The sequence below is a fragment of the Sylvia atricapilla genome, chromosome 8, assembly GCF_009819655.1.
Source record: "Sylvia atricapilla isolate bSylAtr1 chromosome 8, bSylAtr1.pri, whole genome shotgun sequence".
Lineage (NCBI taxonomy): Eukaryota > Metazoa > Chordata > Aves > Passeriformes > Sylviidae > Sylvia > Sylvia atricapilla.
Window position 1 is genome coordinate 10,146,018 of NC_089147.1, and position 71,529 is coordinate 10,217,546.

Here is a 71,529-nt window from a genome sequence, read left to right on the forward strand (position 1 = left end):
AACATACAAATTCACCGTTTCTCACTGTACTACTGAAAGTCACATTGGTACTCTTTAACGTTATTATGTTTTTATAAACCTACCATTTTAACACCAATGGATTCTCTTTTCACAACTGCAATTCATGGATGTGGTAAATCCTTAAGTGTTCCAGGAGAACTATTCAACATCCCTTTGCCAAAAACCTAGACAGCAGGAAAAGATTTCACTCTTTGACTGGGGACTTTCACTTGGCTCAAGTTATGCTGGTTTTTCAGGCTGAAGGGATGTAATGGAGTTGTTACACAGGACAGTGTGCAGGAAAAAGAAGGGGCTGTGGTATGTTTTGACACAGTTCTAGGGTCTTTTCAGACTTTTCAGGATTCTCTGAAACTTTTTCAGTTCAATTACCAGAACACTATGGATTTGGACAATCACAGATTTGGGGCAATTTTCTTCTGGCACTGGCAATGTGCAGAAGAGGGAAAAAAGAAGAGTGGTTTGGAGATCTGCTTTGTCTCATATTCTGAAATATGCCACTCCAATACGACCAAAGTGTTTACTCCATCTCAGTGGATTCCTCTTCAGAAAGACAATATAACCCAAAAACTTTATATATACAAGTTACAGCCATAAAGCCAACCATTTTAATTGAAGCCATTAAAAAAAACATGTGAGGCAATATAAATGATAAAACTATACTTAAGAAGAAATAGCTAGCACTTTCTGAAAAGCTTTAAAACAGCAACAAACACTTTACAAAAGATTTGAAGGAAGAGAATAAAATTTCCAAACTACAGGTATTGTATAAAGGTAACATTAACAATTATCTTATAAAATACAGCAATAGAGACAAAATGGATACTCAAGCTCATTTGAAACTAAGCCTTCTGGAGTCTTGGTTAAAATGTGTGTTCAAAAACTATTTTAAACAAGGACTAAATACTTCATATTTTAAATGTACAGGTCCCTGGCATAAACATAGCACTATACACATCTTCCAAATAAGCAGTAATTACAAGTTCCTTTAACCATGCGTGGTGTCATCTTCTACAAAGTCTTTGGCCATTTCTGCTGTGATCACATCAATATGACTGACCTGGTGGAACAAAGAAGCATTCAGTTATTACAGTACTTCCTGCACAATAAGACAGACATTCTGAAGGCTTCAGGACTCAGCAACAGGTCTATGATTGATTTGCAATTCCCTTGAAAGAATGTGACACAGGACATCTGCAGGTATTTAAGTTCTCTTTCAAGAACGAGAGAACTTTTTATAGAAGACTGCACCATAACTAGAAATTCATCAGCTGAAGTGAGTCTGATTCACTCTGAACTCTAGCTATACCTCAAACGCACAACTTCTCCTGATTACAGTGCTTACTGAGAAGCCTACCATACTGCTTACCTTGTTTCTGAATTTTACACCATAGAACTTGTCAGCTGACTCAAGCAGTTCTGGCCTAAAAGTTGTTGTAATAAACTGAGCATGTTCGGCTAGTTCCATAATCATATCTAAAAAAGAGAACACAATTCTTTATTAATGTAATATTTTCATTTAAGTTACACAAGAATAGCAAACTCTTTGCTTCATTCAAAATGAAGTTTTGGTTAACGAAGCAAAACCCCCACAGAAAGTATCAACATCAGTTTTATTTCCCACATAATGCATACAAGTATTCTCATTAATTTCAGTACGAACTCTGACAAGTCCAGCCACTCAGCAAACCTAGCATGGTATTAAACTTCTATGACAAAACCACCGTAAGCACTTTTCCATTAGTGTTTAAAATCAAACTAGACTTCAAAACACGACTTTTTCAACACACTGAAGTGCAGAAAGAAAACACTTTAAAGGCAGTAACAGAACAGAGCTTCTACGCAAAACCAAGTTCACGAAAACTTCCCCAAACACACTGGGCTTCTCAAAAATGTGCTTTTATGATTAAAAGCTTTATTCCTAAACATCAGGGATGAGAAGATGAACTATTACCTTCAATCTCAATAAAGATTATGAAAGGCAGACAAGTACCTGACACAGCTTTTCTATGCTGAGCATCCAAGGCTTGGTCAATTTCATCAAACAAGTAAAATGGAGCTGGATCACATTTCTGGATGGCAAATATTAGGGCCAGGGCCACTAAAGATTTCTGTCCACCTGAAAGTTGCTGCATTTCTCTCATTTCACCCTGCTTCCCTGTGAATGATACCTAAGGAAACAATGCAACAGCAAGATGATTTCAAAAGACTAAACCACAGCATCACTAACTATTAAACAAACAGGATCAACTAAATGCTGCCTTTTAAAAATATAGTTATAAGACAACTTAAACATTCAAAGGACTAAAAAACAAGTATTTTTCTTTACCCTTATGCCAACTCCAGTGAACTGATCTACAGATGGAACACTGCTCTGAGATCCAGATCCCCTTTCGCTCTCAGTGCTGCCTTCACCTTCATCCTGGGACTGACTGCCCTCCACATCTCCTTTCTTCATCACTAATGTGGCCTTGCCACCAGGTACTAACTTTTGGAATACTTCACTGAAATTTTTTGACACCTGAAAAAGAAACAGTCAATAAACCTACTCATTTTTACAGAGCGAAATCAAATGCAGACAACTGTTCTTGCATGAACACAGAAAGTATCTGCTTCCAAGAAGAGATCCAAGTTCTTAAGCAGAAGTGAGAAATGTATGCTGTACAAAGCTTGGCTTAAAGCAAGAGCCAAAACATGTTTTTGTAGTGTGAGAATTTTCAAAATTTTGTTCAAGAAAATGGTACAATTAAAGCATAGAACTGTAGCAAAAATAAGATTTATTTAGTATCCTTCAGTCAAGAAAAAAATCTTTAAAGAGAACTATTCACACATTTTGTAATTGAGATTCTTTGTTAACATTAAAATTATTTTCACTAAAGCTGGAGAAGGGGTTTGGTGCAGTTTTTTGCTACAGTTCTTAGAAAGGGATGTACATAGTACACAGAACTCACTTGACAGGAAGCATTTAAGAAGTTTACAGCAAAGCTGGAGTTGTATTGGAGATGGGCACATATTGAAAATGGTAGCTTTATTTATTTTCCAGTATTTAAAAACCTACAAGCCTCAAGTTACATGACACTACCTTTTATTAGTATAGATTTATTTAATATCCTCCTCTTCTCATATTGCTGCTACACCATGGGAGTACTCGATTGATTTGAGCACCAGTGTCTTTACAATTGTTTCCATTTTGTTACCTGTTTGAAAGTCAGCTGAATAGCCTCATATTTCCTGAGCTCAAGGACATTCATCAGCTCCATGATGGATTTGTAGCCCCTGTCCAGTTCCTCTTGCCTTTTTATCAATTTTTCCTTCTGCTCTGAGAAATTCACAAACTGATCTAAAGCTTTCTTATTAACATGACTGTATTTCTTCAGTTCAGTATTGCACTGCTCCAGCTTGCGGAATAACTGTGAACAGAAAACATTAATACATCAAAGTGACTTGAAATTCTAGCCCCATTTGACACTCAAGATGCAGGTGACATTAATGTTTCAGGTTGTAAAACATGAAACCAAGCACACTATTTACCTGCTTTAAACTTAAAGTCTGATACTTCTCAAAAGCCTCCTGTGGAAGTGAACCCAACTCTCGTATTTTCTTCATGCATTCCTCTTTCTTCTTGAGAAGCATGCCTTGCCTGTTTGTCATTTTTTCAAGCTCTTTTGTATCATGGTTAATGGCATCCATATGCTCCTTTTCCATGTTCTTCCAGCGTTCCATGCTCTTCTGAAGTTCTTTAATTCCTGCTTCTGTTTTGTCAATAGAATTATCCAGATCTGCAATATTGAGCAAGAGTACAAAACCCAAAGCTGTAAGTTTTACACACCTGCATAATATCAACAATTATCCAATAAAGTATTTATGAAACAAAAAGACTAAAGAAGGTCTATTAAGGAACAGAAGGTTAAATTTCAGGCAAAAGGCTGAAAATCCCTCTTTTTTCTTCCCCATGAGTATACAGCTTAAAAAAAACCCCAAATGTACTACAGCCATATTGTTCAAGTCTAGAGAGGGAAGCAAAGAAGTTTCAAGCCCTACAGATGTGACAGCCTATTTGACAGCAGCTGAGCTTTAAACACGTTAGACTAAATTCAGGAACAACTATACAAAATCCTGCTTGTAGGACAGTTGCCTCACAAATACTATACCCTCAAGCCAGGAGCCCACTACCACCAACAGAAGTTGATTACATGATGGTCTATTCCTAAATCAAATATGGTATATGTGAACTAGAGAGTTTTCTTTCCAGAACATGATGTTACCAACCATCTGACCGTGCCAGTGTATCCTTCACTCGTTTGTTGATAGCCTCAAGTTCTGATGTTGTGGCAGTAAGAACTGTGCCACCTTCTGTTTCTCGAAGCTCATTCAGTTCCTATGGGATAAATAAATGCCACCAAGCTTCAGCATGAATGGGAACATAAGCCAGACAAAGAAGCTATCACCTGCTACTCCACATATAACTTCATATAAAAACTATTATATACATATACTATTCAATATTTTCATGAAGGCTAGAGAATAGCTGGATTTTCAAACAAATCTATCATTATAATAGTCCTGCTGATACACAGGCTGTGTATTTACAGTAGTTTTTGTCAAAAACGTACTGTGCTGAAATTCATATGAATGCTTAACTCAGTTTATACATACAGAAGCAAACCCCATCACAGATAAGGCAGTGTAACAAATGAGTATGATTTAATACATGTTAGCCCTTGAAATTAACCAAACCCAGACTGCAGAAGTACATTTGGAAGAAAATCCTTACTTGTTCCACTTGGTCTAAGCGTTTTCTCAGATTCTCATTGAGATATGTTTCAACTCTTGTGATAATGCCTTCTAATTTAATCCTCTCATTCAAAAGCTGTCTGTTTTCCTGGAGAAATTAGAGAAGTAGATTAGCTGCCTTACCTGACTAGGACTACTTTTTCCCTGTTATAAAAAAAATTAATACAACAACATAAAAACCTCTTTACACAATTCTGGGCATTAAAATATCACAATTCTTTGGACTGTTCCTCTAATTTTAACTGACAGAAAGAACCAAATTAAAAGGTGTCTAGTGTAAAAGTCAACTGTACAGATCAGTGAGTTTATTACTTTTTATTTGTATCTGAACCAAATTCTTAAGCCCAGAAATGCTTTAGAGTATATTTAGGAAGCAGTATTTTTCCAGCAACATGTGTATCAGTCAAAAGCTTTGTTTTGTCTAACCTACCATGCACTGAAAGGAATTGTTTTCCTTTCCCATACTGTGCATCCTTCTTTCAGATGCTATCTGTTTTTATTTATTGTTGGAAACTCAATAGCAAGAGCAAGAAAACTATGATTATTCCAACACAAATGGCCTTAATTCTCAAGCAATTAACCAGCACAATTCACCCAGGGTTTGACAAAAACTTGCAAATATACTTTGCAAATTAGAGAACTTTAAACACACCCTCCTACCACTGATAAAGCACTAATTATATCCATAAATGACTTTTCTTACAAAAGGCAAAAAGTTTATTGCTAAGGTACCACATTTAATGGCAAGATATTTTCATTTCCTTACTTGCTGTAGTTGTCGAATTTCATCATTAAGAGCATCCACACGCTTCTGATCTTCAAGACTGAGCTGAGACAACAAATCTGTCCCCAGTTCTGCTTTTAATGATTCCCTAGTTGACTCCATAGCATGTAAACTTGCCTCCAGGCTCTGCAAGCTACGTTGCTGTGGGACAGATATTAGACAGAATCACTCCTCAAAGCAATCTGTAGATTTGGAAGAATTTTACCTGTTCGTATCAACATATTTTTGTGACCTATCTCTAGTTATCTCTTCATATTTCATATGATGTTAATCAAAAGGAATGCAAATTTATTAGTAACATTAATGAAAGAATTAAAATAAACTAAGTAACAGGTTTCAACATCCCCATACCAACCTTAGGCATAAATGTCTTTTCAGACTGCTGCCGTTTCTCCTTCAGCATCTTCATCTCTGACAAAATACTGTCTCGAGAGGCTTTGAACTTTCTCTGCTGTGTTTCAATTTGCTGCATTTGATTCATTAGCTGGTCAATCTCATTATTAATCCATACTGTGGGCTAAGGAAAATTCTATCCTTGTTTTAAAAAACATTTTATTCCTATTAGTACCTTCAATATTTTCTATCTGACATATTCATCTTTAATCAAAATAGGAACCATCCAAAACTCCACCAAACCATAATAATCATTTGAAGAGGAATAACCAAGAATCACGAACAAAGATAACTTGAGCAGTTTATCAACCTATCAAGTACTTATCAGTACCAGGAACTAAGCTAAATGAAGCTTTCCTAGCTTATTTTACAACACGACATTCAGAAGAACACAGGGCTACATTTGAACATGCAAGGAAAGCTCAGATCTTACAAAATACATAACACATGCCACTAATGCACTGATGCAAGCCAAAAGCAAAGAGTTCAGTTTGTAGGCCAGATTGACCTGGGTGATGCGTAAGAAAAATGTATAAACTTCCCTTACCCCTGAATTGTAAATACTGGGCCTCAAAAGGACACTGTGTAAAGAGACTGGAAAGACCAAACTGTCAAGCAACTCAGAGCTTATTACAACACAACACTCTCCCACCTACCCTCCACAGCATAAGTGGACTATGTAACACATGAATTCACAATACAAGTACCAAAAATATAGCCTGAGTCAGAAGAAGCAGCGAAGATTAACACAGATAACAAGAATATCTGGTTATGGCAGTTACTACAAGAGACTCTAAAAGGAATAGAAAGCTTTATAATCTAGGGTTTAGCCTCAGCTCTTAGCTTTAAAGATCAATATCAAATACAGTAACACAGAGAACCAGGCTGCACAGAAAGCAGTCAAAACAAATGCCACAGATAATATGTAATAAGTCAGTCTCCTGTTTTCCATCTATTATTGTAACCACAAAACAAAAGCTTTGTCATTACACAACCTTCCCCATTAACAACAAAAGGATATTTTCAATGTTTCTACGTAAGTTCTCATTAAGCTTTGCTTCGAGTTCACCAAGTTCTTCTTCTGCTTTTCTAACATCTTTTTGCAATTCAAGCCGAGACTTCCTGGTGTCGTAATAACCCCCAGTCAAGGCACCTCGATGGCTGACTTGATCACCTAAGAGCGCAACAGAACGAGATATCAACTGCACACTATGTGCTTGCCATAAAGTCCAGAACAGTTTCTACAGCACAACTTAGCACGTTAACCTGAACATTTCAACTAAGCTACAAAAGCACTGAATGCATCAGCAATCATGTATGTTTACAGTACTTAGGGAAATGTTTCTTTCTGTATTCAATTTAAGTGCTATTCCCTTTCTCAAGATCATCACAGACTGCTAGGATCTCCTTTAAATATTGACTTATTTTTGTTTGTTTTTAACTAACTTCTGAAACCATGCAACTTGAAGGGGAAAAAAATACTTATATTAAGGGGAAAATGCAAATGCCTAGCACTACCAATTTGAAAAAAATCTCAAGTCTTCTATGAGGAAATAAACAGATGAAGTAATTAGCAGCATCTGTGGCTTGTAGAGTACGCTGATACTGAAAAATTAATAATTTCCTCCTCAGACACCCTTAGAATTTTTTTCAGATAAACTTTAAGACACAGAAAGGCAACAATAAGCCTGCAGGGAATCTGCCCTGTTTAAAATAGGCAATTAGCAGGATTATGGATTAAGAGGCAATTATGGATAATTCAGAGAACCTAAAATGTAAACGTATCTGGTGCACGGAAGAATTCACATTGCCTTTATAAGGAATTAAGGCCACTGATTCACACCCTAAACACTGGTTTGAGCTCGGGAAAACACCATAAATGCTCCAGGAAAACAAATGCCTGTTAAATTGGATAAAAAACCTGGATGAATGCAAACCTAACCTGCTCCGTAATTCTCAGGACAGAGATACATTGCTACTAACATTTAGATGACAAGAAAATTCCACACCTTGTCAAGAAATGCTGTTATTTTTAAGCACTGTACTTAACCAAGTGCCACCCTGTACATACATCTCAGTCAAGTACACCATTATTTACAATAATCTTATTTCAACAAAACTAAATAGACCATTTTTAAAGAGCCCTATGTTCCCAGGAATCCTTTTTTTACAATAAATAACTTAAAAAAGCACAGTATTTACCTTCCAGAGTGATACAATCCATTGTGAAAGCTCTGGCCAGCTGGGTAGACACTTCCATGCTACGACAAATTAAAGTCTTCCCAAAAACATGTTTGAAAGCTTTATCAAATCTTGGATTGTACCTCAGTTTACTGATCATAGGAATAGCATCCTGCAGTGACAGAATTACAATTCAGCAATTAAAGAAATTCTTGAGTATTAGGTTACAATAAAACTCTACTTATTAGTATTTCCTTTTTTCCTGTAAAGTGCAGTTAATAAAGACCAGATACCTTGTAGTAAAGTATTTTTCTATAACATAGTTTTTTCAATGTTCAGAAGTATACGTTAGAAGTAGCATTTAACTGCAGACAAACACAAAAGCAAGGTGTGGGCAACAAGCAATGCATACAGTTCAAAACAAGAGGCTTTACAGTTGTAAAGCAGAGATTGGTTCAAAAGTAATTCTAACTCACATTAGTCTCAGGATAAGCAGTATCTCTAACATCCAGCTTGTTCAGAGGGAGGAACGTAACTTCTCCAGGAAGGTTCATTTTGTTAAATTCCATTAGGATTTTTGTACTGACCTCGTCAGAATCCACAATGTGATAAAACAACCTGTTTAAGAAGCCAAACAAGTAGGCAGAATTTTACTATGCTAAAAGGACAAATATATTTATTTGTACACAGACAGTATTCATGCAGATATCATTAAATAACACATCACTGTAAAGCTGCATTGCATTTCCAATTCCATGCCTAAGAAAAAGCAAGTGGATACTCTTTTCACTTTGGTTAAAATAGGATGAGCCAACAACTTTATGTTCCACCATCCAGCCAGGAGCAGCTCAATACATGTATAGTGCCACTGTGTCCACACTCTGTCCTGCATTTCCATGACACAACATTCAGCCCTTCTGCCCTGCATGGATCTCCAGAGTTTGCTGCCCCTATACACCACACACAGACAGACACCCCATCCACCCATCTCCCTGTGCTCTATGAGGATTAGCACCAGAGGGACTGAAATAAGCAATTTTTCCTTTGCAAGCTGAACTACAGCTTGCTTGTTACAGCTTCTTCCAAACCATGTGGCACAACAGGATTCAGAGAGAACTGTGAAGTGCTTGGAAGAGACCCCTTGTTCACACTGACAAGTTTCAGAAGAGACTGCATTTCCAATTGTAGCAGCATCAACATTTCTATGTGACACTTTGCAAGATCATGTCACCTCTGCCCTCTTTCCTGCTCTTATGCCACTATCTACACTTCATTAGAACAAGAACTTTTATGACTTCTCATGAGTTGGAACAGGGACTGACCACACAAAAAGATGATTTGAATTAATATGAAGGATTAGATGTTGCAGGAAGTGGTGGATCACCCAACAGGCATTTACTTCCTCTAGAAAACATTTTATGCAGACTCATTAACACTCCACATCTTTTCAGATAACTTTTAAACATCAGTGTTTGACAGTTTAGAGATTATTCTCAACCATGAGATTTTCTAGTGCAAATGAAGTAATTCTTACTATTATTGAAACACCAGCCTTGCTTACTCTAGAATTCTCCACACTGGAAGATGCTATCTATTTTATTCAATATAATTCAGTCTCTCCACCAAACCCCCTGGTAAGTGTCAGGAGTGTGGGCCTGGGGCCTTTTTTGTTCTTTTTTCTTTTTTTTTTCCCTCTCTGGTTTTGTTTCAGGTTTTGTTAGACAAAGTCAGGAGCAGCTAGGATTAATATTTAAATAGGCGGAATTCTTCGTAGTTCCTTCACAAAGGAATAGCAGTTTGATCATGCTATATAGAAAGCACTTTGACAAAAAAACAAGCAAGACATCAAGTTCAAAAGCATAAAATTTAGTAGCAGCTTCCAACAACTAAATTGTGACACCGCACTGAACAGCACATAATTACCTGTTCCCTGCAGTGACTTCAACACAGGTGTAGAATGCTGGTTCACACTCAAAGTTATTCATGACAATTCCATGATAGCCATTCAGGACATGCTGGTTGATGCCTTTGCGACGGAAGTGCTCCAAGACTTTGTTTATGCTGTCTATTCCATTCAAAATGGCCTGTTAAAATACAGCTAATTACTGTATTGCAGTTAAAATGTGTGGGCATAATATTCATTCTGGCTTTTACTTTTGGACAGGTGTAGCCTCCTTTTTTCTGTTAACTAACCTACAGCTCTAACGGAAAATACCTAAACAAAAGTGCATCACTTTTCAGTTTTGTTTGGGTTTTTTTTAAATCAAAAAGATATCACAGGAAATTTATAAATATTCCATTTCTGCCTAGTCTCCTCACATCAACTACCTTGAGCTTACAAAACTCATTTTCAAGTAGGTCTAGAGCTATAAATATTTGAAAAATTCAACCCAGAATATGGCTTGTCCATCTTAATTATGACAGAAAGACCATAATTTAAAAAAGAACTATCATATCTTTCAGATAAAACTGACCTGTCCTTTAAGAATGAGATTCCACAAGGAATTATCAAGAGTGAGGTCATCTTACCTTTCCTGTTGCTGCTCTGAGAAGCTGTTGCTTCTTTTCTAGATCCTCCCTCTTTGCAGCAAGAGCTTGCTGTTCTGCATTCTCTTCTCTCCATAGATAACTACAGAACAAAAACAATAATATTTTTTAAGCGTGAATGCAATCTGAACATTTTATTACTATTTTCTTAAAGACTGCTAATCTAATGGGAAGGCAAAGTGCAGAAGTTCATACATGGCCATATTTATTAAACATACCTACATGCCATGTTAACAACTACACAGTTGGGGTCCTTCACATTAAGTGAGATTGAGACATATTTCAATTAATTACTAACTTTCTTTCACTCTGTAGTTCATCCTTTTTATTTTTCACTTCATAGTATTTTCTGTCCAATTCTTCAACGCGAGCCTTCACTTCATTAAGATCCTGGTCCAGTTTCTAACACACAAAAAAAAGAACAGTATGAAACTACAACTCTCTATATTAAAAAAAAAGAATCTTTATTTTATTTGATACTGAACTACTAAAAATTCAAAATACCTACAAACATTTTATCCAGCTTACAACAAATTGCAAAAGCACCAAGAATAAAGACAGCTTTGTAAAGAAGCAGTAACAAGGTGTAGGTGCCACAGAGATGGCAAGGCACAAACTGAGTTCAACTGTGCCTCTGGGCATTAAAGTGAAATGGATCCCTGTAAGTCACAGTTAGAACTAGAATCAAAACAGTAACTGACATACACATAACTTCTGTGTAATCATGCTCTGAAATGACATTTGTGATAAGTACAACTAATCTTGTGTACCATGTCAACCTGCTATTAGTCAAAAGCCTTAGCCTGCTCTCCAGCAGTACTAGACTTTCAAGACAGCTGCTGTCAACAGTGTGCTGTTCAAGCCAATGCACAAGACATCCCCCCTTTGCTCACTTAACACCTGCCATGTTCAAAGCAGTTCAGGGCTAGCACTCGATAGTGTTTATGTATTTATATGTGTACAAGGAGGAGTAACTGTGTTCTGAAAACATGGCCACCTCAGTCCAAACTAACCTTGCAAGCTTTCAATTCACATTCACCCAAGACACCTTCTCTTTGAACAACAACAAAAAGCTATACAACTCTTCACCTAAGCATAAATCAACCTTCCTTGAGGAGGAAAAGGAAACCAAGACATGTTTATAGAAAGGAATCAAAATCCACAAATTTAACCCTTCAATTCTACAGAATTACCATTGAGCAGTACAGTACAATCACAGTCAGTCAGTGGTAAATGCTATTTTCTTCATTCATCAACTCAGAGGATCACAACTTTGCTAATGTGGATCCCAATCAAACAGTATTTTAGCAGAACACCATTATCTTTGTACAGCTATACTCTTGCATAGTATCAGACTGACCCTCAATTTTACTAAGTATAATTACACAAAGACCAGGAAGACCATCAGCACTGGCTCTGTATGTTCTCTCAATATAAAAGCAGGATTTTCACAGCTGGAGCTCCTAGCAGGAATGCTATCTTTGGATTATTTTGCTGTATTTGCACTCTAAAAGCTGTTTCTGAATGGAAATTAAAATCTAAGTTATGCAGGTAACAGATCAATCTTCTAATATGCCTAGGGATATAACTTCTAACCAGCTGCAACCATGGTACAAGGGTGAAGTGCCTGCTTCATTGTCAAAAAGACCTTGTCGTTTGGAAAAATGACAGAAGTGAAAACAACCAACACAGACTTCTATAAGAACATATATGACATGGCTACGTTCAACATAGACAGGAGCAAGGCAGGTAGAAGCCTCTTCGTGATAACTCAGGCCAAACACATTGAGGGAAAGTACCAGAATGCAAAGCCAACATACAGAGTGAAATAGTGCACTTTTCAAAGACCACATCCAACCAGGAAGTTACATCTTTCTTACAGGCAATGAAGTCTGACTGTCCAAGATTGAGCATTTAACCCTTCTCTCAAAAAGACTGAGAATAAGCTGAAAACTCACACTGTACTGTTCCAAGTTTTTCTCCTTGTTTGCCTCTGTATCCTCTAAATCCTTGTGTATAGCTGCAATCTGCCGCTTCTTGTCATTGATGGCTTGATCTAAAGACTTCAGTTCTTTCTTTATCCATTTATCTCTTTCCTCTTTGGAAGTAAACTGGCTCCCTCGACCTTGCTTTGCATAAAGATCTGTTCTTTCTTGTGTAGCCTGTGCAAGTCTGTTTTGAGAAGAGAAAGACATGCTTTATTTATAAAGAAATCTTGAATTTATTAAGAGCAAACATTAAAAATTACTATTAGAATTTTCAAGAAGCATCAATCCAGGCTCTAAAATTTGAGCATGAAATCAGTAACAAAGAGAAAAGAATCATATTTTAAACAATAAAACCATCCACAAGAAGTGGTTAAGTTTAGAAAATCATTTTGCCAAATACTGTCCCCAGCCCAACAATAAAGCAGGCTTTTTACAGACCATCCCCAAGTGCATGCAGCTACCCCACTGTCAAGCAACAAATACAAGTTTTTGTTAACTGCAGATGGATACCATTGATAAAATTTGCATAGAATGCCACAGACCTAGCAATTCCCCTCTCTTCTTTTTCTTTTACGCTGTTAAATTTTGGCTCTGTTTCTGCCAATTCTTTCTGCTTCTCCTCGATTTTCTCAAGAAGTTTTTGCCTCTCTTTTAGCAGCCTTTTCTGAAAGTCAAGCAAAGCAGTATTTAAAGTTAGTATTTAAACTAATCTAACAAACCTTACCAAACAGTGACAGGCTCCAGTCTAAGACCAAAACTTCAGTGTACATGAACACTTCCTTCTGCCAATGACATTTTAAGAACTCACTGGTGTTACATACCCTTTGCTCACTGTTGCCAGCTAATTCGTCCTGTAGATCTTTAGCCTTCAGCTCTAATTTAGTCCTCTGTTTAATCTGCTCCTGTCTTTCAGCACTAAGTTGCTCCTTCTCTTCTTTCATTGCAGAAATCTTTGTCTTCAGTTCTCGAACTTGCCGTTCTATTTCCTATGCAAATTAAGTATGCAGTATCTTAAACACTGAATGAACACTTCACTATTTATCAAAACTCACAAGATCATTATTCTTTAGATCAAGACACACCAGATGTGTGAAAAGACACGTTTCCAAACAAGATGAAAGCATGCAATAGAATTTAATATAGATACCACCAATCCTCATTCTTTCTCCGCCCACCTCCTCCAAAAAATCCCCAAAATCACAAAGAAAAACATGCATCTGGAGAGCTCTTTTAAAAGAATTTTTACCTCCATTTTATCTCTAGCATCTTGCTGTGCATCTCTCAGCTGCCTCGATTTTTCTCCACTTGTCTCTCGTTTAGCAGAAAGCTGTATGGAAATACCACCAACAGCTTAAGTAGTCAGATTCTGCTTTAGCAGTGGTTCCAGAAAGAAAATAATTTATTTAGTGAAGAACAGTGATGCTGAGGAGTACATACAGAGCAGGTAGTTCATTGTGCAGCTATAGACTGCTGCAGATTAAGCTCTGGGTGGTGGAAGCCAGAGACAAGAGAACTAATGTTGGCATGGGAACCTGTGGCACTCCGGGACACAGCAGGACTTCTACTGTGATGGGATAAAAACTCAGTTTCCTTTGCTGGAGTCCCTCCTCGAAGGCACCAGCTTGAGCTGTTCCTTTGTTATTTAGTTATTGAACCAAGATTAAATTATTTTAAGGATGGAGACATCTGAGACTCTGCTATGGGAAACCTGGTCTGACTGTGAGTGTGGTGCAGGGAGCCAAGCGAGGCACCTGTGCTGGGAAAGGGTTCCAGTCCTAGCTCAGGTGGTCAGCTCTGACTGTCAGAGCGGCTCCTGGAGGGCTGGACAGGGACATCTCCTTAACACTGTCAGGATTCCATCAGGGATCACATGGAGGTGGCAGCAAAAACAAACCAACATTTTGTATTAGCCAAGATATTTTACCTCATCAAGCTTAGCTCGGGTTTCATTAAGTTCCTGATTATAAATGGTGTATTCTAATGCTCTCCTCATTTTATCCCATTTCTGGTACTGTGCCAGCTCTTCTTTCTCCTCTTCTAGCGTATGCAGTCGCTCTTCAATGTATTTCAACAACTCATTGATCTTCTCTCGTTTGCCCTCTTTAGAAAACGTGACAAGATTGAAATTCAGTTAAACACTGAATTTAATATAATCCCATCTTCACAGTCACTGAATGTACTCCAGTGATTCAGAATTTTTCAACATACATGAAATGTAAAAACACCCCATGTCCTGAAGCTCTCCAAAAAGCAATCTCAACAGCAGAACTGTTGATACTTGTTACAACAGTTGCACAGAAGGCAACAGAAGCACGTACCCTCCTGGCCCACACAATTAATACAGACTGTACATGAACTCTGGTGTTTGCACAGCAGTAGGTATCCTAATTTTTGGATCACTTCCAGCTGACATCACTCCTATGTTTTGAACAGTAAATTTATCTGTATTAGCTTAGCTAAAAGGTTTTATTACTAAAAGCACACAGAAAGTAACTTATTAAACCTTTTGAGATACTGGAAATTCAAGGAAGAAATAAGACAAGCTCTGCATAGTTTAACATATCACAAATAACATCTATCTAGCTTTACAGAAAAAGCCTGAAATTTTAGAGTTAATTGAATTACTGTGGTATAAAGCAACATTTTTTTTAAAGTTTACCTGTTTCTTTCATTAGTGAAATACTCTCCTCTTTACGTTCATCATACACTCTGGTACCAGCTACTTCTCTCAGTAACTTCAGTCTTTGAGAGTCAGGAGCTGTGGCCATCTGATTGATCTGAAAATTCAAGATCCATGATTTCAGTCACCTGCTCTGGATGTATGGCTAACCACAACAGAGGAAAGACTGCACTCTTTTGCTCTGACGGGTTGCTTGAGGTTTTGGCAGGAAGATTCAGATATATAGCATGCACCACACTGCCTTCCTTTTGAGACAATTACTTCAGGACAGCAAATATTCTGCTTGTAATGAAATTTGTTGCCTTTCAAATGTTACCATTCGTTGCTAAAACTCAGGATACAAGTACAATATACACTGAAGAAATCATAAACCACTCAAAGCTTTCGCTTTTATGTCCTGGTGCTAAATCAAATAGTTTAAATGCCTCCATAAAACCACTAAAATGCAGGGGTTATAAATCTTAGAATAATTCACATCATGAAACACTCATTAATATGCCATCAAATCAGTCAAACAATTACACTCAACATAAAACTCACTTCCTTTCAATAGAATTTCAGTGGCTGCATGCTTTTCTAAGAAGGTAACTGTTTCTAATTTGTCTTATATTAAAACCAGTATGTGTATTTTGGCTGTTAATTAGCATGCACCAATCCCCACTAGAGTGACTTCACAGCTCAAGTTGTTTCTTTCAAATACACAGCATTCAACAGTAAGGAAAACTTATCCTGATAATCATCTGGCAGACTGTACAATGGGTTAGCATTCCTGACATCAAGTGCTCTTCAAGTCTTCTCCTCCTGCACTCCTCTCCAAGTATGCCTTCCAGCAACCCTTGGAGATGACACTGCCCAGTCTCCCTGATGATCCATCCCATGAGCCATTACAAGTAATCCGTGCTTTGTCTGCAGATGTGAGTGTCCTTTGAAAGCTCTAGAAAACTGCTTGGGACTTGAAGACCAGTTAAGACAGCCCATGCCACGAAGCCCTTTTCCTGATGTGTGTTCACTTTTGGTACTTCTGCATTTTCCTTTCATTCTTCATTGATAGGATTTTCATCATTTAAGAGGATTTTCAACCTCTTAAAACTCTCTACCATTACTTTGCTGCCTCATCTATAGGGCCAGAAATCTTTAAATTTACACTGACATGGTCACAGGAATTAAGTTTGCTTTGTATTTCAGTATATGGAAAAAAACTTGATTGTAAAGATCACCATGATAAAAACCCTCTGCTAAGTATCAACATTTACAGAGATGATTTTTTTTTCTTGAAATCAACATAAACTACTAATACAACACTATCTGCCAAAGAAGCATCTACATACAAGAACTACTTCAAACTGAGACTGATTTAGGTTTCGCTTTACTTCTGAAATAATTTAACTAAGTTTGGCATTCAGGAAACATGATACCCTTGACAGTGATTCCTTCTACTCCATGAAAAAGAATCTTACCTTTCCTTGTTTGACAATATAGTAGGGATTACTTCGAGAAAATCCAGCACTTTCAAGAAGATTCATGACATCATTTTTCCTGAAATGTTATTATGAATCCATTAAAAACTTAAAGTAATAGTGAGAGCTGTAAAAATGCAGTAAAGTATCACAACTGTACACCTGATACACCACATAATATAATCACTGAGTGCAAAGCATGCTCTGTTTGAACAAGCTTAATTTAAAAATGGCTAATTCTAAAATGAAATGAGAATAAAAATGGAAAACATCTAAAATACTGTCCTATTGGAAAGAGATTAAGAAATAAGCACCTCAAAGCACAGAGGAGGGAAATACAGACAAACATCACAAGGAAGTATATAAAACTACTAAGAGTGTGGTAACTTCTATTTCAAAAAAACCCTGAAAGAAATACTATGCAAGCTGTTAAAACACCACATCAATGGATGAATTAAACTGCAAATTCCAAGTCTGCTGTCTATTGCACAAGGACTGATGCTCCAGCTGTCTAACTACTGGCACTCAGTATTACACAAGAGAAATACATTATTTCATGCTAGGGATGTAAGTGTGTTGGGTTTGCCCATAGAATTTTACAGAAATACTATTGTTCTCATTCAGATAAGGAAAAGAAGTACCTACGTCACCATTTTCTTGTCTAAGAAATATTGATCCTTCTTGGCTCCAATGACTCTGCGAAGCGAGACTTCCTCTTTATCAATCTTAAGAAAACAAAACCCAGTAAGTACCCATACCTTCTGCAAGCAGCTGTAGCTAACCCAGAAACTTTATGGCACTTTTTAGCAGAAATGACTCATAAGCAAGTGCCATGCTGAAGCCTTCCACAAGGCTGAGATCACTTGAGTCTGAAATGATAATCTATGTCCGAAGCAGCTCACTGAACTTACCGGTAACCTGTTGTCGGAATTGTCAAATATAATCTCCACAAATGCCGAAATAACACGAGGACCTGTACCTTCCTAGGAGAGGAGATGTTCTGGTTAGACAGCTGCCACCTTAGAGGAGATTTTGAACTCATTCTTCTCCTCCTTTCCCTCACGACCCCACTTCCCCTTTCCTTTCAAGGACTTGAGATGCAAGAGCATCTATAGAAGATCCAGCACACATATTTTGATTTTGGATAACCCTGGCTACACATTCACTAGTGTGCATTATCAACATAATGTACTACTGCGTAATAAATTCCCTTTTGCCAATGGAAACACAGAAAGTTCCTTACAAAATAATTGGTTTAAAATATCCACAGCCCAGCAATTTAACATTTTTGTTGTACCATTCAAATGCATTATCTTATTCTTTAGTTTTGTTTCTATACACCTTCACTTACATGCAACAAAGCCAGTCTCTGCTCTGGGCGAAGATGACTAAACTCATCACTGAGGACAAACTGAATTGCTGTAATAAAACAGTAAAGAAACAGAAAATTTATTCTTTCCTTCAGGGAGATATGCAACAGTTTCATTAACTTAAAACACACTAGCTTACTGCTGTATAATACAGTTTTGCTGTTGCTAAAATCTTACAATATATCTTCATTAAAAACCTTAATCTTCTGGATCTTTCTCACTCAACCTGCTGTACAGGATTTATCTGAAGAAGTCACTGCTGCCACATTACTGGTTCACTGCACAATCATTAACAATGCTGAACTATTAGGGATTCATGAGCTTCCTACTACATATAAACAGCACACAGGCTAGGCTAAAAATATTGCTAAAATACTTAGCATTAGACAATTTATAAACACAACTGTCACAAAGCCTACTAACACCTTTAATTACCATCTTTGCCCCTCCATTAATGTTCTCACCTCACGAAATCCCCCTCATACCCTTACATTAAAAGAATGTCTAAGTGGTGCCAAACTGCTGTTTAGTAGAATTTAGCCACTGAGGATGTCTAAAACAACTGCAAATATCATAACCACGTTTCATGATGGAGGGCAACTTTTAGAATCAGTTTCCTCTTGTAAATACTTTTGCCAGCTGAAAGTCTCAGAAGGCCATTAGTAAGAGAAGCCCAATTCAAAGGGAAAACCTGGGCTAAGTATGAAACAAGTACAATGAGATTTGCCTTCCATCACTGTCAAGTAATTTCCAATCTGCCACTCCTCATTGAGGAGGATTTGTTAAACCAAGTTCTAGCAAAAACAAGCAAAGAAATCTGGTATCTTCAGCATCCCTCAGCTAGTAACAAATCCAGGCTTACCATAAAAAAAGTTGCTTTTTCCAGATCCATTTCTTCCCACTGAAAATTAAAACACAAGCATGGCATAAGTTACAGTTGACAGAGGTTAACAGTACAATGTACCTTAAACACTACACAAAAGTATTCAAGAGCAGAACCCAAACATAACACAGCCAAATGAAACCTCCAGGGAATGAGGTGAACTTGGCAGATGGATCACTGAGTCCAAGGCAGCAGCCCTTTGCCCACTCAAACACATTACCTTGCCTTACAAACTCCAAAACTATTCCACAATGAGAATAGCAGTTACATCAATCCAGTTTATTGCCATCTTTTTGGTTCTTATACTGACGTTCTGATGGGTAAGGACAGTAAACCAAAGTCAAATTCTCCTGGCTCCAGAACATTTATCCAGAGGAAACCCCTTGTCTACACATTCTTGTTGACTGTATGAACTTCGTGTAGCACATTAACTTCTTAATACTCCACTTGTTAATCCAGTAGTATCTTTTGTAAAAGACTGAAATAAGTACTATTTTATACAGAAAAATAAAGGTGTAAGAACACAGCATTACAACAACATAATCTCAATGTTTATACCAGTGTTTCAGCAAGGCCCAGTGGTCTCCTTAAGATATCAGTACCTACTGTATCAGTTTCAAATCCACTTGTCTTCCAGCAGCAATGAACAACCCAGGCTTTTCATCCCTGCCTGCCTACACAGCATCCAGATTCATGTCATTCCAAAAACTACTTGGGATTACTGTAAAGTCTTTAAAAAAAAGCAAAACAACTCTCAGTGAAAAGAGATTTTTTGGTCTATTTTAAGAACATTAATACCTGGATAAAGTTTTAGCTCCTGTGCATGTAACATTACTAAGTGAGACACCTATTCATGTCATATGCATGGTTTTTTGCCTAGCGCCAGAGTTAAATCCTGGCCACTAAGATTTTATGTCCAAAATTGACTGTTAGCTGTTGGGTCAGCAGTCTCAAAGGTTGCTGCACTATCACTACAATCAATGCAAACAAAAAGGCAGGGCAGACACCCATAGGCAGAAATAGGTGTGAGAATGGTAGACAACAATATGCTATTAAAATAGGAATTATTCATGAAACTGCACTTCAAAACTTACACTTTTTGACAGTCTACAGTCCAGAAATGCATTCCTTTAAAACTGGAAAGAAGCTGATCTTCCTTGTCTGCAGGAGTTCACAATTGCTGCTGTGCTTATTTATAAAAATGATGACACATGCACAGACAAAAAAATAAGAATACCAAATTCAAAAAAACATGAATACAAATTCTCTGCTGCAGTTCCTGCAAAGACAACCTTTAAAGGGAGGTCTGGCTGATAGAGAGTTGTGCACCTAGGAAGGGGTTTATGAACCTCAGTTTCTGAAGACTCAGCCCTTGTCCCAGCAAAACTGAATGTTAATAGTTGTTTGCTGTAAGTGAAACACACCCTGTGGTACATTACAGACAGCTGTACAGAAGTTTCCAAAACAGAAAATATGATCATCAAATATAACCAGAATATTAAAAGCTATAAAGGAGACTAATATGAATATCATCTGAAATAATGCAGTTTTAACTACTGATAAAAGGCAAGTATCAGAACTTACCAATGACATTGTGTTTGGAGCTGAATGGGTCGACAATGGTTTGGTCCCTGTAGCTTCGAAAGCCCTGAATGATTACCTGGTGAGAAAAGCAAGTTATTTTAAAAAATTATCTCTGTTCTTGAACAGTTTTTCTACTATAAGGTTTGACAGAATATTTATATCAATTACAATTTAATTTGCTGGCCCTTCCTGCACACACTCAACTTTCCAGCTCAAGATCAGAAGCTTATATCAAACCTGCCCCCCACCTAAGCACCAATTTAGGGTGCTTAGGGACCCTAAGGGACAGAATTCTCCACTAGCAAGAGATGCTGGTTCTTGAGCAGGCCAGAGCATGGCAAGCAATAGAGTTCCAAGAGAATTTTTTGTAACAAACTAGACAAAAACATGTATTTGCCTCAAGTATCATATACAGGAAAGAAAACTCTGTATAACAAGTACTTATATTTTTATAATGCAATCTACTTACAGCACGAGAATTTTATTAGCAAGTTCTCCAAGCAGTGCAATTGCAGGCTGCAAAAACTGTACTAGCTGCCTATTTCACATGCAATAGTCTCATTTTACTGTGCAATCTAAAGGGAAACATAAAAAAGCAAGCTTGTCCTGGCTCCAACTCGCAGCCTAACAAGACAAATAAAAATGTACACAAATAATTTCAAGAGCTATGCAGCAAACAGTCATCTGGAAGCAGCACATCAAACTTCAACTATTTAATTTCAGCAGCATTTTGAGGTTTGCCAGGCCTAACAATACACAAGGTACAGAGCTACAATACCCTCAAACTTCAGCCCTGCATAGCAACAAAACTGACCCAGCTTGTAGCACCAAGCAGCCTGTTCAACCATCAGAGCTGTGCTGAAAGCACCGCAGCTTTGCTCTGCTCAGCGCCACAGCAGGAAGGCAGCAGCCACCTGAAGGTTTGACACTGGCACATCTTTCAGCAGGACACGTGAAACAGGACTACAGTTACCATTTAACAGCTGCCTTCTCTGCCCCGCTCTTCCCCAACAGGAACAGGATACAGTTAAAACAGTGGCACTGTTTCACCACCACTACTACAATACACATGAAATTACTGCCTAAGAGGACACAAAACCACCCTGCAAGATCCTTATCAATGTTATTACTGCTGAAGCTTAAGATACCAAATTACTTACATTTTTTGTTTGTAAGGTCTATGGTCCCATCACTATTTTCTATTTCTCTGAACATGTCATTCCTTCTCTCACACCTTCAAATATTAAACTAGCCCAAACTCCAGAAAATTAGCGTAATACTTTTTATTCAAGAAGCACATACATAACTTCAGCAAAAAGCCTAGAAGTAGTACTGCAAGCATTTAAGCAAGCCTTTCCTCACTACTACAAAAGCCTCTACTAAGTGTACACCCCAGCACCCCAACACACAACTACCTTCAGAACTGCATTCATATTCTGTCATATTCTGGTAGCATTAAACAGTGGGGAAAATATCCTGCCCACAAAAAGTACTGGACAAAAGACTGGGAGAAGAAAATGCCTGTATTTATTCATGTCAAGTTTGATCTCCACTCTTTCTCCCGTTATGTGACAGGCCACTATCAAGTATTCTTGTGGAAAACTCCTCTTATCACCTGTTTGTACCAATGGATTAAAACTATCTCACTAATACTAAATGAAAATGCCATGTCAGACAGCAAATCAAACACTGGAATTTATAAAAATCAAAATGAAATAAAACTTTAAGGCATTAACTAACTTCTAGTCAGAACTCAGGAGAGCCCTTTTCTTCCCAAGCATTATGGTGTTCTTGTCAAATTCTCTTTGCAGAATTATTTCCTTACTGGAATCTGAAGCTAAGAATACAGGCAGCAAATTACTAATCCTTGACCAACAAACATCAGACCAAAGCAGAAACTATTCTGGAAAAGGAACAGCGTTCCAATACAGCATCCTTCAACATTCTGCCTACCTAAACCTCTTCTGAACTGCAATTGTCTGTGCTCCCTCTCCTCAGGCCAGAGACAGGTTTCTCTAACCACCTGCACTGTATTCAGATCAACTGCACTGGAAGCAATCAAGGATTTCAGAATTTAACCAAATTACAGAAACTACAAACTACAGAAAGCAAGTTGAAGACGATCCATGGACCCAAGAGCAGCCAGGCACTGTGAACACAAACACTTCACCTCCCCTAAAAACACCAGTCTACCTCATACATCTGCCAGATGGAGACTTCTGCAGCAAGCTGTGTGCCAGCAGCTTTCAGTGGAAACGCAGGAACAGAAGATCTTACTCAGGTCTTTCTTGCCACTCACCCTAGGCCACAGCAACTATGCTCATTCACTTTGATTTAACATATTTAATAATAAATATTTTTAAAACCCCAAACATTCCGATACAGTGCTGCTTCCAAATGCACTAGATTTCAAAGGGAAGGGGAGAAATTAAAAAATGGGGAAAAAAAAGTTTGTCTCTACTACTTTTCATTTTTTCACATAATATATAAAGAACCATCATTTTCTCCCCAAAGGTTTTCTCTAGATGGATTATCACCTCATCCATCCCATATACTCTGAAACCTCATGACTCATTCATTGTCTTGTATCGACTCACTTTAAGACTTAAAAATTTTTAATGTTCAAATTCCAGGAATAACTTCTGGAAAGCAACAAAATAGGGGATAGTTATGGAATCAAATTCATTCTCGTTCTTCTTATTCTCACATCCCCACATTGTTACAATTTCTTCTATAGCTCCTACAACAGTATTGGTGGCTGACCACCCGAATTTCCTTCTTTTTGTTTTCCTCAAAATGAAACGTTTCCCCCGTTCGGAGTTAATTTGGACTTACTCTATATATCTCTGTTATAAATTACATTGTTTTTCACATCTCCACTACTGTTTGCTTTCGAGCAATTCAAATCTGGTAAACAAAAACTCTTACTCAAAGTCTTTAAAGCAATGTGTCCACCTACGATGATTAAGAGTAATTTACAAAAGCACGATCAAACGGCGTTTGAAACACTGCCCAGTCAGTCAAACAGGAGATGAAAACCTGATATCTATGTGGAACATGCACTTTCAAATCCAATACTCTTCTTAAGAAAGACACCGCAGGGTGTCAGAAACAGGTACATTTTGAGTCCACCAGGAAATGAGAATCCTGGTAGGTTTTGTATGAACACACACATGCAGCATCACGAAAGCAGTAAGAAAAATCTGCCAAAGCGGCTGCAGGGAAATGGAAGAAGTAATATAATGATGTCCTCAAAAGACTGATTCAAAAAGGTGTATGCCAGGACCTTTTTAACTGAGCACCAGCCATAGGTCGTTTGGCAAGGGTGAAGCATAACAGGTGAAATGATTCATGCCCTGCGGCCAGAGCCAGCACCCCAAAGCAAAGAAGAGACCCCACAACTCGAACAGCTGAAAGATGCCTCTGACAGCTGAGCAGAGCCTTTTGTTTGGGTACGAGCCTTCCACGGCCGGGACACCGGGGCTGCCGTACAAAGGGACCCCGCGAACAAGTCTCGGGTCTGTGAAAGAGAGAGGCCCCAGCGCCACTTCACAGCTGCAATGAATGAAAGGGGAGCAGAGGAGAGAAAGCGCCGCCATCCCAGCCGGCAGTAGGACCTGACCCGTGGCCGGGCCGGGGGCGCCTCCCTCCGCCTGGACCTCGATCCACCCCTCGGAACACGAAAGATGGAAGTCTCCGAGCCCGCCGCTCCCCTGCGGCGGGCCGGGCAGAAGTGAAGGGGCAGAGTCCCCAGCCCCGGGGTGAGGTGGGCTGGGCAAACCCCCTCAGCCAGGCCCAGGCCGCACCGCACACTGCGGGCGGCGCGAATCCCGCCGGCTCACCTGCTTGATGTACATGTTTGCCGAGGGTGGGGTAGGCCCGCCACGCTGTCGTTCAGCCTGCCCCGGCCGTTTCTTTCCAGGCGCAGCGCTCGGCTCGGCCGCGGGTCTCCACCGCCGCTGCCCGCCCCCTCAGCCGCCCCCCGCTTCCCGCACAGGGCCCGCTCACCCCTCACGCAAACAAAATGGCGGCGGACCCTCCCCGTTTCGTCCTGGCGCGAACTATTCAGCGCCACTTGGAGGGAGAACTGCGGAGCAGAGAGCGCACCCCTGTACCGCAGAAGAAGCGACACCACGTGGAACAGAGGGAATTTGTTTTTTCCGATCTTCTCAAGTGCCTCGGTAGTCATTTGGAGGGCGCTGCCTGGCGGGGAAGGCGGGCCGCTCTGCCTCCCGGGCGCGGGGATCCTCCCGGGGCGGTGGGAGAAGTGGTTTCTCCCGTCGAGGGGCGGATTGGGCGCCAAAGGCAAGTTGAGGCGAGCGGAGCGAAGGGCGGCGCACGCCTCTGGGGGGCGCTGTGGGGGACGCCCTGAGGAGCCGCTTGCGCGGGAGGTTAAATAAGCCCTCGGTCTGAAGGCCCGGCTTCCGTTCGAGGATTTAAAAATCATTTTTAGAAAGAAAATATATGATAAAAAATAGGCATCAGCAGCGTTAGGGCCTGCGCTGACGCGCCCCCTGCCCCAGCGCACCCGCTCCCTCAGCCACCTCCCCGAGCTGTGTAGGGCTGGGAGCCGAGCTCCGCATCCACAGGGGAAAAGTCTGGGTGAAGGCAAATGGGTGCCCAGGGTGAGCTGGGCAAACAGCCATGGTGCGGAACATTCTCAGGTGCAATACGACACTTATAACATCAGGAAAACAGCTTGGCTGCAGTCCGCTCCCGCTGCTTTACCTCGCAGAGCCACTGCCCAGCTCCCCTGAGGGGCTGTCAAACACACAAAAATAAGCAAAATGGCGGGAGGGAAATATTAATTTTCACCTAACCTCTTCCACTTAGGGTGATCTCAGGTGGTGTTGTGACAACAGTCGGAGTGTGACATCTCAGAGAAAGTGCAATTTTCAATTTGACAGTGCTCTTTCAAAACTGCAGCTGTATCCAGCATTTCTGGACTTGCAATAGAATTCCTCCTCTGAGCCTCTTAACACTAATAAAAACTAGATTTAAACAGAAAGGTCTAGTTTCTACCTCTCCTAGAATAATAGATGGATGAATTAATTCTCTTCCCTAATGGGAAAATCTCCCCAGTCCCAGACATTCTTAAGTGCCATGTAATTAAATGGTTTTACTAACAACCCTTCAAGAGGCTATTGTAACAGATTTTACCAGCATCTAGAAAGAAATGGTCCATTGTTTCTTCAGAAAGTATAGGGCTTAAAAAGTAAAGCTTTTAATGGTTGCTTCACAAATTCAAAACGAAAATTTCCTGCCGGTCTTATTTGGCTTTTAAATAGCTTCGTTGAATGGGACTGAGGAGAAAAAATATTTTCTGTATTTGCATTTTTAGAATCTCTTTCATCTTAGGATTTCAGGAAATTTTAAATCCTCAAATAAGTCTCACAACATCTTTCTGGGATTACTTTGATACTAAATTTACTCTTCTTTGCTTTTTCTGGGGTAAAGTGAGTTAGAAATGCTGGTAGTTCAAGTCCCAGATGTTCAAGTCTCAAGGCCCATCCAAGGAGACTCCTGGCAGGGAAGAGAAGAAAGTTTAAGAGAAGAAGTAAAAGTCAGACTCCCCACTTTTCCTTACAATTAAACAATCATGTACTTGGTTAAAAGAATTATTAACATCCATTAACATCCATTTTTCTGTTAACATTATCGTGTAAATAAATTATATCCATTGACACAACCTAGATTACACAGATTCACACGTTCTAGGTAAACTTGGAATTTTCAAACCCACCTGAAAGCACTCAGATGGGAGAACACAGAAATACGTTTTACATATGCATTTCAGACTCCACAGCAGGCAGTGCAGTCCCACCTCTGCTGAGGCGCAGCAGCAGGGGTTTTGTCCCAGCAAACAGCCACGATATCTGCTCACTAACAATGTTCTCCTGCTAAAGACACGGGTGGATGTGGATGGACCATCCCTGTTTCTCAGGACAGTAACAGGCATAAAAATGTTCTTAAATTGCCGGGTTCTTAAGTTCATTAATTTTTGTCTTTTGCTTTTAGAGGTACAGCATGCCTTGGGTGACGTTTTAGAGATTTCCTTTGTAGTTCAGAACCTTATTTTCACTTAATGATAGACTCCCAGAGCAAGGAATTATTCTTCCTGTCCTAGAGAAGGGGTTCAGAGAAACCAGCTGAGGAAAATTTGCCCTTTTTTTTGACTGCTGCAATGACATTGTTGTGCCTAAATGCACCAAGTCTTCTTGAAAACCTTGTGTCAAGCCAAACAACCCACATCTGGTGCTCCAGACAGTTTCCTGTTGTTGAGGTGCACCAAGAAGTGCATCACTCTATTATGAACAAGCACAAACAAGGACCTGGGATCTCTTTTATCCCCAGGTGTTCATTCTCTCCTGAGGACTTTGGATATACAGCACACTCCAGCAGTTTGGAGAGGGCTCGTGTGCATACAAATGTGCACAGACACCACATTATATTTATTCATAGGAATAAAATCGCATCCCACTGATATTCCATCATCAAACACTCTCACCAGCACGACATGCTTGCAAAAATAGCAACTGTATTCATTAAGGATTAAGTGGCAAAGGATTGTCTGGTTCAAAGAGTGTTTCAAATACTCAAATAAGGCCCCTGCACACGGGTTTTGCTACATAGCTTTCAGAGATTGTACTTGAGGGAGTAGAGTGGTGGGGTAAGTATTATATTTTCTGTTATTCTTTTGGTTTTGTAGTACTTGCTGAAAATATGCTTCCAACCCAAGTGTGATGCATGTAATTTTTATTCTGTCAAGCTGCTGTGGCTGTAGGAGTGCAGAAAGCTGGCAGCTCGTCAAACAGCACTCTGTATTCAGAACCTGCAAACATATTGCTTGCTATGTGAGGAGTCCACCTTGCTTCAGTAGGTGCTGCAGAGATCTTTTTCCATAGCCCTCCTTTATAAGCAGTGTTTTTGTATAAATATGCTAGAATTAGACATTAGCATCAGAAAGGAGGAAGTGGGAACACTGCTTTAATTCATCTAGGCTTCATCAGCATAAAAATACGTCAAACATTTCTTTCATGAAACTTAATGGGATCATATAGATGGGATTTCAGTTCTGTAGATGTTTTTTTTCTCTCTTCTCAAATAGTAGAATTTCTCTCAGAAAAAAATGTTACACCTATTGTGGGGAGGGACAAAGCACTTTAAGTGTTATTAACCTCTCCTATTACCACTTTCAGTTGTGAATCAACACGTGCATAGACTGCTTTCATTCATGAATGGCTGAAATCACTGAGGTATTTACTGCCTATTTCAAACGCCTGTAGAAATCAGTAGGTTCGCTGCAATCCCTTGTGCTCCATCGCTTGAAATCGTTCGGGGAGGCGGACCTTCTGGAGACAGTTCTTTTTAGTGCTGGTGCTGCAGCAGAATCCCAGGAACAAACTGGGGAACTTGGATTTTGGTTGACACTTTGTTTCTACCCTGCAGAAACCGGCGTCCAGTGGCACTTTCAACTCACAGATATTTTGATGTTTTACTTCCAGGCTGGGAACCAAAGGCAGCGAGAAAGTATCTTGCCCAAGGTCAGGCAGGGTGACAGTGGGACAGCCAAGGATACCTCTCCTAGAGCACCCAAGCCTGAATCCTAAGGCAGCAGGACCACAATGCATCTTTCACGTTTGAGCTCATTGGAGATTCTAGCAGGCGAAGTGAGAGAAACCAGTGCTTTCTTGACAGACCCTGGCACACGCATCCATCTCAATGCAGACAACCCATCAAGCTTTTGAGAGATAAGGAAAACTCGTGGTGAAAAAAATGCAATCAAACCACACTTAGGCACCCTCTCCAAAAATTTATTTCTGTCTATAACGAATTACTGAGCTCTGTTGCTCTCAAACCCTGTAGTGACCCATTCCTTGCAATGCACAGTCTGAACCTGCAGAAATGTCTGTGATTTTGACAGTGAGCAACTGCCTGCCACCAAACTTAAAAGAGGGAGCCCTAAGCCTGCGAGTGCCTTAAAAGAATCTCTGTGATAAGGGGTGGATGTAAATACGGGTTGAGGTGCCGGCTGCACAACATTAGCACTGACATCTCTGTTCCATGGCCGGTAGCTCTTTCCACCATCTACAGATCTTTTTCTTGCTCTTTTTTGTCTCCTGCTCCCTCTCCCTACCAAAAAGGGATACCAGGATGGTGAGCTGATGGGGGAATTCGCAGGGAGCCATCTACAGGAAAAAATATGCATGAGAAGCACCAGAGGGGTTTTCATTGCTTCTCTTTTTCTGACTCAGTTTCTAGTCACTTTAAACAACTCAAAACAGCCAGACAGCCTCTTTTTAAAAATAATAATAATAAAAAACATGTTTCTCTTGATCACTATGATCCTTTGAATGTGTAAAGTTAAATAATTTTTGTTGACTGTTAAGTATTCATCCATAAAACCTTTAATCCAACAACATTTTAAGAAAGCTAACATGCTTGCCAAGAAGAGTGGCGGGGTGAAACATCGGAATAAGACGAACAACAGAGAAAGGCTCCTTTTTGAAAAGAGCGTAGGTTATTATGAATGAATCTGCCGCAGGTTCACTAAGGAAAACAGTTGTTTTGCTCATCATCTATCAGACGAGGCTGTCTGTGAATGAAACGTGGTTGTGTTTGAGTGAGTTTCCCCGGCGTCGCCCGCTCCGTAAGCGAGGCGCCGTGCACCCGCGGGGCCGTGCCGGGAGCGCGGCCGGCAGGCGGCGTGGGCAGAGCCGGCCCCGCCTGACATCCCTGCCCCGGGGAAACCAGCGAGCCTTTCCTCCGCTGCCCCGCGACAAAAAGCTTGGTTGCGTTTGGAAATTTAGTGAGAGAAAGCATTGCTCTCTGGTTTTTCGATTTTAAACTCCGGGGAAGGGGAGGGACTTGCATCGAGCTGTTTACTGGGTCAGCTGTGCTGGAGGGCACCCATAGATGCAGCTCCAGACCTGGTTTTGAATGGATCAAACATGAAAGAGAAGCGAATCAGGGGCGCTGGATCCCAGAGATCTATTGCACCCAGTAGCTGCCCTAGCAGTGAGGGTGGGGGCCCACAGCATCCCTTGGCTTCAGTAGGACCTGCCCTGAAGAGAGCTTGGGTCAGCACCATCTCACGGGCATCAGGGCAAGGGGGTGGCTTCTTGTAGGGGGCTATATGACATTCCTGAGGCCAGCATCTGCCCATCCATCAATAGGGCTCAGGAACAGCCCACAGAAGTCAGGATCAACTGGTTCTCATCAAAATAAATCATAAACACAGGTAGAAATCGGAAGACCTATTTAATGCCAAGCTCCAGATGAAAGATCACCAGCTCAGAAAACAGTGCAAGACTAGGAAATTGAGAAGTGAATCAAAAGCCGTTAATTTTACTTCCAAAAAATCTCCTAATGTTCAAGAGAGCAGTAAATGCATTCCTGACAGTAGGAGCGCCATGCAGACATAAATACACACCACCCCATCGGCAGGACTGGCTGCTTGCTCTAAAGGTGTGTCTGCAGGAACTGATTCTTGCTCTTACACAAGAGGGGGTGAGGAACCAAGGGGAAGCAGCAGTGCCTCTGGCCCTGGAGGTGTTGCTGGTTTGATGACATAATTGACCAAAGGGATATTTTGCAACCTGTTCCCAGCAGTGGCAGGACACAGACTGATTGAGGGCCTTGGAGACTCCTTGGAGAAAGTTGGGGGTTGGGGACATCCTTGGAGGATGGATGCAGAGAAATCTCTGAATGCCTGCACTCAGCACATGTGATGAGCCAGACTGTGGGGCAGAGGCAGAAAGAGCCTGTGTAGGTCTGTGGCCCAGACCGTGGCCTGTGTAGGTCTATCGTTTTGGGCAACCTTTTCAGCCTTTGTGGCCAGGACAAACAAAATTACATTTGACAGAGATGCCAGACTGGATATCTGACTTCCACAGAGCATCCTGAAATTCTGAAAAAAACCCTTTCCCCTTGCCTCTGCTCCTAATTAGCACTCTGGAAGGAAGGAGGTGGCTGCAGTAAATGTTTAATTAGATTAGAACAAAAATAGTTATTTAGACTGACCACATCCATTCAACAAAGTAATACATATCTAAACTGATCAGAATCACAGTGCCTGGGCTTTGCTCCCTCTTTAAGCCATCCATCTACAGACTCGGGATCCACGAATAAATTTTTTTAAACCAGAGAACCAAAACGAGCCCCACGAAAAGGCAGCCTCCTTTCTGCAAGGCATTTTCACACTAAGGCAGGTGAGTTGCTGACCTTATGGCATGACTGACTTTAACGAGCTGGAGCAACTTCACCTGACACCGGGTGGCCTCCCCTAAGTGTGAAATTTCCCCCTGTGCTTTGAAGATCAAAGGAAAGCAAAGATAACTTCCAGTTTTGTCATGGAAACTAAAACCACTGCCCCAGGGACTATCTTGGGCCTCACTCCCCATTAGCGCTTAGCATTTCTCAGGCTCTTCCCAGGCGGAGCCCAGGGACAGCAGGACATTGTCCTATCACACCCAAGCTGGCAGATTTCACCGGTGCAATTTTCACCGTTCGGTCCGGATAACAGGTGTCTTTATTATCTTTTCCAGCCCTCCAAGGAAGTGTTTTGCTGGTTATTCTACACGATCTCTCCTAGCCCTGGGCTGCTGTGCCGGCTGCCTCTTCTTGTACCCCCAACTCCCTCACAGAGGGAGGATGGGGAAGGAAATGAGAAGAGAAACCAGGATGGGAACACTGTCTGAAGCCTCTCGGCAGTCTCCCCTGCTGTCTGCAGACATTTCCCATGTGTCCCGACAACCTTCCCCCAGGATCCCACAAACCACAGCACTGAAAATATCAATAGCTGGCCATGCAGAAGTCTTCTGCTTCCCCCTTCTTCATGGCCAAAGCATATCCCCAGATATCACAGACAAGTCTGGAAAAGCTCCTCTCAGCTGGGTTTAGTAATCAGAACTGCCAGGAGACACTTTAACACTTACTAGCACAGGGAACAACTTACCCTCCCTTCTCTCCACCGGTGGTCTCTGATCAATTCTCTCGAGCATATCCGCCTGTGTGTCTCATGCTGACTGCCAGAAAACCAGCTGCTCTTCACAGCTGGATTCAGTAAACTGAACCATGTCAATGCTTTAGCGCTCAGTAGCACAGATTTCCTGCCACCCACCCAGGGCTCCCATCGCCTGGCACAGTGGCTGTGGTGGCTGTCTGAAAGTGCTCCACAATTGGTTTTGTTTTTAACTAAGTAATACATTATATCCTGAGGGAAAAAAAAAAAAAAAAAAACCAAAAAAACAACCAACCCCACAGAAAGCCCCAAAGCAAAACTCCACAACAAACTCTCTCTTCTAATAAGGAACATATGGACTCACGAGCACAGTACAATAAATACATCATGGTAACAAGATTTTGTGCTTAGGATAGTCTTTGTCATGGGCCTAATGAGCATTGCAAACATGAAAAAAGCTTTATGCCTTTCTCAGAATGAGATTGACATCATTATCCCTGATGTAAGACAGGATGCGGAGACATACAGATAAGCCTGTGAGAAACATTTAGAGAGAAATTCAGGTTTGCTCTAGCACCAAAATGCTTCTTGCATGAGCAAAGCCACATCAGCAAAGCTCTGTTTTACCAACAGAACTGAAATATCCTCCGCAGAAGTGAGCTGTCCTGTGGAAAACACAGTTCTGCTGCTATAGTCCTTTTCTATATACTCAAGGGACCCATCTGGTCAGCTTGGTCAGTCCAGGTCTCGCTCACTTCCTTTATGCTTTTGACAAATGTGGCTGTGCCAGCAGGAGCAGCTGCATCACTTGCCCTGGAAATCCGCAGGCAGAGCCCACAATTGATCCCAGACTGCCTGACCCCCGGCTCTCTGTTAGCCGCAGTAATTGCTCGGGGCGGTGTGGGCATTGCTGCAGAGAGCTCAGGCTGGAAGCATGTCTAGGAGATGAGCACAGTTCTGCTCCATCCCCGTTAGGAATCTGCCTCCCCCGGCCAGCCGCTGCTCGGGGCCCAGCCGGATGGAAGTTAATGGTCGTGCTGGAATTCGTGTCAATTGATTTTCCAGTTAACTTGACTTTACATGATCGGAGGCATTAGAGCAGAGAGGATATACTCGCTGTTCCAGTTGAGTCCTGTAGACCTCAAATGCCATTTCAATGCAGAAGCAAGCCTTAGCTCCAATTAGAACAAATGGTTCCTTAAAATAAAGATTTAATGGAAAGATTCATCCAAGGCCTGATCTGAATCCCATTGTGTTTGGGGGCCCTTCTCCCCACCAAGGCAATAGGCTTTGGTTCAGGGCCTGGAGGCAGCTCACAATGTATGGGCAATTTAATAACGAGAGATGACTCACACACTGTCTGCCTTACAAAAGAATCTCAGAAATGGAGTACCACTGTGACAGAAATAAACCACTATTCACGCACAGACAACAACCCCCAGCCCCCAAAAAAAGAGAGTCCATAGAAACTACAGTGTCATTTCACTTGGGAGACATCAACCTGGTCCAATTAACACTTACTCAAATGTTTAACTTTACTTACATGATTAGCTCAGAAAGCCAAATCTGGAATAATGGTTATGCCAATAAGGTTTGAAGTTTGAATTGAGGCCTTTATCAGTTTGCCCTTCATTTCTGAGCCTCTAACAGTGCCAGAAGATCAGAAACCTTTACGTGGTGCCTGCTCTGAAGCACTAGTCGTGACTGCAGCGAGCATGGGCTGAGGCTGGGGCAGGGTTTATATTGAAGGTCTTTCCCACTTCTCCTCAAGCATAGCATGTCTTATGGGTCCCATGCAATCTTGTTTCCTAGAGATGCTTTCCACCCATGATCTCCCCAGCACAGGTCATATTTTGGGATATGAGAACAAGCTGATAGAAATATGGGAGTCCTCAGGCAATGCTGTCCCTGAGGCCCTTTAAGGTTCTTTCCCCCTTTCTATCTACCCTGGTCACTCCTGATCTTGAGTTACTGCCTTTATGGGTTTGTTTGGTGTCCTGATAGGACTCCCAGAAGCTACAAACAACAGCCAGTGACTTCCATGGGATAGGCTAGTGCATGAGAAGGGTATCTAGGGGCCATACTCTTCAACAGCTAGACAAGACTGGAAGAAGTGCTGAACATTTCAGCTGTTACTGCAGAAGCCGTGTCTTGGTAACCTTTACATTGCCTGCAAGTGGGCATGAGCAGGACACATGGGGATGTATCACCACTGCTGATGGAAAACCTGAACAGATATGCTAAGCTTTACTTAGATGTCAGAGTACCTTGAATTTTGAAACTGAAAGAAAAAGATTGAAATGACCCTGAAGTTTCTAATGCAATGGTAAAATAAAGTAGGACTTTACAACCGAGGCCCTGGTGTCAGAACTCCATTTGATTTTCTCTGATGACTCAACCAATTTCACAAGCTATTTTCATATTCCTTATTTAGCAAACTTACTCATGTCTCAGTAAAAGCCTACAATGTGATAAAGCCAAGAAACCGTAATGTGTGGTACTGGTAACACCTCCTACGTAAAAAAAAAAAAAAAAATCCTACTTCCATATTTATGTGGCTCTGCAAATTGGTTCCTGCCTTTCTCTCCCCAGAGAGTGAGCTGGCAGTGTGTCTACTCTCCAATTAACAGGAAGCTGTGAAAGGTGGAGATGGAGGGTCAAACTCACTGTACCTGAGACCTCACACATTTTTTTTTTTTCCATGTTACAGGCACATTTGGACCTTTGATTTCCCTGCAAGGCAAGTGTTGTTTTTAACATACAAATGACAATGCCTGCAGAATACCTTCTTCATTCATTATTTGTCTCCTAAAAAAGAAACTCCCACCAGAAAGCAAGAAGCTAAGAAGAGCTGCCTTCCTTGTGGTTCTTAGGGACTGGGGATGGGCAACTCAGGGTCAACTCCTCATGGAGCAGGTCAATTTAACCTGGGTTTTGGTGGTAAGGATGCAATTTCTACCTATTGGAAAGCTCTTGAGGCAGGAAGAAGAAGAAGCTGGAGAAAGCCTGTGCTTTGTAACCAGAATAGACTGCAAATCACACCAGCAAATGCATGGACTAAAAAGACACTTAGGGACACTTAAGGACAACACCCACGCACCCAACTCCACCCTAGATTTCTTCACGATCCGATTTGCAATGATGCAAAGATATCTATTTTTTGTGGCAGTTTCTTGAATGCTTATTTCTCTTGGAGACAGAAAGGAAAGGCAGCGTGTGTAAAGCAGAGCCAGAGGCTGAGCAGCTGCTCCCATGCTCGCAACATAACTGCGCCTTGCAAGCCTAAAAGCAAGGGACCAAAAGCTACATGGCACAAGCCCTGTGCTCAGTCCCCCAGGATGTGAAACAGGTCTCGAGAGGCACCAAGCTGTCCAGGACACAAGGGTGCACCATCAGGAGTGTGAATGAGAGATGTCACACCCAGCACAGCTCTGAACTAGCACTTCCATAGGCAACAGAACTTGCAAAATTCCCTTTTCTCTGACATTTCCTCTCATCTTCTGTGGATTCTGGTATCATAAGAGATAAGCTAATTAAAGCTTAAAACCAGTCCTGCCATCTTTACCTCATTTGCGTCTTCTGAAGTCTGAAAGCATCCTGATAACAGCTTCCCTTGCTGTTATACCTACAAGGGTCTCTACTTGTCATCAGAGCCTTGTTTTTGAGGCCCCGATTCCTCAGCCAAACTTAGCTGGCAGATGAACCCAGGCACATTGAACCAGCTAGTTCAGCCTCCCACTCTTCAGCTCTGACATTCCCCACATGTGCCTGATCTGAACTTCCATCCTTAGCTGTGGTCTCTAACAGCTGGCCTGAGGGCCTCACAACTACAAATAATCCCAATCTTATAACTGAAAATATAACTAATTTTGTAAAAGCCTTGATGATGTAACTCGACCAGTATGGACTGTTGGAGAGCAAGCCTTATCTGCTGGGGACATGAGCAGCCGTGGGCTGGTTGGGAACTGGTTTGAGCAACAGGGATTGACCCTGTGGACCCTCAGGTCTATATAAGGAAAAGAGCACTCAGTAAAAGCTGCCTGTTCTGCATGAACCTTGGTGTGTTTTGTCGCATTCCTGTCTCCAACACCAGTGACACTTAGCAATGAGCCACTCAAACCCAAGCTCATTTGGGCTATAAAAGCCTCCTAAATCTTCCATCCTACCAAATCTGACGAATTTTCTCAATGCACAATCCACAAAGCACGGGTGGACCTGTTCCTTTGCCTAAGGATGAAGGCACCCATTGAGTGCTGCTGTCTGGAAGCAGAGAACCAGGGGCCCTGCCCTGCATGTGTGAGTTCAAACACATTGCCTTTTCCCAGGTAGGTGCTATCCCAATTTGACACACTCACCTTCATGTGTTAGTGCTCAGATCCTCAGCTCCTTTCCCGTGGGAGCAGCATGGCCAGGAAGGGAGGGGGACACATGCTCTCAGCCCAAAGCCCATAGTCAGACAGGACTAGTGATGTCCCCTCAGAGAGGTGGGGTCTGCCAAATTGGCCAAGGGAATGAGCTGGGGGCAGAGGTCTCACATTAGCACTGAAGTAGCAGAGCAGGCACCAGCATGAGCATGGGAACACAACCCTCTGGGAGGCAGCATTTTCATCGCACTCTGACTTGGATGCTGGGCCTTCCTTTTGCCAGAAGCAGAGATGGATTGAGACCAGCCAAGAAGAGGTGCCCCGTACCTTGAGCAGGAGCATAAACATCAGTCTCTTATGTCCAGGCATGACAACAACTCCTCTTCAGGCTCCCACGGGGCTGTGACCACCTATCCTTGCTGAATGTCCCCCTGCTAACACTATCCACCAGCACACTGTGCTTAAAGCTCAGGCCAAGAGCTCCCTTCCCTCTGCCAAACACCTGGCTCCTCCACCTGGCCTGTGATCTTTCCCAGCTGCCTTAGTCAAATCTGCCAAGGTCAGCAGTGCTTCTGTTAACCCCTTCGGCCCACTACCTTCTGCCCTGCAAATATTCCATCACTGACTCTGCAGAGGGTTTCAGCTTTCCCATCCTTCAGAAACAAAGCTGGTTGTCCACCCAGAAGGGTTTAGTGTAGTTGTAATGAGAACTTTTGGAGGCTCAGTTTCTCTGCAGGTTGTAGCTCTCAGTACTCTGGACCCTCACTAAGCTCCACAGCCTTTCTGCTTGGGTGCTTGTGTGGGCTGAGAGGCAGAAAGCCCTTTCTAGAGTTCCCCAAGGGGACAAATCAGGTCTTTCAGAAAATTAATTGATCTTCTCTTACTAGATCATCTGCCTTGCCTCCCTGATTGCTGGTTCCCATGTTCAGGTCTCCCAGGGCCTGGGCAGGGCTGCTGACACATCCCTCTGACACGGGGAAGGAATCCGAGGCACATCTCCAATAAGACCTTCCCATCGGTCAGATTTGCTTCCCCGGGGGTAAGTTACAAGCAGGTGTGTATGTGCATGCATGCTGCGTATCCCAGAATTTGCCATTAAGTTTTCAAGTTGATAATTTGGAATTGGAGACAGTGAATGTGCTGCAGTGATGAGCCAGAAAAAAGCCTAGAAAATTCAAGATAAAAAGGGGTATGATAATGCATCAGACATGCTGGTATTTTTAACTTAATTCTTTTTTTCATTTAAAAAAGTGAAAAGATGAGTATTACTCACATGCCCTGGCTCCTGGCACCCAGAGGTGCTGCGTGTCACACACAGGCTTTGCCCTAAGGACCTAAGGGCATGTAACATCTCTTGTCATGGGTTGGAAGGAAGTGGGGGCTGTGCCTAGTTCAGATTTTCATCTTCAGCAAGATGGTAAATCTTATATAAAGCACGCATGAATCAAAACAGAAGTGCCTGCCGGGCTGCTGGGAAGTGACGCCACTGTGACTCATGTCATTCTGTTTAAAACAATCCTCCCCCTCACCTTCTCACCTCTGTAGTGATGCACCTTGGTGGCTTTTCAGCACACAGCACACTGATACTTTCCCATCTCTTCTGCCTTCTTACTTCACTTTTACACCATGGTGTTTTTCTCAGGTGACCTGTCCTGCCACCAAGCTCTCCCAAAGCACTCTTGCAGATCACTCCAAGTAAAACAAACAGCTTTATTTTCCTGGCATTTTTTTCCTTTATTATTTTTTACACACCATAAAAACCGTTGCAGGTTTTCTTTCACATTCACGAGATCTGGAAATTATTGCCATTTCCCATACATATTACATATTAAAAAGTAATAAAAAGGTCAACAGACAGAGACACTCATTCTGAACTCCTCGTGGACACAGAAGCCAATGTGAGCAAGACAGAAATCATTTTTTTGTGGACAAAGGTTGACTAGAGGTGACCACACTCTAAGCAAGTCACATAACACTGAAAAAGACCACTTGATCACACACAGTACACAATGGGAACACTTGGGAAGGGATGGAGAAAAAGTTGTCTTGGAGCTAAAAGCTTGTCAGGTTTTTTTTGGTGTGAAGTCCAGCAGTTACAGTGTTTTACAGTGTTATCTGATGGGAAGTGGATGTGATAAGAATTGTGGAGACATTCAAGTATTCTACGGTTGTTCTTAAATAACAGATGGGAGGATAATAGCTCAGCAGGGTAGCTGATAGACGTTAAGTCCCTGTTTTACTTAAAAGCACATCCAGTACAAAGGCAAATACAGAAGTACAGGAAATGCCACACCTGAATGGACCCACGGTCGGGGTTGGTATCCAGTTACACTGCGGACAATACCTGACACTTCAGAGGCTGGAGCACAAGAGGGGATTTTCACCTGGTTGTGCAAGTGTCCTGGGAAAGGCACTCCCTTCTCCCCACTCCAGCCCTTTGCTACCTGAAACATGACACTGGAGACGGGAGGAGGAAAGCCAGAGAAAGGTTTGAACAAATATTCACTCCCACCACCTCCGTGGTTGTAAAGGTAGTGCTTTTCACTTTGCTTGCTTCCCTGCTGCTGCTGTTTATTGCTTGAAACTTTAAATAAGGGTCTTTTCAAAAATAAGATTGGAAGGAGATGGGAACTGAGAACACACTAAATGGATTTCTCATTTTCCCCCAGAAATCTGGAAATACAGTAGTGGGTGCACGTTGTTTGGTTAAAACCCTGAAAAAGCACTTTGTATTGTTTTTTTAAAAAAAAGGACAAGAAAAGTTCAGAAAACCTGCCATGCTTAGACCACTTGCATCTTACAGTCACAGCGTATGGGAAGTATGACCCATGACAGCCACTCCATCTCAGAGTAAGTGGATGAAGTTTCTCTATTGCACATTCATGAAATGTTCTTGTCGAGGATCACAGTTTGGATCAGGACCACACCAGCTCCGAGCCGCCCACGGTGCTCAGCAGGACGAAGACGCCGTCATTGGGCTGAGCTTCAGCTGGTGGACAGGAGAGTGGATGGGCACAGAGCTCAGCACTGAGGTAGGAAAGGCGAAGCACGAGCCCTCAAAGTTTTTGCCTAAAGTCAGTTCCTCCGCAAAGAAAGATGCAGCTTCTCTTTTGCACGAGGCCACGGGGGGGCTGGGGGTGGAAGACAAGATCTCTGACTCGTATTGTAGCAGCTGGCCCATGAAGCCGAAGTTGGGTGAGATGAGGCTCCGGCGCTGCTTGATGTAATCGAAGGCCTCGTCCAGGCGCAGCCTCTTTGTCTTCATGAGATAGGCCATGCAGATGGTGGGGGAACGCGAGATCCCCGCCTCGCAGTGCACCAGGATCTTCCCGCCCGCCCTCCGGACGTAATCTGGGAAAAGCCATGGCAGACATCAGCGGTTGTCGGGGAGGGAGAGGACGCAGTGACACACCCACTGCTGGGGGGACACAGCCAGTCTACTAGCAAGGAGAGGCTTGCTCTTCTCTTGGGTACTACGCGTGACACGGAGATTAAAAGACAAGGACAAAATCCAGCATTTTCTAGGAAACTCCATCCCTGTCTCCTTCCTTGTGCCTACTTCTCTTTTGGAACAACTGACACTGAAGAACGCTGTGATGCAGACAATGCTGTACCTGCATTTCTCTGCCTGCAGCTCAAAACGTTGTGTGAAGCTCAGCCTGGCCAGCCCTCCCACTACCTGGTCACTCAAAAATCTGCAGGGGCTCTCATCATCTTTGATAGAAAAATAGGATTTGTCTTCAAAAGCCTAACTCTGCTTGGCCAGTTGGGAGCAAACAGCAGTACCAGGAGGTACCCTTGGGTGGAGAGGCTGAGCTCAGTCCCTGGGGCCTCACCACAAAGCACACAAGCACTGGTAGGCAGTTGCTAATTACAGCCTGGTTAAAGGATGCTTGGACTTAAGTCAGGATATAAAAGGCTTATGCAAAGCACCCATTTTACACAACAGGAGCCACTGTGGTTACTCACACAACACAATGATTGTTATTAGATTAAAGAGAATGTGCTTAAAATAAGCCCTTTCTACACAAAAACACTGTTCAAAAAATAGACTTTTCTCTGCTCTATTGCCTTGAGCAACATGTTCAAGCTCCAATTTATGGATAACTGTGAGTGTAGTGCCCAGGGAAACACACAGAGCTGAGGAAATTATCATTTGCTTGCCTTCAATTGTCTGCCAGGGGACTGCCACAACGACCAGTTATATTTAGCTACTGCACAAAATAAGGAAGACATGGATTTGAGTCATCCCCGGCATCTACACCACATGCCCAATTTTAAAAGAAAGTGAAAATTAAAGTCATCCTCAAAATCTGGGAAATTTCCAAGTGACTCGACTCTATCAGAAAGGGTGGAGGATAGGACAGAAAGGTGCCACAAATTATTATTTCCCTGAAAGGTGTGAGATGTCCCTTACTGGGAAAGGGGAAGGACTCAGAGAGCACCCTCAGGTCAGGTTTTTGCAATTCTGCTTGAGCTGTTGAAGGACTCAAACTCAGCTGAGCAATGAGCCCAGTGAGTCTGTAACTGCGTTTTATTATCTTTCTCTCTTGAATGTTCCTGGAGAGCAACAGCACCGATTTCAAACATGATCTCCACCCAGGCTCAGGCGTCTCCACACCACCAGAACATCTTGTGCTTCTCAGGGAGAATCCTCTCTCCTGTGGTCCCTGGCACAGCTGCGTTTGCTCACCCACTCAGCCCAATGCAGGAAGATTGGAACGGAATGGCACAAACTTTTCTAAAGGCCTCCTCATTTTTTTTGCATTAGAGTATTTGATCAAAGGGTGAGATACCAGTATGATCAAAAGAGCTCTGTGATAAGGGGAGACAATGGATTTCTAAGACCCCACCTTTGGTATATCTCAGCACAGCAAGACAATAAGCTGATTCTGCTTCACCTGGTTGTTACTGAGTCTGGCATGCAAGTCCAAGGAACTAGGTTTTTTTCCTTCACAAAATTCAGTAGACTTCAATGTGTATTTTATTTTAAAATTAATTAAATGAATTTAAACTGATTTTACATTTTAAATGAGTTTAAAATATATGAAGAGCTGAAAATCTCTTCATTTGTACCTACCAATGAAGTCTATGGCTTCCTGGAAGTGAGAGCTGATGTCTGCTGTGTGACTGTCCTCCACTGGGATCCACTTGTAGCAATACTGGTCTTTGAAGGACTCTGAGCTTTTCCTGGAGACATTTAGCAGGGCTGTGATGTGCAGGTTGGCAAGAAACTCACACTTGGAAGCATGATAGGCACTACCAAGGTAGAGAAAAGGCAAAATTTCGACTGGACCACCCTGGAAGAGAAGGAGCAAAACCATGTAATTAATTTTTCAAAAATCCTGAGACCCAAGAGTGACCAAGGGAGCCCATGTGGGTGCCTGGCCCCTCCCTCTGGCTTTTTTGGACCCCAGTGCTGCTGGCCAATGAATCAGTCCCATGGCAAAGCCCATGCAGGAGAAATATTTTCATTTTCTTGTCCACATCTGCAAAGTACAAAGTCAGACCCAAGCCTTCATGTGCAGGATGTTTGTGGCTGTCTCTAAAGTGCTGCCCCTTGCAGTGCACCCAAAGTGCTTTCATATGTGGTGCCCATTCTCGCTGAGGCTTTACCAAAACAGGGGCAAGGCAGGGAGCTGCGCACAGCAGGAAGATTAGGACAGAGGAAGAGGCTGCTTTGGCTCAGCCAGGGCTTGGCCCCTCTGGTCACATCTCCAGAAGTGAAACAAAGCAAAAAACCTGGACACAGGCTCCCCATCTATCCCCCTTCACCCCACACCTCTCTGGAGCACAGCCCCTGCTGCGTCACCCACCCTGAGACGTCATCTCAGTTCCTCCCTCCTCAGCACGAGCAAAGGCTGGATGACGAGACGGCGGAAGAAAAGCCACCATCTGACACCGCTTTCTGAGCTGGCAGGTAACTTTCCATGATGCACAGGAGCTGCTGCCACCCCCTAGCTGCAAGAAACTGGCTTTCCACTCCCCCTGAACTGCCCACATGGTGGGTTCCCATGCATCAGGGAGAGCCGGCAGCCAGCCAAGGTGGCAGGAGGACGCCTGGTGTGGGAGGTGCTCCCAGGAGGGCACAGAGGCATCACAAGGGGACTCCCCTGAGCAGCAGGAAACGCACGCCCCGGCGGAAGTGTCCTGACCGCAGGGTGACATCTCGGAGCACACGTAACCCCTGGGCTGGGTGGGCACACGATGACTTCCTGTGGAAACCCCACTTCCCCAGTGCAGTGGTGGGCCTCTCTTCTCAGAGGCACTGGCCCCTTGCCAACCTTAAATTCCTCCTGGGGTATCAGAGGAGTCATGGGTAAAATGTGCTCCTTTTTCTGCTGGAAAAGTGACATTCTTGGCAGCCTGTCCCCTGCCCATTCTCTGTCTCCTGTGGAGGTGTGAGCTGCTGACGGCTCATGCTGTCTAGGTGTGTGATAAGACAGTTCATAAGTACAGTTTTGGGGCTACATTCGGTGTTTTGCCTCCTTCCATTGCCTAATTTTGAAGCCAGGCGGAGGTGATGCTGATCAGCAGCACACAAGAGCAGCTTATTGAGCACACAGGCTGTCAGCCTGGACTGCAACAACTTATTGACAGCCCATGGCAGCACTAGGGCCACTGACACCCTGCCAGCCTTCAACAGAGCCTGGTGGCAGCAGGGAGAAATGTCAAGGGGAGGGTCACCCATGACACACACCTGGTCATAAGCAGGTTTGTGGTTGGCACTCTGCTTCTCACAGTGGCTGGCAGGGTTTCTCTCTGCCTCCGTCCTCTCTGGGGAAATGAGTTTTCCATTCACGCAGCACTCAGGATATTGAGAGTTAAAGGTCTCATAACCCCCTGGGGAAACAACAAAAAGAAGAAGATGTGAGTATTTGCCCTCCCAAGGACCGGATTAATTCAAGTGAAGGACAAATGAAGCTCCAGTGCTTGCAATGCAGTGGGAGAGCAGTGCCCAGCAATGAGCTCCAGCAGAGGGTCAGTGAAGGATAATGCTCCTCTGGGAAAATGGGTTTGCTTAAAAGATTTTGGGCACCCAAGGAAAAATCTCTGATACTACTGACAATTATTAACTTGCCAAAACCCAGAGAATCCAGACTAAAGCTGTTAGCAAATGTAATTCTGTTGAGTCTAGCAAACATTAACTCCTGCAGAGAGGGAACTAAACTCCCTCCCCCCGGGTTTTAGACATGAACACTAATTCCAGCATTTGAGGCAGAGATTTCTGTACTCAGGAGTCATCTTTTCTAAACCTGTCATTAATGTATACACTGTGACAACACACAAAATATTTTATTTCCATTTTTAAATGGACACAAACACAAGAGGGGGATGCTTGCATCTGTCTCATTAATCACCACAGTGCATGAGACAGTGAAGTAATGAAGATGGTCCCACTGAAACCAATCTATTAAATAACAGCTATAAAACTTAATGAAATCCTGTGACAGCATTTGACAACTGAATAGCCCCACAAGAGCTATTCTGCATGGCTAAGTACTGCGTTCATTTCATTCAGTGCGCTGCCAATGAAAGGGAATTAATCCTAGTATTTCATTGTTACTTAAAGTTTGTCCTCAGCTAAACTGTTGCTTGTTTCCAGGCTGGAAATATTCTGCATGGAAGCACATCATCTCCAAAATGAACCTGAATAAGTCAGGTAGCAGAAGCAGCCTGGAAACATCATTGGTGTGCCACACGTCTGCCACCTGTGCTTTCTCAGGGCAGAAATGAATGGCTCATGGACAGCTACATTCAATAATCCTTCAGTGTGGCCCTCAAGTAAACACGGCTTGGAAGGCAAAGCCTTCAATTGTGATTCATTCTCCTGCAACTGTTTCACTCTGATAAGAGGTGTCCATGTGGGTGCTCGGGTGCAAGGAAGGATTTTGAAAGGAGGGAAGTGCTGAAGATCAGAGCAGCCACAGGACCCCCACCAGCCTCACTGCCAGGGCTGCCTGGTACAGCCCCACAAGGCTGGTGCCTCATCTGTTTGCAATGTTTGAGCAGATGTGTGCTCAAACTCATGACATGCTACTGTCACCTACTCATTCCTGACATGGGGTCCTCGTATTGCAAGTGGCCACCACGATCCAAAGCCAACTGATTGTGACTGAAGTCTGTTTTCTATGACAGAGGGCAGGAGAGCAACTTTACAGTAAATGGGCATTCAGCACCTGCACCTTTTCTCCTACCCCCAGGGCACATTCTGCCAGCTCGTCCCAGAGCTCACAGCATGAGGCAGTGGTCAAAGCAGTCAAGTGACTGTGGAGACCATGGTGGTGGTGGGAGGTGTTTAATAAAATGATATCCACAACAACCGGGTTGAAAAAATTATATCCCTAGCAACTCACAGTGTGAAAAAACAACAAACACAAGAAGCTCTACAGAGTTCCCTGATCTCCAGCTGCCCTTCATGGGGTGAACTTTTAAATCCTCTTGTTTTGCATAGCTGACCTTATGTTCCCCCAACCCCCCAGTCACTGCCATTGCAAAGGAAAAATATGTCCAGTTTATATAAATAGCCATGATCCCCATTATGCCCTATGTTGTTGTTGTTTTTACTCTTGAATGAACACAGAAATCTGCCGGAACCAAACCTGAGTGTGTTCGAACAGACATGCGTGTCTCGTGTCTCTCGGGGCAGCTAACACATGCAGCTGGTGAATGGTTAATTACAAGCCTTGGGGATCAGGATATTTGCAGGCCATTCTTACAGTGAGTCATCTGCTCATCCCATCCTCCAGCAATCTCCTCTCTTCTCCCTCCCCACTCAACCTACCTTCCCTGAGGTCATTTCTGCAAATACTCGGTTGCTCATCATGGAGAGCTGAGCTGCACTTCCGTTTTAATCAATAAGTAAGAGAATCGTTATCAGCACCAAGGGAGGACCCGTTATTTTATCTTTCTCTTTCCCTGGCACACAGCCACTGTCACCGTGCTGGGGCTGAGCTCACCCAGAGTGAAACTGCACCTACACAGATGAAAGATGTGAAAAAGATGTTTCTGCAAGCCAGAAAGTGACGGAGGGAACAGGGCTCGGCACAATGACTTGGTTCCAGCTGCCCTCTCTGGGACCAGATCCTCAGGATCTTGATGACCTCCTCATATCTTATTGCCAGACTCCCTTAGCACTTAAGTAGCCAACACATCCTCCCAGCTCTCCACAACTAAGAAGAACAGGAATACAAGGGGAAACCTTAAGGACTATTTTTCCTGGTGGTTTTACAGCCTATTATTTTCAAAGTTGGTAGTGGAGGCCTCCAAAGGACCCTTTCTCCTGATCAGAACCCAGTGTTCCAGGGTGATTTATATCCCCACTGTACCAAGGATCTTCCCCCAGGCCACAACAGCCTCCTGGGGGTCTGTGGCCCCAGTGAATCACAAGTGCTGCCCAGTGAGTCATGGGCCTGAAACTGCAGCCCGGAGCACTTCCAGCAAAAGGAAACGGCAGCAGGAAAAGCAGGAAATAGTCTCATACACTGAGAGGAAATATCCTCAGCCTCAACTCAACAGGCTTTCAAGGTAACACACTTCACAACTCACAAGATGTACAAAGCAGAGCCTACACCAACCCCGCACCCCGGATAAACTGCCCACAGCACAGTCACCACTTCAAACTGTGGGGCTGGTACACGAGGAGGAAAGGATGGTCGATGGCCCAACAAGCAGATTGAGAGTCAGCAGAGCTTAATTCGGCCCCTAGTTTACCGCAGACTTCCCACTGAGACCCTGTAGATATTTCTTCATCTCTAGTTTAGTGCAGTCCTTAAGGATATGAATGACACAGTGCCAGTATCTCTACCCTCCAGTAGCAGAATTTCTGCTTTTGGGGTGGCCGTCAGATCCAGCAAAGGCTGATAGCGGCTGGACAGAACCAGGGTGCTGACAAACGGCCGGGGAGCGTCCCCCTATTTAGGTCCCAGGCAATACCCAGGCTGAAGATGCCTCTGTCGCAGTGGGAGGTCATTACAGAAGGCAAAAAGCGGGTACACCAGGACAAAAACTAGTGATAAAAGGTTTCTTAGAAGTGAATTAACCCTGGCCCATTAGAATACAGGGGCAGGCTTTATTCAAAAAACATCGCCTGGTTTTCCCCTCCCTTTTATGGCCTCGTGGTATGGCGAGGGGGTTTTTGGAGACTCCTGTCTCGGCGTGGTGCCCCGAGGCTTGGGGCGGGAGCGGCCCCGCCCGGCCACGGCCCCGCTCCCAGAGCGGCTGGGGGCTGCGCTCAGAAAACCGAGAGGGCAGAAGGACAAAGGCGCTGCCACATTCGGGGGGAGGCAGGGGCGGGAGGACAGGGAAAGGGCGGGCTGCTATGCTCGCTGTGCTATTTATCGTTTTATTAGCCCGGGTTACGCGGAAGGAAAACAAAGAACCGCAATCGAAGGGCTGTAATACACGTGAGGGGAGGAGGTATTTCTGTCCTCCGACGAGCCCCGGAGTTTCGGCTCTAGGTTTCCCCTGTCAGCGTCAATGTGCCCGACGGGGAGAAACCTCTCTGCCCTCGGTCCCTGAGTTTCAGGAGTCCCTGTGTCACCGAGCGGAGAGCGAGTAGCGGTGGCCTCGTCTCTCCTCATATCCGCAGGGCTGATTTTGTTTCCCACGCAGCGCCGATGTCTCCCCCCTTTGCTAATCTGCAACTTTAGCTGCTCTTTACTGATATTTCCTGCTTTCCCCTCAGCCCCTACAACGCGTGGCGGGGGTGAGCGGAAAGGCATTTCGGCTCAGCCCGCAGAGTCTATCCGGGATTTATTTCCAGTAGGTGGAAAAGAAACAAAATCCCGGCGTTACCTCCCTGCCCTCCACCAATAATCAGGTTCACTGGAGGGCGAAGGAGAGCGAACGGGAGCGCCTCGGGGCCGCCGCCAACCAGGGGAGCTTTGAGGGTCTATCGCGCCGCTCTCCCCCAGCCCCTGTCCCTCGGGTCCCCGCGACCCCTCTCACCTTTCAGGAAACAGACCCTGGCCCCGGCCTCCGGCAGGCTGGAGAGCAGGGCGTTGAGGACGATCTGGGCTGTGCTGTCCTTTTTCAGTTTCTGCCAGTGGCTCGTGTCCTGGTCCAGCACCACCACGGCCGCCAGGCGGGCGGCCCCCGCCGCCCCCTCTCCGCCCAGCAGCAGCCGGGCTCGGGCCGCCGCGTCGGGCACCACGAACTGCAGCGGCACGGCCCCGCCGCGGGCCCGCCGCATCACCACCGAGTTGAGGTTGACGTTGAGCGAGCCGCGGAGGCAGGAGGCCGAGTAGGACAGGTAGGGCCGGCAGTCCAGCACCAGGCAGCGGGAGGGCTCCTTCCGCAGCAGCTTCCGCAGCTGGCGGCAGTCGAGGGACGTGACTTTCATGCCGGCCGAGGGTCGCGCCCCGCCGCAGCCGGGGCAGGAACGGAGAAAGCGGCAGGAGGGTGCCCGGTGCTAGCGCGGAGCCGGCGGCGATGGGACGGGACGGGAAGGGCCGAAGGCACCGCGGGGCCGCACCGAGCCCGGGCAGGGAATCCCGGCCGGCGCCGCCGGGCATTTATATGAATGGGAGGCCGGGCTGTGACGACACTGCCCATATAAGGGGAGTGACGCGCCCGCCTCCCAAACATGGACATCCCCCGCCCCGCGCGCCGCCCCCTGGCGGGGATCCCCTCCCTCCCTAGCGGCGGTAGGTCGGGATCGGAAGCAGAGGAAGCTGAAAAACGCTGCAAAAATTCTCCACTCATCGGCTGAGGCTCATCCCGACATCACCCTCGCCTCCTCCCCAGCGCGTCAGGAGAGTAGAGAAGCGTGCCGGGGGGTGGAGGAGCAGGAGGGAAGGGAGGAAGGAAGGGCAGCACTGGGGCAGGCTTCTCGCACCAGGTTGCGAATGGTGTTTCAGTTCCCTGTATTTCCCCCTCACCCCCAGAAAAGCCTGAGCCCAGGCAGGTCTGCTTGCAAGAGCTCTGCTGCTGGCGGGATGGGAGCTGCCTGCTCCTCTATCCCCTTGGAAAGAGTTGAGTCCCCTACTTAGGCCATGGTTTGCATTAAGGCAGCTTCGGCAACCGAGTGATCAGTGAAAACTGCCTGGGGAACAACCCCGAGGAGGCCATTTATTTGGACTAAGGTTTACAGCCTAAGGAACAAAGAGAAATGGACTGGGACAAAGCAAGGTGTGCCATTTCTGCAAAATTAGTGAATGCTCTGAAGCAATTGGGACAAGGATGAGAGGGCCATCCGCAACACAAAAATTTGTGGTATGGCTGTTTGAGGGGAGGGTCTCTTTCCCTGTAGCTGCAAGATTGTGTCTCAAGGACTTGCAAGACTTAGACCACAGACCGCTGACTGTGCCTGTGCCCAGGGGTCATGACACTTAGATGCACGGGAACTGGGAAATTTGGCACTTGCCCTTTCATTGTACATAGTTTTGTAAAGAGACTAAAACAATGACTGGACATTCCTAGAAGAAGTTAAGCAAAAGGATGAACTCCAGTCAAGCTCATTACAGCCCGGGCAGATGACAGTGGAGCTATCTAAGAGCAGGCTGTCATTTATTCTGATGGTGCCCTGAAAGAATGCTCACCTCAACAGCAGGCAGGAAGTGCCATCCCTGCCTCAAATTGCCTGCAACTGAAACAGAGAAGCATGAAAGAGGCTGTGTGAAGAAAACGTTCAAGCTGATTGAAAGAATGGCAACTACTGGTTTTGAAGCAACTCCTCCTCCTTTTCCTCTTTCAATCCCCCTACAGACCTCCCATCTGGCTCCTTCTAACCTGACCCCCCACCCCCCTCCTCTGAGTCAGCCAGGGTATGGGATGGAACAAAAATAGAAGTAGCTTGTGGGTAGGGGCAGATGTTCACAGCGCATCTCAGCGTGGGTGTTGTCTTCACCTGGCCACTGCCATCACGGCAGCAGGGCTCCTTCCCTTTCCCTGCACCCACCCTGGGAGACAGCTGGGCTTTGTGAACCACATGGCTGGGTGAGACCCACGTGCCAGCACAGTTCCTGTCAGAACTGCATCACCACAACTGTGCCGAAAATCTTCACATGGACTAGGTGGGAAATCTGCCATAGGCAGCAGGGCTGTGACCTAATCCTGCTCATGCAGGAAACCTCCACACCACCTAAACATAACCTGCCTTTCCTGCCTCTCAGTCCCCAGCTTCAGGGGCTACTGCTTCCTCTCTGAGAAGCAGCCTGCTTCCCTTGGGACTCAAGGCCCCAATTAACACCTCGGCTGGCAAACTGGTCCCAGTGGGGCATAGGGAGGGGAAGAGGTGCTGTGAGCAGATGCTGGTGTGCTCCTCCCTCCTGAGAGGAAGGAGGGGGCCAGCACAGCCCCAGTATCATTTCCTCTCAGGAAACCCAACTGAAATGTGAAGGGGTGAGAAAGAGAGCTTTTTCTTCTTCCACACTCCTGCCTTAAGTGATGCCTCTGAAGCCGGGGAAAATTACCACAGCCCAAAAAAATCAATTCTCTGGAGAGTACCTGAAGTTTGGGCCGTGCTGGTGGCAGGGTGTATATCACCAGACCTGACCTGCAGCTGACCTTCCTCGTTTTACACGCCTAATGCTGAGCATCCAAACAACTGCCTTTCAGTAGATTACAGCTCTGCTTTTGTTTCTTAATGTAGTGAGTCATGACCACCTTTTTATTAGGAGAAAATAACAAGGCTAACAACAGCAGTACTAATGCTTCCTCCGCTGCAGGGTGCTGGATGCAGTGTCCCTGACTTCTCTGCCCACCAGCAAAATGTCTCAGTTGTACTTGGAAACAGATGAGCAATCGGGGCAGATGCTGTCAGGGCTGCGGGATAGACATGGATACTTTTTCGTACTGGAGCAGCTCCTTCATTTGTTGGGTGCTCCCAGCCAGAAGAAAGAAAGGGCCTCGATTCCTGTAAATGCAAGTGGCTGAGTAAATTAAACCACTCTGCTTTAGGTAGGAAACTCCCCTCCTCCCCGCAGCATTTTACATCATTCCCACTTAAGTTCTGCTGCATCTCTCTGCTCCTCCTCCCGCTTCCCCCTATAACCTCCGAGGCTCTTTCGGCCTTTGTCTTGGGCTTTTATCGGGACTTTCAGATCAGCTGGTCCTTTCCTTTGCTTCCAGGCTGTGTTTCCCCTAACCTAGCTCATTCTTCTCTTCTCCCCTCCCCACCTCCTCCGGGCTCTTTGTTTCTGCCTGTTCCCAGTGCTGCAAAGGGAAACTCTCTCGCTGCAGCTGGGGAGTGGCCGCCCCATCTCCCGAGGGGTTCGGCTGGACCTCCACCCCAGGGAACAGCGTCCAGAAAGTATTGCCTAGGAGTAAAAACTGCCTTTTGGAGAGAATAAAACTCAAAACGAGCTTTAAAAGGAGGCTTACATGAATAAATGAACACCTTTTCTTGGGAAGCAAAAGAGACAGGCTCAGCCAAGTTTCTAGGGCTTGACTTGCCTCAGTTGAGTCCGGGATGTTATAAATGTGCTGATAACGCCAAAGAGTTAAGACCAAACCTCAGCAAGACCAAACGTAGAAAAGGCCAGAAAGCTCCTGGAAAGGAGACTGAGGAGAAGGCGGACCAAAGATCATAAATGAGACAGGTCAGGGAGGTGTTGTAGAGAGTAACCTAAATGCCATGGAGTCCTAGTCTGGGGCTTGAGCTGCATCATATCCCTGCTGGGGATCAATCCTGAACCCACATCCTCCTGTTGGTTGTGAAATGCAAGAAATTCCTCAGATGAACAAAGCATAGCACAAGGAAACAGAGAATATGGGTTGGCATTTCTTTAATGTTATTAAGTTCTCCATATCATCAGTTTCTAATTTTGGAGTGGGTGATGTCAAAACACTTACAGGACAAGCAGTGAGATAGCCATGTGCTGGTAAATGGAGAGCTGCAAGACACTTTTAAAGTTATACCCAGGACTAAGGTCAGCTGAGCAGTGACAACTGGAGATTGTCAGACTGAGACCTCATTGTTGTCATGACTTGGTCACTCCTGAGACAAAGTGTAGGATCTAAGATCACATCATGATCATTCATCTCGTTATGAATTTCTCTCAGTCTCAACAGAACACCTGTTGCCAAAAGCTGATTGTACAGGGTCAAAAGCACTATCAGACACAGACAGGAGTTGCCTGCACTCAGCATTTCTGAAAATAAGGCTGAAAGGGAATCTCAGTCTGATTTTTACCTGACTCATGCCTACGTGACTGTGACTGCACTGACTGCTGTAAGCTGCTGTCAACAGCTACAGTCAGGGGTGAAAGAGGAATGAATCAAACCTCCTGCCACCTTTTAGAAGCCTCTGTTCTTTCTGTTCCACTAGCTGGTGACTTAACTCTGCATACTGATGGAAGATAATTTTTAAAACAGGGAATCCATCTATCTGCATAATTAAATTTCAATTTCTCTGCTTGCCTGATATGACCCACAGCATTGTGAGCTATACTGATGGAGCATTTGCCAGACCCAGTTATGAATGTAAAGAACCTGTCTTTCCATTTTCAACCACATACTATCCCTGGGGTAGCTGCAGTAATTGCTTACATGGGAAAATGATTTCTGTAGTTAGCTGCCTTTAATGTGAGACAAAGCCCTTTTGTTCTTTTATCAAATTGCCAGTTCTCATTTGTTCTTTTCTCTTCCTGGCACTGCTTCCCCACATGCATTTCTTGCCTTCTCATCCTGTCTCTTCTCTTTTCCTGGATGTATTTCCCAGGAACCTGCTCCTATTCTGCATTGGCAGATCTCTGTGCACTAACACAGCTATCACCAGCCTGGCTGGGCTTTCACTCATGTCTCCCAGCTATTCCTGCCTTTTTGTGCCCAACCAACCTGTCATACTGCAAGTCTTTGTGGTTATTGCTTCTTTAGACGACTGTGAGACACCAAGTGACATAAAATATTCCTACATATGCTGTTTAATTGGATATTAGGACAAGCATATCATGAAGGAATGCTGTATACTTCTGTCCAGACCTTTTGGAAGCAAATCTTATTGTCACTGAATCTGATTCCCTCTGCCTTGGTCCTTCTGACTGACTCATTTCTTAAGCACCAGGTTGTTGCCTAGAGGCTATAATCACATAAGTATAATCCACTGCACAGTGTGTGTTACTATGCCCACTCCACCAAGAATGAGTACAGCTCCTGGGTACAGAAATGACTTTTTAAGCTCAAAATGGAACAGCTCATGCTTTTAGCTGAGAATGTTTTGGAGCCATTTCAGTAGGCTACACAGATATAAGCAAACAAACACATTCAGTAAAACCCCATAATGCCTCTGTCATCTACAGCAGTGCCAGTAACAAGAAAAATTCCCACCCCACAGCCTCTGCTTGTTTTCAGGGGTCCTCAGGCATGACACAGTCAGGACAGGGCAACCAGTGGGTCATGGTGCAGACTACAAACCACCTCACTTACTCCAGCACAAGCATGGCATTGCACATCCCATGCCCCAAAATCTCTTTACCCCACTTTTGCAAACAGAAAACACACATAAAGTGATCTTGGCTTTGGGTTGCCCCCCAGACACTCCCCTAGATGGTGTTTCTGGGTGCTATTTGAGTCTGCTCAGGGTGTCCAGAAGGCAGCTGTGGAGAAAGGGGAACTAGCTGCAGCCAGTGGGCTGGGGGAGGCTGTGGCCACCTGGAGCTGTGGAGGGGAAGCAGATAAAGCAAAGCTTGCCTTTCCCAGCAGGAACACAGGTAATGGGCTTACAGGGAAGCCAGGACAGCTGCTGGAGGAGCAGGGAAGCTGAGTGCCGGGGTCACTCCCTGTGGCTGTGGTTCTCCTTGGCTGAGAGCTCCAGGAACAGGCTCAACAAATCTCTGTCCAGAAAGACACAGAATCCATCCTGCCTCGGGGTACACGAGCTTGTATCTTTCAAGGAGTCTTCATACAAATCCCTGTTTTACAGGATTATGTGGGTCACGTTCAGGCACACATGCCAATGACTTGGTAACTGTCCTAAAATTAAATGGCAAAGTAACCTGAATTAATAACTTGATAAATTTATTTCTTTTTACTGAGTGTCCTCTCTGCTCAAGTCACTCTGTGGCTACTTCAAGTATTGTCTCCCTCTTCTGAAACTGAATCATCCAGAGAACAAAAAAATAATTCAAATGATTTTTTTTGCCCAAAACAAACCCAATGAAATAAACTTGAAAAGAAAGGAAATAATTTACATCTTTTATGTTCCTTTCTCCTAGGTTCCTACTTACTTAACCCCATTTAAACTTTGTATCAGCTTATTACATCCGGTGAAAGTACACTACAGCTTATTAAAATTTAAAGCTGTTACTCCAAGGGAAAACACTGAAAGCTCTTTTATGGATTAGCCAAGCTGGCAGGATGTGGCTTCGACTTTGTATCCTTTTGATGGCATAGCTCACTTGAGCATCTTTATAAAATAAACCTCCCCCATCACTTTGGGGCCATTATAGTTTTCTTCGCAACAAAGTGTTTTGTGCAAGTAGGACTACATTCCACCGCTGTATTTCACAGGCAGAGTAAGAGGGTATCATACTTAAGGTAAGGTGAAATGGAAGTAAATACCAGCAGCAATGTTGTTCCTTTAAAAACAGGACAGTTAAAAAATAATGGATGATACCTGCCATGCTTTTGCTCACTTCTGTCCTGTAGGAAGAACAAGATCTGAGACCAGCAGGACATGAGCAATAATTTGTATGGATACTATTAAATACACAGTTGTACCACTCTAGCACCTTGGTTTCTTTCAAGTCAACTTTTTTTTGGAAACCCTTGCCAATACAATGCTGCTACTTATAATATGAGCCTTCACCACAGTTTCCTACTGACAGAAAAGAGACTGTGGGGTGACACAGCTGATTTCCTCTGCAGCTATGGCAAAGGGCCTCTTGCACAGGAACTCTTGCACCAGAAACTGCCTTGCCCATCAGTGTGCAAACTGCACCCCAGCAAGCAGGGCTTGGATCCTCAGTCCTCTGATCCCTCAGCTTCGAGCCCATTTAATCTCACTTCTTATTATTTCCTCCTTGAAGCTTGGGAGTCTGGAAGAGACCAGTGTATCAAATTTAAAAGGGGGATTTCCAGGTTTAATAAGAGTCTCTTGTTTGTTAAAGAGAAAAAAAAAAAACCTTCAAAGGCTTCCCATCACGCGTCTGAAGTTTCTCCTGGGAAACGACCCTTCTGACAGGGACTGCTCACAGTGAAGGATCCCTAGGGCTACCTTATAGCCTACAGCTAGCAGAGGGTCCCATCCTACAATCCTGATAAAGTAACAGCCAGTCCTTCGGAGCATAAGGAAAATGCTCCCCCTATAAACTGCTGCTTGCTCCACCCCTTTTGCACCCAGCAGATTCAGCTTTGCTTTCCTTTGCCAAGATATCAGCAGAAAGGTCCCAGCAGAGCCAATGGCCTCCATGCTGAAGGAGGGGCTGAACCATCCATCACCATCCCTTACTCCAGCTCTGGGGTGAGAAGAGTAACCTCTGGCTGAAGATCAGCACAAAGCCACACATACCATATCACTACAGCTGTTTGCTGCCTGACTGTGTGCTGGAGGTCCCATGAAACAGGACTTTGGGGCTGCAAGCTTTGGCAGTCCTTATTATTCATGAACTGTGAACAGGGACTTCAGTCACTCAGCATCATGCTGCTCTCTGCCCACATACAGGAAAATCCAGAAATCCAGGGGTAGGAAATGTGCCTCAGTGCAAATTCACCATCCCATCAGTGCACCATGAAGAGGGCATTCGGGCTGCTCTGGAAGCATCTGTGTAGGCAGAAGTTGAGTCACAGGGAAAAAAAGGTAGGAAGAGAACAGGGCTGAGCTGGGAAACAATTTGTCACTTGCCAGAACATTTGTCCAGCATTGTTTGCAGTGATACTGGAAGTCCAGTTTAGGAGTGGGTGGCAAAGTGAGCCTCCATGGCAGTTGCTCATCTCTCTTCCCACCAACCTCCTCCTCCAGGAATGTGGCAGAGACATAAATGCTTCCTTTCCTGCACCCCTGGGATCTCTCAGGAGCCCCTTATGAGACAGTGCTCTGGGAAGCAGAGTATCAGGAGTGTGGATTAGGGGGCAGTGTCCCAGTTGGGAAGGCTGGTCACTGGGACATGCCACCACAAAGACCTCAGCAGCGCTGCTTTGGGAATAAGGACATCTGACACATCTTCCACTGTCTGAATCACTGACAGTTTCAATCATTTACAACACGTCTTTTATCTACCAGGAAGGGGAAAAATATACATTTGGACTGATTTGGAAAGACCCTGAGCACCTGAAGCCAAGGGGCTTAAAGATACACAAACACAGATTTTTGTAATAAAGCATTCTGCCAAGGGAGGTCAGTCCTAGAGAAACCGTTCACTGTGCAGACATGGTATTCCTGCCGTACTTCTCGAGCCTACAGAAAACAGGCTGCTCAAGCTGCTGCTCCTTTTTTTATCCATACAACCCCAGGAAGTGCCTACCCGTAAGGAACAACTAAAGCTTTTCCAGGAATAAAACACATTTGTGATATTGCAAGTCTGCTCCTGGGGCCGTGCCTGGCACCACGTTGAGCTATGAATATATGATGACAGGGACTCTTTTCCACACCTATTCCATACAGCACCCTCTGTACATTCTAGCTATCCAGAAATACCATCAGCCCGTAGAGGTGTCCCACCAAGAAGCACACGCATGGTGTGACACCGCTGAGCACAAACCTCCAGAAGCAGAGAGGGAAAGCAGAGAGAGATGTGCAAACAAGCTTCTTAGGGCTTACCTCTGCCTGGTCCCTCCTGGTGGTGTGGCAGCAAAGGGCCCACAGTAACAGACTGAGACAGGTGTGGAGAGTCTCAGCCCAGCATGGTTTTCCTGTATGGTGACATCTACTTCATCATTAGTGTGACAAGACTGCCTGTGCATCTTCTCCGGATGTCTTCAAAGAGGGGAAAAATCACCCTCACTACAGCAGGGAGAGCATAGAAGATCTATTTTCATATTTTGGCAATACCCCAAGGTCATTCCTAAAGGTAGGTTTAAGTATTTGCTCCCCTCTCCCACTGTGGGCCCAAACCCTCTCCTCAGGGTGTCCTGGAGAAGTACAGAGCTCCTTGCAGGGACCATGAGCAGAGATGTGAAGAGTCCTCCCTGCCAGGTGCAGACCTGCAGTAGGTTTGGGACAAGCCTATGGAATTTCTCTCTGATTGACACAGACACTGCTGACATTTCTAGAGGCCTCAGCTTGACCAGCTCACACTTTGGCCCCTCTTTGCCCTTTCCGTGCTGCAGCTTTAAGCCCAGTGTGATGAATTTGCCTGTCTGCTTTGTGCTGGCCATTCACCTCAGTGTGGTGTAGGTGGCTCTATTTTAAGATAATTCTTAGGTTTAAAAAACCCCACAGCAGGTGAGAGGTAGATGTGTCTGCTCCTGCTGCGGGGATGGGTCCTGGGGGCAATCACTGCCCAGAAGGAGCAGCAGGTGGGTATCTCTCCTTCCATTAACACTCACCTTGGCACCGTTTACATCAGAGGCTGGCGCTGGAAGGTGCTGCACTGCTCAGCCTCCTCCCTACAGGCTTATTCCTTAACAAGAAGGCATTGTCCCTGCCGGCAGGAGCCCGGCCTCATGATGCTGAGCAGGACAAAGGCTCAATTTACCCTGTGAAAGAGCTGGAAACCAGGAAGAGGCCAGAGGCAGCCAAAGCCCATTCTCCCTATCTGAGACACTTTGCACTTTGGTGCAGTGGGTTGGTCAGCTGCAGGCACAAGTGCTCAGGGCTTAGAGCTGCCTGCTTTCAGCAGGAAGTGCTCTGGGCCAGTGTGGAAATGGGAGGTGTTGGGGCCTTATTCAACAAGAGGAGCACTTCAGATGCTTCAGACATGAATATGCTCATTTTGTGTTTCACTTGGCACCCTAGCACACAAGAGAAAAGTGGGGCCTGATATTTGGAAAAGCCACTTATGATTCTCCAGCTTTTTGTTGCTGGCAGTGTTCTCCCTGTTTCAGAGGAATACATATTGTGTCTTGTTCTTTACAAATGGTTTCTGCACTCCAAAAATACAGAAACTCCTACCTCCTGTCATGAACCAAGATTACCAAGACAGGAATTATAGGGAAGATTCAAACTCCTCTGAATACAGACCTTCAGTGGGGAGAAGGAAACCCATGTCCAAAGCCAAACACAGAACCATTTCTTCCAGCGCAAGTCACACATGTCAGTCAGTGACAGAAGGAAGACTCTCTGCCTGCCTTCCTGAAGGGTGGAAAAGACCCTTTTTTCCACTACCTCTGGTTAAAAAAAAACCAAAAAGGGGTTGAAATTAAGCGGATAAGGAGAAAATTGTGGCATTGTCTAAAGTTAGGCAAGAACGTGCAACCACAGATGACTTAATTTGTCCTGGAGAGGGAGGAGATCAGGGAGCTATACAGGCATCTAGCATGGAGAGAATCTTGAAAGTGTTGGGAGAAATGTCTTCCTCTACCAGAAATGAAGCAGTTTTGTATCACACCAGATAATGGCTTGGACAGGTTGATCCTGACATCCTTCAGGGGGCTGTACCTGGACACAGGCACACAGACAAGCAGAAAAGCCTTCCACAACCAAAAAGAAAAAAGAAATTCCACCCCAAATCCAACCCCAAAGCAGTTAATTTGGGCCAGGTTTTAGAACCATTTAGCACCAACATTTTTCACAGCAGGCAATTCTATTCATTTCTTCAACTTCCATTCTTTATCTGCAAACCCAGCACTTAGGCAGAAGACATTTCTCCAGTCCAGTCACAACTGACAGGATCATCACAATACATATTTATTCTTGTGTGCTGTAGCTGTCAGCCTAAATTGGATCATTTTGGACATGCCAGGAGAAGGCACAGTGAAGCCTGTCACATTGGCTGCCATGCAAACATTGTCTGGGGAGGCAGGAGGTGATGTGACATGCTGAGCTCAGTGCAGAAGGAGGTGGCCACAGCCACAAATAAACCCTGTCAGGTGGTGGACACTCATTAAATACTTGGCTGCAGATGATTCCCAGTGCTCTCAGGCACCCATGTCAGCTGGTTACATGAGAGAAAAACCAGAGGAGTTATTGACAGGAGTTTGGACTCTGACATTTGGGATTAAGAGACACTATGAGCAGTGCTGTCACATCAAGTAACATCCCATCAATTCTCCAGTTAGCACAGGTCAGTGGGAGATGCAGCCCATCAACAGGCAACAATTGTGGGGATATTTCTTTGCTGTTGAATGTTAATAGCTCAGGCTTGTAGGACTGCACTGCAAAAACATCCAGATACAGAAATTCTCTCTTTCAGCTCCTCAAAGTTTTTCCTCCTTTTTAGATTAGAGTTCAAGAAGGGATATGGAAGTAGAGATAGATTTTATATCAGATTTTGTTTACATCAGGCTTTTGTCTACAAGATTAATTTCAAGGTTCTTTTAGCTGAAATGTGCACTGCAAAGGATTTATAAAAACAACTGTAATTGAACTCTTATTGAAGCATTTTTTTCTTGCTTCCAAACACAAGAACTGGATTGCACCTCTACATAAAGCTGCCAGCCAGCTTATTCTGCAGATCTTAAAAAGATTCTCTTGCTGTGCATTGCTGTGGGCCTGATTTTTGAAAGGTTCCTCCTAAGAGCACAATCCCAGCTTGATTACCCAGAGTGCTCATTCCTGAAAAGAGATTTTTCTATTTCAGTTTCTTCTTCCAGCAGGGGATTCCCTCTTAATCAGCTGCAGAAAAAGATTGGAGAACAGAGTTGGAGACAGAGAGAGAAGAGAGTGTGGGGGTCAATTCTTTAAAGTCAGAAGGGTTATTTCTCACTAGCTGCTGCAGAATATTTTGTCCATCATTTCCCTGAAGAAAATAAATTGCAGTCCTCTAGAAAATTTATCAGGATTACTGGAATTTGAAATTGAGATGCTTTCAGTCGTCTGGCCTACTTCCACTGCTCACACTGGATGAGACCGGCACAAAAGGCAGAAATGGGAAGCAAAAGTCGTTCAAGTTCATGTGAGAAATGAGACTCACATTTTTAGTAGCAAGAATTATTAACCACTGGAACAAACTACCTAAGGAAGTGGAGGAGTTTCCCCATCCTGATGTCTTCAAAACAAAAAAATGCTTTTGTCAAGTAGGAGTTACAGGGTTTTGGACTAGGAATTGCTGGATCCGTTCATCACACCCTAAAAACTACAAACTGCTTGTGCTGTGCAGACCCAGGGATCACATGGCTGCCCCGTGATCAGACCCACTGGTTGGAACCTATTAGCAGCTGGCTGTAGTGTAGCTACAAATGAGGTGTTTATAACAGCTCAGCCTGGCCCCTGTATCACTGCACGGCGAGGAGGCAGGAGAGCACATCCTGGGATGGGTGTGGTCTCTCGGGAAGCCGCTGGTTTACAGCTATAAAAGTTTAAAAGCCAACCAGGGCGTCTTCCTGCCTGCTTGCAACACCAGTCTGCAAGTAAATCAATATTTTTAAGGCAAATTTGCAACATGTCATCAAAGTAACTGACAACTTGCAACATCAAGAAAAAAACCGGTGTCTGGGAACACCTGGCTTTGGCACTGAATCCACCCAGAGATCAAAGCACTTACTGAAAGGAAATAGATAAGGAAAAGGACACCGTCCTGCAGAGAGAGGAGGGATCAGAGCTGCCAAGTGTGATCATGTGTGGGGCTGGATGGAGTCAGGGATCCTACAGCTCCTGATGCTGGTCTCTGCACCAAGCAGCGCTGTGGGACAGTGCCACTAGCAGTCTTCTAAGAAGGAGCTGGCCTCCCCAGCCCTCACAGTGAGAATGGGGGTCCCTAAAGACACCACAAAGTCAGGATTCCACTTCACTATAGCCACTGTCACCTAAAAGGATGAGGTTCACATACAGCTGACAGAATATACTTGAAAAATCCTTCCAGCCTCAACATGTCTGAAAGAGAGAGTCCTTGGCAGGTCCCCATCAGCACAATTCCCCACGGTCCCCACCTGCCCCTCTGTAGCCCCAGGGCCCAAACACGAGGAGTGCAGTTCAGATCCTCAGACAACACAGAAAAATGGGGAGAAATTTGCATATTTGTGTCTCTTGTGATCACAGCCCATTTGAAACCAACAGCTGACAAAACATTCTCTGAAGTACAGCTCTGCTTCCACCCAAACCAAGGACTATGTTGCCCTTGCAGGGAGGTCATGCTCTCAACTACTTGTCATTTCTCTTGCATCTGGTGTGAAGAGCACTCAAATGTGAGAGCACACTAGTCTATTGCCTGTCCATGGGCAGAAAGATCACCAGTGCACAAGCTATTAACTTAATCTATAATGATTTCTCATGTCTAAGAATTTGAGTGCATGCAATGTAAAATCCTTCAGCAAGTTCTTCTCTATTAAGTAGGAGAAATCCCCTACTCCATACTAGAAACAAACACAAAACCCATCTGGGTTATGTTTGCACTTCCAGTCAAGCCTCAGCCAGCACACAGGATAAAGGGGAACTTTGCTCTGACTAATACCCACCCGAAGGTCTGGCTGACACATTTGTGCCCCTGCACTTGCACCAAGACACATCTGCAGCTCTGTCCTCCTCCATCCCTCATCCATGGCCAACCTCCACACAGGAGAAGAGATCCCCAAGTGGAGCAGCCTCTGGGTCCTCCAATGCCAGCAGCTGTCAGGGCACATATTCCAGTCTAGGGCAGGCCATGACTGATAGCTCAGCTACCTTTGATTTCACTCAGGCAAATTTAGGAGGGCTTCATTTTTCATTTAGAGCTCAGTGTTACTTACAGAGCTGTGTCAGACTCCCAGATAATGTTGTTTTGGTAGGGTTTTTTTGCAAACACCAACCCTTCTCACTTTAATTCAGGGTGCCTGTCAGCAGGGCTGACATGCTTTCCTGGGCAGGGTAAATGTCTCATTTCCCTCAAGGCTTCAGCTAGAACAGTGTGTATAACTCATATTTCCCATGGTTCTTTCAGATTCTCAAATGATACAAATTCACTTTGCCTTCCTACTCTGGAAAAGAGCCAGAGAAGCTCAACCTGCAGAGATCCAAGACACCATGGAAAGTCCTTCCAGGGCAAGAGAGCAGAGACAGCAGCAATCATACAAACATTTGAATCTGTTTATCATGCCTGATAAGATTTCTTCAGCCATGTAAACTTTCAAGAGGTATTGATGAAGGGGGTCTGCAAATAAAGGTAATCTCCAGGACATCTTACTGCACCCCCTCCCCACGTGCTGCTGCCCAGCCACCTCCTCAGCTGCTCCTCACTATAGATCACCCAGCAATTGCTTGCCCTGGGCGGCAGCAACAAGATACTACATGGCTTTGTGAATCTTCTGATGCAATTTAATTTCTGGAAACAAAGCAGAAGAGTTTTTTCTTTAAAAGTTTGTGGAGTTTCCAGGGATCATATGCATGTTGGAGTTCCCCAGTGGGTTCTCCTTACATTTTGTGAGCACAGAATGGAAATGTTGCTAGTGGAAAGAGACAGGAAGGAGAGAGAGGCAGTGCCAGAGATAAAGTGATAAGAAAAGCAGGGTGTCATCATCCACCTGATCCTGCAATCATTATCTTGGATAGCAATTCCCACTGCTTTCATCAGGTACTCAGGCAAAAGGAGGAATGTGGGATCTGGCCCAGCATGTGTGATGATATCAGTGGCTCATTGTCACGGAGCTGGGAATTACTGCCAGCATGCTAACAGTACTCTGCCACCTCCACTTTTATTCTGTAACATCACACTCTCTAGAGAGTCGCTTGCTGCTGCTACACCCTGCTCAAAACACCATGGGCAGAAAGGTCTAGTGGAGAGTCCCCAGCCTGGGGGCTCCTCCTGCCAGTCAAGCCCCTTTGGGCTCCTAGCAAACCAAGCCATCGGGCTCCTGTATGCCAAAAGCCCACGGCAGGGCTTAGCAGCCAGAGGTGTGGGGAGGGGAGATTAGTCAGCAGGCAGAGCAGCTGGGCTCCCCAGCCCCTTGATTTGTTTGTCTGATTGCAAATATGATGCAACCTGACAGCAGCACAAGGGTGCAGGGGTTTCATTATACACCCACACACCACCTACATTTTCTGCCCCTGACCCACTGAGGTCCAGTACACCTGCAGCACAGACAAACATCAGCAGGTTTGGGATTGAGCCCACAGCTGTATCTCTTGGCACTACATAGACCATAGTCAGACAGCCCGAATGCCTTCTTTAAAAAAAACCCAAAGTATATAAGAAAGAGGAAAGAGCTTTCAGCATCTTTCACCATTCATAGCTGGGCTTACTATCTCTCAAGGCAGAGGAGAAATGGTTCTTGCTCCTCCTTGCCTAGGGGACCACAGCTCTTGCTGAGAATCAACCTGGGGGGTTGGGCTGTGGTTGTGGACATATGCAGGACATTCACACAGAGAACAAACTCGTGCATCACCAGTTCTGCTGTTGTTGTTACTGTTCTGGGCCTAGAAACCTTCCTCATAGCTGTTTATCAATAGGGACTGACAAACCCTCAGCTCCCAGAACTTCAGCCCTCTTTCCAGTGAGGAGAGATGCGGTCACATCACTGGTGCAGATGTGGCATTCCCCGTGAATGCCACAGCACAGGAAGGAGCTGTGCATGCTGCTCCCCTCCCCACAACTCCACAATGAGCAAACAGCTCTAATGTGAAAGACAAGAGGAAAGGACACAGCTTGATGGAATTTGCTTGTGGTCAACAGCAATCTTTACCTCTTGCTACCACTCTTTATATGTTAACCAACCCTCCATTTTCTCCCCCACTCTTCCCAGGTGGACTCCCTCATGGGTCTGATAAGAGCCTCACCCTCATTAAGGCAATTAATTAGATGGAGAAAACACACCACTAAAGAACCCAAAGCCCAAATAAGCTTTATATTCTCCCTCAGTATTTCACTGTACCAGGCTTTGCTGAGATCTGTGTTTTTCTGTTGTGTGGACAAGTCTCTCCTGCTGGTTTCACCCCTGCCCACTGATCCTCAACGGATGTATCTAAACACAAGGGCAAGAGGTGACACTGCTTTAAGGCTGGTTGTATGTCAGGGCTTTCTGAATGCTCTCCCAGTCAAAACCCTGTGAAGCCCCACGTGGTGAGAGGCTGTTCCTCAGGCACTGGGACCTTGGCTGAGGCAGAGTCCTGGTGTCTGGCATGACTTATCTGCCATGGGACCTACCTTCTGCTGTCCCATGACCAGACTGCCCAATGTTTGAGCTCAGACAAATGCCTTTTCCTAACTTACCAAAACTACACTGCCACCTGACCAGCACCCAGACACTGTAAAGTTCAGTGCACATCTGATGTCTCTTTGGTACCTCTGTACCTTCCCAGATCCACAGGATCTCTCCCTGCTTCCCCCTCCTCAAGGGGGAAGCCCAGGGGAGAGAGCAGAGTAACACACCACAGAAGCCATGTCCCTCCCCTCCAAGGAGCTCTCCTTCACAAAACTGCCTGAAAAAATGAGATATTTGGGGCCATTTTGCATTGCACTGACAGCTCTCTGGGACAGCACTTGGACCAGTAAGGACAGCATGTCCATCTCCTGGGTGGTCTAGCCTTCCACGTGCTCCAGTCATGTAAAGAATTAAATTAGGGGAGTGAAACCACAGATGAGAAAACACTTACTAGCCAAAAAGAATGTGGGGGAGGTGAATTAGAGGCTGGACTCTGAAAGCAGATGAGACAGGGCAAATGAGTGGCTGCAGAGAAAGGCTTACCTTGGCAGAGAGAGGAGCACTCTGGGACAAGCCTGTCACCTGAGACTTGCAGATCAAGGTGACTGAAACACAGGCTCTCAGAGCTGAAAGAATGTGGTATGTAAACAGAAGCTGGAAATAAGCACAAAGCCACGGGTTGCCTTTTAAACCTGGTATTTAAAATGAACAACACAGCAAAGTCAACAAGCTCCTGAGAGTACCTGGTTTCCAAGCAGTTGTGTCTACAAACTCATAAAGCACTCAGGCGCAGTGGGACAGCAGAACCCAGACTGAGGTCAGTGCTGTGCAAACACTGCAGGGATCAGGTAGTGAAAGGCCCCAGAAACCAATCTCCACCATTTGCTTTGCACTGGAACAATGTGAACCCACAGCTGCAGCCCTGGTCTGCCCTGTATGGGGCTTTGTAGGGGCACCTCACAATGCCCCCTCCATGCACATGTGATAGCAGCATGCCTGGGCAGGGTGTGTAGGGGACAGGGAGCAGTGGTTCTCCACCAAACCTTGCCCACCACCTGAAGATAACCACCTTTCCACAGAGCTCTGGCTCTGAGAGGCGTTCTGCAGTCCCTGTCCAGGTGTGCAGCACACAGACAACACCTGGCTTTCTCCTCACTCTTAGTGAGGAGAGCCAGCAATGCACTGAGCAATAACCCAGAGCAGGGCTACAACCCCTTTTCCCTGAGGCTCACAGCAGGCTGAATTTGTTCCACATCTTCTGTTTGGTGAGTCCTCATGCTCATTCATGCAGAGACATTCTGGCTGCCCTCCCACCACAGCACTGCCAGCAGCCCACAGCCCAGACAGGAGCTGGTCTCATTTAAGCCCAAACCACCTCAAGGGTCCTGTCCTTTGGAGTGCTGATGGACAGAGCCCATGGGGGCAGACCCTCCTAGACAGGGCACCACAGAAGGAATATAGTCTACTTTCTCCCTCTGCCCAGTTGAATTCCTGTTTCCCAGTTCAATGTTGTTTTAATACCTCTAAGGCAAACATCTAAAAAACGGGATGATGTTTCAGCCCTCATCCATGCATGCAAGGGAAGCCCTAACTCATGCCATTGCTTACTGATGCCTGTCCAGATTGCTCCATGGCTGCTGATGGGCTTTGGTAGCTTCTCCTTGTGGCAGGGTTACCCTCCTCCCTGTGCCCCTGCATCACCCCCACACAGCCCTGAAGGTGGGCAGCAGGGTTGGGAGGTTCAAACACTCACCCCAGGCCTCCACACAGCCCCATGGCTCTAATTGGCAACAGATGATTCCTGACTGTTTCCAGAGAGACAAGAGTTTCCACAATCCCTAAAGCCTCTTAGGCAGCAGCAATATCCTAAATGGGAGCTTTATTCTCCTGCACTGCTCAACAGAGCCTGTATTCAGACATGAAGTCCTGAAACACTCACTTAGGAGCCCCCTCAGGACAGGAAACCTTCCCCATAGGCATGGAGTGTCCTGGATCATCCCTAGGGAGCTGCAGAAAACTGTCCTGCTTATGAGCTGTAAAGGCCAGGGGGAATGGGATACCTCAAACCAGAAAGGTCCTTCTTGGCTTCAGAGCCCCACCTTGAGCTCTGGACTTTCAAACCTTGCTGATTCTCCCTGTTGATGGGGGTGACTTTTGTGTCCTGACCTGTCCCCTTCACTGGGAGCAATGGCACATGGACACGTCCAGAGCCGGTGGTGAACCCCAAGATTATGACCCTTGGTGCTTTCTAGGAAGCCAGAGGGTCTTTACAGCTGCACACAGGGAAGAGGGAGGGCAAAGCACCCCACTGTCCCCTGTCTCACACAGAAGGATTATTGCTGATGGAGGGGCAGGAATGAATCTGTGTTCCCTGCAGCCACCTCCTCTGAGTTTCACACACCCCATGACCCTGTTCTTGGCCTTCTCCTGGCCAGGGATGCACAGTCCCTGCTAGGAAGGGTGAAGGGTGAGGGAGCCAGCAGCTGCCAAGGGTTCACGTGAGCTCGCAGCATTCCTCCAGAAGCTCCTCTAATCTCCATGACCTCAGTGTGTGGATGGCAGCCAATTGCCATCACTGCATCCTTAGCAGACCTTGGCTGCAAAGCCAAGGTAGTGTTACCACTGGGGGAGTTAAAAGGGGGAAAAAAAGAAAAAGGAAAGAGAAGAAAAAAACAACTTGCCTGGCTGGTCTAACTGCATTTGGTTGATCTGATTTCAGGCGTCTGCTAAGACACAGCATGCTTATTTATCATAATCAGCTTAGGGCACAAGGACAGTGTTAACCAGGCTTTACTGGATTAAAACCTGCCAACTAATTCATAGCACCTACCCAACCAGTACTAGTGGGCTTGTACACATTCTCTGTGCTTTGTCTTTAACATTTTAACTGGCATTAAATAAAAGCACCTGCATAAGGTGGACGGGTACAATGGCTCTATTGATCCATCAGCATTATAAGCAAGAAAAGGGCTCAGGAAATAGTCTCATGGTCCAAGTGCAGGCAGGTTAACAAAGAGCAGAGCTGTAAAAGCACTGAGCACAAAGGCTGTGTCTCAATGTGTTCCTGCCCATTCAAACTGCTCAAGGCTCACTCTGAAATCACCAGCAATATGCCATAGAATCAGGTGCAGGATTCAAACTAGACTGGAATTTGCAGATAAAATTTGGTTAAATCATCCTGGAAGTGGATAAATGGATGCTTTGAGGGTCTAGGTATAAAGCAATGCAATATCTATTTTAAGTCACATAGAGCAAATGTTAACTGCAGCAGAGGCACATCAAATAATACTAGTGTGAGCAAAAAGGGAATTTCACTGTTCCTACAAAGGGAAATGTAAAAATAGAAATAATGCTTACAATAATTCATAAGAGAAATCCCCACAGTGGAGTATGGCTGGAAACCCTCAGTGTCCATGACAACATCCCTGAGCAAGCCCAAGTCTCCCTGCCTTCTGGGCTGTGGAGCCTTGCACATATTATAACCTGCCACCTAAGACTGTTTGGAGTGCCTGTAAAGCAGGAGACAGTCAATTAAAATAGTTAAGGTGCTTCCTGAGAAGGTGATTACACTATAGAGAATTGCTTCATGTTACAGTAAACTTCTGCTGCTCATTTACAAAGGAGTCCTTGGAGCAATTGAGATAAGTTTCTGACAAGAACCAGCCATTCCTAAGGGCTAGGAATCCTGGCTAAGAAAAAACCCCAACACCCCCAAATTCAGATGCCTTCCTGCTGTGGATATTATCTCATCCATCATCCTCAGGGAATTGGTGTCCAGACCAAGAAGTGGAAAGGGCTGCAGCTTTGCCAGAGAGTTACTCAGATGTGCTGGACCCCTTACCCAACCCTCTCAACACACCTCCACTTGTACACAGGGCTTTTACCCCCAGTTTTCTTATTGCTGCAGGGTTCTGTGTATTCAGCCACAACATCCCAGTAACCCACATGGCAGGACCTGACAAGTTTTTGACTGGCTTGTGAGATGTTCTGCAAGCCCAGCTCCTGTGGTCCTACAGGTTACCTCAAGGCAGCTGCTTTGATTAAAGACAAATGCAAACCATGTCCCCTGAAGGCTTCAACATAAAAAGGAAGCAAGAACCCCGGTGTACTCTCTTTGCATGGAAAACCCACTCAGGGGAGAAGGGGAAGTGGGTTGACTTGGGATTTTTACATGTCTGAGGTCAGCAGAGCTGGTATTTGTGCATTGACACATTAGATAATTAAATGCAGGCAGAGTCAGATGTTGGCTGTAAGCTTCTCCTTCCTCCATTTAAGCCTCTACCTCCTAAAACAGGAGATGACCTTTGATTTCCCAGCAACACCCATATCCTTATTCAAAGGTAGAAGCTGCTCCTCACCGGGGTGGTCAGGGTGTTACTGCAGCTCCTACCCACATCCTGTAACACAATGACTGGTGACTTCTCTCCAGTGGGGAATGAATGGAGTGATGTCTTGCTAATGTGTCGATTTTATTGACACATTAGCAAAACACCACTCCATTTTTTTGTTTTGTTTTGTTTTGTTTTGTTTTGTTTTGTCTTTTGCTAATGTGTCCTTGCTCCTTGAGCTACAGAAATCCCTGGATCCTGGAACAGAGAAATTAATGTAGATGAATGAAAATAAAATGGTGCAAAATGGCAAAACAAACAAGCAAACAAACAAAAGGCTCAGGAATGTATCAAGCCATTCTAAGGATCTACAGGATGACCGAAGACTTCATGCATCGACATCCCTCTGTAGCCAGCTGAGTCCCTAGGGTTGTCAGTGCTGTTTGTCTCATTCAGGCACATCCCAAAAGGAAGTGTAGGAAATGGTAAAGAGGAGGATCATAACCAGGCGCTGAGCCTGGTACTACTGACTCTGTGAATCCAATCTGCACGTTCCAGACTGAGTCCTTTGGCAAGAGTTATCAGAAGCCAATTCAAGGACTGAGCCCTATCACTTGGCTCCCTTTCTTTCTAGTGGAACTCTGCCATGGCAGATAAATCCTATTTACTGCCAACTCCCTGTTTATGCTGCTGCTTAATTTGCACATACGCAATGTCCTGATGTAAAGTGTCCAGCTGCTGCCCCACAGCAGCAGCAAAGCAGCCGTTGCTGCAGCTGGGAGGAACAGTGAGGAGATGATGGGGCCGGGCCAGAGCAGGAGGTGGATGGCACCACCCCAAATACTTTTTCTCTCCCACACACTTATGCTGCTACTGGCACATTTATTCCTGCAAGCACTGATCCCTTGTGACTAAAGCAACACAAAGCAAACCTGGCTCCTCTGCAAAACCCACATCCAACAAGAAAGTTGGTCCCTGTGTTAGGCACCTTTCCAACAAGAAGCCTTCTCCCCTATTCCTTGACCCCTCATTCCATGTTGACCACTCTGCTGCCAGTGTGGCCAGTGGGGTATCATCAGCAGAGAGTCAGGGATACTGACAATTCCAGGAGGACACATCCTGCTCTCCAGCCTGCTCACAGCAGCAGGTCAGAGCCATGTTATGCACAGCTCAAGGCAGCTTGCTAAACCTTACCTGGGAGGCTCCCAAGACTTAGAACACCATGATGGAGAGCTGCAAGACAGTCAGCATGATCTGAATGAGCATCAAGGTCTGAACAGCGGAGTTTTTTTCTCTCTTGCTTTCTGGTTATAAATTTCTCCCTGCCCTGCATCTCAGTTTTCTCAGCTGTACTAAGGGGTCAGTGGTACTCAGAGCCCAAGCACTCTGAGCTGGAAAAGTGTTTCTTGTGGAAAGCTTGAGCACAGCACAGGAGATATTTACTGCACCTCAAAAGCAACACATGATACCTGATGTTTAATATGCATGAAAAATGTCTGGGCTTTCTGAACTGGGTCACTCTAAAGTCACACCCTGCAATGGATCTCCTGTACACACTGGCACTGCAGAAGTGTGGGAGGACTCATCACTCAGTCATGCAAAAGGTTGAGGATTGTTATGATTAATCTTTCTTTGTGATGTGGAGGTACTAAGGGACTCCAGCCTCTGACCAGACTGGCAGGAAGCCAGATCCTGAATAAACACATACCCAAAAGACCATTTTTGTCTCAAGGCATTTATAACTTAAGATGCTCAACAGGAACCGTGTATGCAGCAGTGGAGAATCCAAAGGGAAAGTACAGTAGTCACATATTGAACATGGAAAATACTCTGGGCTACTGCCAAGTCAACTTTGCAAAACATGGTGAAGAATTTTGGGGCGATAAAGCTAATGGTAATTTGTAATGCCCATGTAAAATGGATCCAACCTACTCCCCAGGCTGAGGCTATGCACTCCAGCATTCCCAGGGGTTCAGAATACAAAGCACTAGTTAGCCCTTTTATAAACCCTGGCCAACACCTACCTCTGGCAGAACATGCTCAGCCAGGCAGTCTGCCTTCCCACCACCTCCTCCAGCCTCTGAGCACAGAGCCATCCTTCCCACCCAGGAGGCTGCTGAGGGAGGACATGGACCCCTCAGGGGGATGTTTTGTAGCTGCACTGATTTAGCAGCCAGTGGCTTTCCCCAAGCCCCAGCACAGCATGAACTCAGAGCCAACCTCTGTGCAGCAGAGCAGAGGGAACTGAGCTCCTCTCAGCTCACAAGCCGAAGCAGATGGAAAAAGGTGTGCCCCACATGCCCTCGATAGCTCCTGTTCACACCAGCAGTACGTGAGCCACACTGGCAAACCAAGCAGCTACCTACCAGAAATAAATATGTACAGCAGTGAAACTGTACAGATGGAAAGCTCCTGTTTTATCTGTGGCACTGCCTGGGGTTGTTCCAACACTAGACAGAGATCACTTTTTGTTGGGTTCTTTTTGATGTACTCTCTTAAAAAAAAATCCCTTAATAACATCCTAAATTAGACTACAGAGAGGAAGGTTTAAAAATAGGAAAATTCAAACCACTTCTGCTTCTTAGTTGCAGAGGAACTTTTGAAAAAGTCTTAGACTTCACAAAAGCCCCAACCAAAACCAGTGTACTGTCCACCTTTCATACTCTGTATGGCATTTCAGGTGCTCTTTTCCTGAATGTGGCTTTTCCAGGACAGAGTAGGCAAGCTCAAGAGCCAGTCAATCACTCCATCACTGCTGTGAGCTTCCTAAAATCTCTTACAAGGCAGTGATTCATGAGAATAATTCTTTCACCTGATGAAGAATATTTGCAGAGAGGGTGGACAGACTGTCAGATGACCAGTGCTTTGTTCCTGAATCTGTTTGGGACTTTGTATAATTTTTATCTACCTGTCAGTAACCCACTTTTTACCTCTCCATTTCTGTCACCTTTCCCTAGTTTTCCTTTTTAGATGGGTTAAATTGTCTCATGCCATCTTCTCCATAATGGGGCTGAGCTGTTCTTCCTGGAAGCTGCTGTACTGCTTTCCCTTTCCAAATGAAAGGTGGAACACAATTTAATGTCCCTTTCTTTAAAATGTCATAAAGCCTCTTAATTCTCCTCCTTTGAGAGCTGGGTGCAATTTTCATGTCACAAAATAGGTAAAGTGAGAGGATAAGTCTTTAAAAGTCGTTACTAAAATCAGAGGGATGTGAGTTTGTAATGGCTCAGAAAGGCTGTATAAGATCACTTGTCTCCAGATGAAGGGACCAAACCTCTCCTAAGCAGAGATTTTAGCCATGCTCCAAACATGCTTTGTTCAGAGGAAACCCCTTTCATTAATATCTTATACAACACCAAAAAGCCTTTTGGTTTTCTTTGGGTGGTGGGGAGAACAAAAGTTATTACAGTTATATAAGCAGTATACCAAAATAACTTTTTTTTTTCCATAAGGAAACATGAGAATTGGAGGCTTTTATTTTTAATACAGAAAGAGTTTCAGACTATCTAACAGAATACAGCATGAAAACAACCACCCTGAGAGAGACAAAAGACTCTTCTAACCCAGTATCCTGTCTCCAGCAGTTGCCCATAGCAGCTGCCTAAGGGAAAAGTGAGGCGGTACAGGGAGCAAAGCTTCCTCAGCACGCTCTCCCCTTCCGTGCCCAAGGGTTTCCTGAGCCAGAGACACTGTGCTCATGTCTAACCACCCATGAGGGACTTGTTTGCTCTGACCCAGGTCCCTGCAGACCCTGGGCTAGTGAAATGTGAGATGCAGAAGGGCAGGAGCGTGAGAGCCAAACCTTTGTACCACTGCAAGAACACTCCTACCGTCCTTGAGATGCTGCAAAGTCTCTGCTGTGATAAAACCCCTTTCATACCTGCCCACCACCTTCTGACGTGAGCCAAATCCCCATGAAAATCATCTGAGATTTCCCTTCCTGAGAGCCTCCCTCCTCAGCCACTACCTTCAATGGGAATAGAAACAGGTCAATACAGAGAAACTACTGAAAAGTAGTTTCCCTTCATTAACAGTTGCTTATAATATTGGCTCATCCTGAGTCATGACATAGTTCTACCCAGTAACCCACATATTGTACACAGGA

General features: G+C 44.6%; 2 protein-coding genes across 3 annotated transcripts; both read right to left on the minus strand.

Annotated features, from left to right (window-relative positions):
- Nucleotides 1-603: 603 nt before the first annotated feature.
- Nucleotides 604-24,653, minus strand: SMC3 (structural maintenance of chromosomes 3). Of its 2 annotated transcripts, XM_066323607.1 has the most exons (29): nt 24,522-24,653; nt 20,680-20,755; nt 19,075-19,113; nt 18,194-18,261; nt 17,754-17,825; nt 17,488-17,567; nt 16,843-16,921; nt 15,365-15,482; nt 14,630-14,805; nt 13,952-14,032; nt 13,527-13,691; nt 13,248-13,369; nt 12,676-12,889; nt 11,016-11,119; nt 10,700-10,799; nt 10,094-10,254; nt 8,647-8,788; nt 8,192-8,342; nt 7,011-7,163; nt 5,952-6,103; nt 5,579-5,737; nt 4,793-4,900; nt 4,288-4,396; nt 3,550-3,797; nt 3,216-3,428; nt 2,348-2,539; nt 2,012-2,189; nt 1,388-1,494; nt 604-1,078 (listed from the first exon to the last, which is right to left on the minus strand). In XM_066323607.1, the coding sequence occupies exons 1-29, from the start codon at nt 24,534-24,536 to the stop codon at nt 1,007-1,009; spliced, it is 3,654 nt and encodes a 1,217-aa protein (XP_066179704.1). In that variant the 5' UTR covers nt 24,537-24,653; the 3' UTR covers nt 604-1,006. The 2 variants fall into 2 exon arrangements, with proteins under 2 accessions (XP_066179704.1, XP_066179705.1); XM_066323608.1 differs by lacking the exons at nt 17,754-17,825; nt 18,194-18,261; nt 19,075-19,113; nt 20,680-20,755; nt 24,522-24,653 and having other exon boundaries at nt 17,484-17,567.
- A 13,062-nt stretch (nt 24,654-37,715) lies between these two features.
- DUSP5 (dual specificity phosphatase 5) lies at nt 37,716-47,484 on the minus strand. The gene is made up of 4 exons (XM_066323602.1): nt 46,957-47,484; nt 42,707-42,849; nt 41,087-41,306; nt 37,716-39,357 (listed from the first exon to the last, which is right to left on the minus strand). Exons 1-4 carry the CDS (start codon nt 47,348-47,350, stop codon nt 38,957-38,959), a joined length of 1,158 nt encoding a protein of 385 aa, XP_066179699.1. The 5' UTR covers nt 47,351-47,484; the 3' UTR covers nt 37,716-38,956.
- Nucleotides 47,485-71,529: the final 24,045 nt, after the last annotated feature.

Coding starts and splice junctions, on each gene's coding strand:
- DUSP5 (XM_066323602.1), bottom strand. CDS start 47,350: ATGAAAGTCACGTCCCTCGACTGCCGCCAGCTGCGGAAGCTGCTGCGG. Junction 42,850..46,956: donor CAGGGTCTGTTTCCTGAAAG/GTGAGAGGGGTC, acceptor TTGTTTCCCCAG/GGGGTTATGAGACCTTTAAC. Junction 39,358..41,086: donor GGAAGCCATAGACTTCATTG/GTAGGTACAAAT, acceptor GGCTTTTCCCAG/ATTACGTCCGGAGGGCGGGC.
- SMC3 (XM_066323607.1), bottom strand. Junction 6,104..7,010: donor CTTACGTAGAAACATTGAAA/ATATCCTTTTGT, acceptor AGCCCACAGTAT/GGATTAATAATGAGATTGAC. Junction 1,495..2,011: donor GCATAGAAAAGCTGTGTCAG/GTACTTGTCTGC, acceptor TCTCTTTTTTAG/ATATGATTATGGAACTAGCC.